The sequence below is a fragment of the Ctenopharyngodon idella genome, chromosome 9 (assembly GCF_019924925.1).
Source record: "Ctenopharyngodon idella isolate HZGC_01 chromosome 9, HZGC01, whole genome shotgun sequence".
Taxonomy (NCBI): Eukaryota; Metazoa; Chordata; class Actinopteri; order Cypriniformes; family Xenocyprididae; genus Ctenopharyngodon; species Ctenopharyngodon idella.
Window position 1 is genome coordinate 5,228,150 of NC_067228.1, and position 72,089 is coordinate 5,300,238.

A 72,089-nucleotide genomic window follows, 5' to 3' on the forward strand; every position below is an offset into this window, starting at 1 on the left:
GGAGTAGGACCTTCAGTTTATTTTCTCTCCTTGAACTTCTCACTGGACTCTTCTACAAGACATATGAGAGCCGGCCTTGTGCTGTAAGAGATAGACTCGTGCCACTCACAGAACAACAAAGCCATTGTGTGGCGTGCCAACCGGAGAGCACCTTTTCAAAGCACCAGCGCTGAAAAGAACACGGCATGTGTGACGACAGCCAGCCGTTATGAGCCGTGACATTACAGCCAGTGAAGGGTATGTTTGTGTCTGATAGGGAGCAGAATCGCTGTGGGACGGGGTGACGCTCTTTGAGCATCGCAGAACATAATACAGTCAAAAGTCAAACTCATGGGTTCTACGGTTACAGAAACTACCTGGCAGGAACGAGATCTGGTACCTTACATGGCAATAAAGCCTCTGCTTGTTTTGATACATTCCTACTACATCATTTTCACAGTGCCAGCCTCCACTTTGGAGGTGTCCATGTTGGCCGGGCAATTCCCTCATCAGAAAAGTTTCGACGGGAACCACCACAGAAGAGGTTAGCGTGACATTATAGTATAGACAAAGAAAGTATGTTTCTGAATTTCGTCATAAAATTTTGAGTACAATGGGACAATTCAGTACAGGTAAAGTAAGCAATTGTTTTTAGAATACCACAGAATGTCTGGAAATTGGCTGGAAAAGTAAATTAAACAAAAATAATAGTAAAAATTAAAAAAAATAGAACATTACAAAATAAATAATTCATGTTAGGTTTGTGCATTGTGTCTGTGCATTTTGATGAATAAGGTTTTTAAAAGTGTAAAAAAACATAATGGAGATATAATTAATATTAAGTTTTATTAAGTATTAACAATGAGATTATGTGGTTTTTTATAATCAATTAACACTGCTTTTGTCATTTTTTACAAAATTTGTCACCAAAAAAGTCATTCGGTTTAACCAAAATTTTGGTTTTAACGAATTATACTTTTGGTTATACTGAATGACGACATTTTCAAACAATGCTAACAGGCTGATATCTAGCTAGCTAGCAAAAGGACAATCAAACATTTTATGTTTAGTACAATTTTTTTTAAATATTACAACATTTTCCATGTTTTATAGTGGTTGTACCGAATGACCTGATGTTTCAGGACGTGTGTATGAGCAAGTGAAAACATGATTTTTTCAAATAGTTAAAAGAGAGTTAGTTACTTTGCTTCACGACCATGAGGTCCTTTGCAGGTGTCTGAATGATGTCACATCCTGTCACATGATATTGACCGCATGACTTGATCCAAAATGGTCCCTTTATATTGGTTTTTCTGAATGACTTCAACGAAATTCATTTTTCCGGACATTCTTTCTCATAACAAAGCAACGACTTCTACAAATAATTTTAATACCATTTCGCACTGATATATGATGTTATAAAATCATGCCAGAATACAAACCCGATTCCAAAAAAGTTGGGACACTGTACAAATTGTGAATAAAACAGGAATGCAATGATGTGGAAGTTTCAAATTTCAATATTTTATTCAGAATACAACATAGATGACATATCAAATGTTTAAACTGAGAAAATGTATCATTTTAAGGGAAAAATAAGTTGATTTTAAATTTCATGGCATCAACACATCTCAAAAAAGTTGGGACAAGGCAATGTTTACCACTGTGTGGCATCCCCTCTTCTTTTTATAACAGTCTGCAAACGTCTGGGGACTGAGGAGACAAGTTGCTCAAGTTTAGGAATAGGAATGTTGTCCCATTCTTGTCTAATACAGGCTTCTAGTTGCTCAACTGTCTTAGGTCTTCTTTGTCGCATCTTCCTCTTTATGATGCGCCAAATGTTTTCTATGGGTGAAAGATCTGGACTGCAGGCTGGCCATTTCAGTACCCGGATCCTTCTTCTACGCAGCCATGATGTTGTAATTGATGCAGTATGTGGTCTGGCATTGTCATGTTGGAAAATGCAAGGTCTTCCCTGAAAGAGACAACGTCTGGATGGGAGCATATGTTGTTCTAGAACTTGGATGTACCTTTCAGCATTGATGGTGCCTTTCCAGATGTGTAAGCTGCCCATGCCACACGCACTCATGCAACCCCATACCATCAGAGATGCAGGCTTCTGAACTGAGCGCTGATAACAACTTGCGTTGTCCTTGTTCTCTTTAGTCCGGATGACATGGCGTCCCAGTTTTCCAAAAAGAACTTCAAATTTTGATTCGTCTGACCACAGAACAGTTTTCCACTTTGCCACAGTCCATTTTAAATGAGCCTTGGCCCAGAGAAAACACCTGCGCTTCTGGATCATGTTTAGATATGGCTTCTTTTTTGACCTATAGAGTTTTAGCCGGCAACAGCGAATGGCACGGTGGATTGTGTTCACCGACAATGTTTTCTGGAAGTATTCCTAAGCCCATGTTGTGATTTCCATTACAGTAGCATTCCTGTATGTGATGCAGTGCCATCTAAGGGCCCGAAGATCACGGGCATCCAGTATGGTTTTCCGGCCTTGACCCTTACGCACAGAGATTGTTCCAGATTCTCTGAATCTTTGGATGATATTATGCACTGTAGATGATGATAACTTCAAACTCTTTGCAATTTTTCTCTGAGAAACTCCTTTCTGATATTGCTCCACTATTTTTCGCCGCAGCATTGGGGGAATTGGTGATCCTCTGCCCATCTTGACTTCTGAGAGACACTGCCACTCTGAGAGGCTCTTTTTATACCCAATCATGTTGCCAATTGACCTAATAAGTTGCAAATTGGTCCTCCAGCTGTTCCTTATATGTACATTTAACTTTTCTGGCCTCTTATTGCTACCTGTCCCAACATTTTTGGAATGTGTAGCTCTCATGAAATCCAAAATGAGCCAATATTTGTCATGACATTTCAAAATGTCTCACTTTGAACATTTGATATGTTATCTATATTCTATTGTGAATAAAATATAAGTTTATGAGATTTGTAAATTATTGCATTCCTTTTTTATTCACAATTTGTACAGTGTCCCAACTTTTTTGGAATCGGGTTTGTACAAAATATATACATTTATTACATTTTAAGATATTTTAATCACAAATAAAATGACTGTATTGGCCTTTGGACGGTTAAACCAAATGACCTTTTGACACTTCATACTTTCAACTTATATTTTTAATCGTTTGACAGCACTAATAAATATTCATTTAAATATTCTGCTGTAGAAAAAAGTATGCTGTTTACATTATAAAAAATGTAAGTGTTCATAACAGGAGAAACCTCTGGGGTGCTGGTTAGATCGACCCATAATCTATTTGCCATAATCTTTTCCCTGCTAAATAAAAGCTTAATATAGGTGGAGACAAACATCCAGTGTTGTCCACATCAAGCGCATCATTTGGGACAGTGCCCGAGTTTTGGCCTTGGTCGGTTCCAGTCTACCAAGAAATTTGATTCTGTGGAAGCATTAAATGAAAAACTAGAGCTTTCCAGTGATTACGTGCAGAACTTGCCTCAATTCAAGAGCCCCTGAAGACCTTTGTGAACACTGGAGCATTTCTCACACCCTCACTGCTGCTGACCTCTGTCAATATGTTCTCATTGTGAGTTTACTACAGAGCAGACACTTGTCTGAAACACTCACTTTATCTATAAAACAGAGGTATCCACAACATCTGCTTACTGTCAAAGCAAGAATTTGATTCATACGCTAACGGCCAATAATTCTTACACGCATCACGATTATTGTGTCTGTAACCAAAATTACATTTTCCTCCATCATGAGAGGCCACAGGGGTTCAGACTGTGTTTACTTGGCACATACATGACCCCAGTCCGGCACAGCGCCATCTAATTTATCAATCACCCGCTCCAGAGTTGCTTAAACTTGGTTTTCAGTGTTAAATTTCTTGTTCCCTCAGCAATATTTTAAATACATAACATGGGTTTTCCTGATTCTAGGCTGCTTGTTTATTTGATATATCCAAGGCACTGCGCTTGGTAACTTTAAATGATAGGTTTCATTTTAACAACATGAGGGTTTATGTAAAGCTCTTGACTTGTATGATAAATTAAGTTAGACAAGGATCGTAAATTTAAGCGTCTTATGGTCAGCTTGTGAGTCGTTCGTGAAAATGCGATGAGATCTTTGCCCAGTGGATTCTCTAAAAATGTTCTCCCTGGATGATGCATTTCATAACTCCCTAGTTCTCCTGGTTAAAGATCAAAGATCCAACAGCATGACCAAACTTCAGCTGTCTGAACTTTGGCTACTGATCGCTATATTAACACACCTGCCTGTAATTTTCAAGTGGAGGAAGATCTTTGCTCTAAAAAAGCACTGTTCTCATTTTGTAAGGGCATATATATATATATATATATATATATATATATATATATTATATTGAAATATGAAACAGCTGCAGTGACAGCAACTAATGAATAAAAAAAGTTTAAAAAAGTCAATTAATTATAATAATGAATTCTTTCATAGGTGTTTTCATATATTTATTTCATATACACTTTTTCTAAAAACCCAAAATTGCAAAAAACAAAAAAACAAACAAAACAAAAAAACAGAGATGCACGATACTATTTCTTCGCCGATATCAATAGTAAATTATTCAGAATATCTGCTGATACCAAAAAAATGTATTCAAACACTGTAACGTTCTTAATGTAAAATGAAACATTTTGACTTTTTGTTCACAAACTTTTTTATTGATGTCTATCCATGGTTAAAACACTGACTGAGCGATTACATGAGACATGATACATTTCATTAAGTTGTAATGTATCTTTCAACATACCTGTTGATATTCATGCATGTTTTTACATGCTTTAACTTGTATTAAAGATGAAGAGATGACTTGTGCTCCGCGCTGCCACTTGAATTGAGGCGCTACAGCAATCTGTCACATCATATTTAAGTGCATTTATAACACCATTTATTGTTTGAATTTCAAAAATGGACAAAATTTGAAAGCTGAGACTTGGTTTCTTATCAGATGTAACAAAGCACTGCGATTATTGAATGCGAGGAGAGCTATAAAAAATATTTGGGGAAAACCGCTGACCTATGGGTGATTTATACAATCAAACAGAGCTTGCCTTAACGTCACTGTTTTTTAAACTGTTAATGCGTTATTGTCGCATAGACAGCCCTAAATTCAAGAACCATTTTCTTCACACACAGTATGAGTTACAGTCTGACACGTTTTTCCGCCCCCTTTTGATTGACAGGATATAATCGGCCCTGATCATCGGCTGTTTTTAAACAATCTTCTGATGGCCGATAGAGAAAATAATTGCCGACACCGATTATTGGCTAATACATATATGCTTCTCTTAAAAAAAAAAAAAAAAAAAAAAAAAAAGAATATTAAGATTTAAAGTTTCAGGTTTTTCTACAGTTTTCAAATTTACACACAACAACGAAAAAAGCGTCGAAATGCCAAAGGAGTGTGAAATTCAGGAAAATATTAAACCGTTTGTGACCTTTACTCAATAAAATAACACTGTTTAAGGCGTTTACATGACCTTCAATGCTGTTGGGTTATTTGGCATATTCGGCATCAGATCATCCGTGTAAAGGCACTCTATGTCAGTGTTTCCCAATCCTATTCCTGGATGCTCCCCAACAGCTCATATTGTGGATATCTTTCTAATCAGACACACCTGATTCCACTCATTAGCCTGCTAGTAAAGTACTCCAAGATCTGAAAAGGGTGTTTCTGATAAGGGAGCCATCCAAAATGTGTAGTGTTGGGGGGCCTCCAGGAACAGGGTTGGGAAACACTGGATTACATGACGTATTGATCCAGAAATCCAGCCTGCGGCAGAGAATTTGATCATGTCCAAGTTAAATAATTTATTGAAAACATTATGATTAGAAATAAACTATATAAAATAATTTAAACACATTTCAATAGCACATTGAGTGACAATATTTCAACATTTAAGTTCTCATTACACAGTGATTTAAGGAAGCAATCACTCTTGTTGACTAATTGATGTGCTCAACGGAACTTTCAATTTGAACAAATGACATTTAAGTTGATAACATCATACTAAAAAACTAAAACTGTAGCCAGATTGTAACACCAACTAACAGAATACACTGTAAAAAGTAACAGAATTAATGAAATGAATTCCTCAAATGTCAACCATTTAAAACAAGTAAAATTTAAACAAAAATATCTGAATAACAGACAGACTCTTTAATTTTTGTCAACATTGAAGACACCTGATGATAACAAGTAGAATCACTGAAGGAAAGAGAAACACATGAATTAACAGAGGCTTAGATGTTGATGTTGATTTAAAAAAAAACATCAATTGTTATCATCACCATTATGGTGATCAGTGTTTCATTTAGTTGCACAGTTTCACTCTTTGCTTTTGCTTTGTAGTTTTTGCAATGGTGTTTGCAAATTTTACACATTTTAAATGGTTGACTTTTAAGGAATATATTTGATTAATTCTAACTCAATTCTTATATGTTGAATTTAATTAATAATATTGCTTATAATCTGTTGCCACAATTTTATTAAGTAGATAGAGCGTATTGCTTTTTACAGTGTAGAAACTTTATAATGACAATGAAAATATAACCAAGTGCCGGGGACAAAATAGACCAGTGGAATTGGACATGACACCTGTGGTTAGGGTGCAAAATGGACACTCTCCAAGCACTAAATACAAGTAAAAATTGACTTTGGCAAGTAACACAAAGTTCATCACTAGTTGATTTGAAAGTACAATAAGTATATAAGGCTATAATCTGTCCTCCGTTTTCCTCCAGAACTCCATGTGGCAATACTATGGAACATTCCTCGCATTACCTACCAAAACTAAAATGGATCAAGGAAACAACATGTGCCTGCATGGCTGTGTCCGAAATCACATACTCTCTTGAGTACTTTTTTTGAATAAGTAATTACATCATGACTGCTAAAAAACGTTCTATATAGTGTGAATGTGTGTAGTATGAATGTAATCTGGACGTACTACATTCACCATGTTGTCATTATCATGTGACCTACCAGCGTCAGTTGCGTCGCTTCACTGCCATTCACAAATCCTCTCCCGTGGCCTCATGGGAAAGTAAAGTATCCATCGTATGCATACTTCAGAATCTCTCCAGAAGTAGCATGTCATCCGGGTACTTTTTGCCTTCTCTTTTATGAATACACTGAATTTGGACATACTTCTTTTGTCACATACTGTTTTCGCCTACTATATAATATGGGATTTCGGATGCAGCCATTGTTTTTGTGGTTTTTACCAAGTGCAGTGCCTGACAACATTATTCTAGTTGATATACTATTATATTTTTTGTAAATAATTTAAATTAAATTTTATTTTTTAAATTTAAAATTTGATTTTAATTTTAGTAATTTTATTGTGTGTTTTTGTCATTTATTATTAGTTTATTAGTTATTTTATTTCAAGTAACGTTTTTTTTTTTTTTTTTAATGGTTTTAGTTTTAGTGAACAATAAAATCCTGGCTCTTGGGTCTATGAGAGCAATTATCCATTTTAAAATCCCTGGAGTTTAAATAAATTATCTCAGATTTCAAAATGAATCACAATGACTCACCACTTAGCATTACATGATCATAAACAACAGAAGAGTCAATATTTTTGCACTTTCCTAAACAGACTCGCGGAACACTCTTTTGTTTGGAATGAGCCTCTTGATTAACTGCTACACAAAACCAGATCGTCAGGATAGGGTTTGAAAACCCCTCATATACTATGTAGTTTGAGGTGTGTGAGAACCGTTGTATGTCTTATGGTTTCATTTCTCTGTACTCAAATGAAAATGAGAAGTCACACTGGCACAGCTGTACGACTATTCTCCCTCTCCCTGGGCAGTAACAGCCTGTTTGCCTGGATCAACCCAAAGTGTACAACGGGCTTCCTATGTTTCTGTCAGCCTGGCCGGGGTACCACCGCGGCAGCTGAACCTGGTTAGCTTCCCTCTCCATTGCCGATTGTCATCGGAGACCTGGGAGCCTCAGTCATGGCACTGCCCTGAGTCCTTCTTCCTGTGTCTGGCTCTCTGTCTGCGGTATATGAGTGTGCCGGTACTGAAGTCGCTCGGAACACGCCCAGTCGCAAGATTTATAGCCCTTGTTCAGCTGGCTCAACGGAGGCCTCGCTCCATCTGAACTTATTACCATTTGGTTTTGGTTTCCGCTCTCTGCCACTGTGCCACACCTACTTCATGTTTGAGTCAATGAGCTCAGTGTGGCTGCATGGTCAAGAACTCTTGAGTTTTCTCTCGCTTTTGGCCCTGATCTTTTATTTCATTACTTCTCCTCATCCTTTTCTTGCTTTTTCCATGCATGCCATTGAGTGAAATGTTCCTTTTTACATACTTGACTTTTGGCCAGAGATGAGGTTATGCCAATCCTGGACTCTCAGCTCAGTGGATGAACTTGATTTCAGGGCTGAGATTTCACATTGGACACAAATGGCAAACCAATACAGTGTACCAATGAGCCAATACAATCAACTCCAGAATTATTGGTACCCTTGGTAAATATGAGCAAAAGCAGCTGTGAAAATAAATCTGCATTGTTTATCCTTTTGATCTTTCATTCAAAAAAATCAAAACTTTCATTGAAGTAAAACAATTAAAATGGGAGGAAACTCACATTATGAAATAAATGTTTTTCTCCAATGCATGTTGGCCACAATTATTGGCACCCCTGGTAAAATATCTGTGAAGTATATTTCCATTCATATTTATGTTTTTTTCAGCACGCCAGGGTGACTAGGAGCATGAAATTGTCCAGACATGGCTTCCTGTTCCACAGGAGAACAAATATGAGGAAACACAAAGGCCAAATTCCCATTCCCATCACAATGAGTAAAACCAAAGAATATAGTTCTGATGTGCAGCAAAAGATTCTTGAGCTTAAAAAAAATAGAAAGTGGCTGTAAGAAAATAGCTAAAGCATTGAAAATCCCCATTTCCACCATCAGGGCAATAATTAAAAAGTTCCAATCAACTAAAGATGTTACGAATCTGCCTGAAAGACGACGTGTGTCTATATCGAGAAAGACTCCAAGAAGAAAAAAAAGATCAAACAGCACCTACATCCCCACATGTTGTTTGGGAGGGTTTCTTGCTCATCCAAAAACAATCTCCAGCATATTCAGTTGTCAGACACAACTGGATTTTGTTTTTTATTTTTTTGCTGGAGGTCCTGGACATCTTGTATACATGGTATCATGGATTCTAGCAAATATCAACAGATAAAGAAATCAAAACCTGACTGCTTCTGCTAGAAATCTTATAATGGGCCGTGATTGGATCTTCCATCAGGACAATGATCCAAAACAAACATCAAAATCAACACAAAAATGTGTCACTGAGAACAAAATGAAGCTTCTGTAATGGCCGTCCCAGTCCCCTGACCTGAACCCTAAAGAAAATGAGTGGAGTGAACTGAAGAGAAGAAGCACCAACATGGATCTGGGAATCTGAAGGATCTGTGGAGATTCTGCATGAAGGAATGGTCTCTTATAACTTGTCAGGTGTTCTCCAAACTCATCAGAGATTATAGAAGAAGACTCAGAGCTGTTATCTTGGGAAAAGGACGCTGCAATAATTGGGTGCCAATAATTGTGGCCAACGTGAACTAGAGAAATAATTTATTTCATAATGATTAATTCCCTCACAACTTTTTTTAAAATATATATTTTCAACCTAAATATATTTATATACACTTTATATATACACTTTTGCATTTACCAAATTGCATTTTAAGACTGGAAATGTATTTCTACCAGAAAGACTCAGGAGGCAAGATAACATAATGTTATTATTAACAATCAGTAAGCAAAATATTATGAGATAAAGTTCTTTGGCATAGGCCCCGTCCGTAGCACACATCCTGAGGGTTGTAGGCTCTGCATTTCCTGCCTGGAGATAAAGGCAGGGGCGTAGCTGACCCCCTGGGAGGTATGGACAGGGACTATCCTGGTGGTGGTGGGGAGGATGGAGGTGGAGGTTGGCGTCAGCATCTGCGAACTCAGACATGTGTAAGTACCGATCTTTTATACTCCGAGTGTTAGATAATGATTGGTTAGATCTAAACCAATAAGTGACGTAACATTAGAGTCTTCCCGGCAGAACTTACACTAGAGCTTTCATTTCCTTGCCCCTTGAAGTAAACATGTTTGCAATATATTTTGGACATTTGAAGGTTTAAACACAATATATTTTCAATTTCAAAAAAATATATTTCCTTAAGCTGCACTTTTTGCAACATGCATTTATCACATATTTCAAATATAATGTGGCCTAATTTAATATTTTTTTTGCCATAAGGATACAGGATTATCTCAAGAAAAATGACACTTCAGTTAAATATTAAAATAACAAAATAATCTTATCTCTAAATTTCATTAAAATTTTTCTATTGAATTGATTTCAAGCTTGCAGCAGTCAATAATTCTCTGAAATGCTATGTAGTCCTCAAAATTCACATTATAACCAACTTACTGTAGTTGGGCTCATATTTCTTTTATGTAGTTTTGTTCTTAGATTTCAAGGATGAGAGCATGTCACACAACCTGTCCAAATTGGACGAGCAGCCTTATACATCAACAACAAAAGATGTGGGAAGCATTTCTTCTTCCTCTTAAAAGAGTAGAAGCCTATTTATTTTGCTCACAATTATATGGTTAGTTGCACAAATAGTTTTATGTATGTCTCTTTAATTTTCAGATAAGAGCTGTTGTGTTGTGTTGATGTCAAGCAAAGCCTCCAGGCTAAAAATGCTTTGTTCTTTTTCCACCATGACCAATGACAATAAGTGGGACAAGGGACTATATGGAGTCACTGATTAGGATGAAACATGTGGTAAAACTCATCAGTCACTATCTGTTTAGGGAAGAACACCCTGAAACCCGCAATTATCCAGCTGGAGCTGTGACAGGCCCTATTATGTCTTACCTGGGGCAGGATGCATGGGAAGAATTAATCAGACACAGAAAAAACTATCTGTATTTTTGGAAAGCCTTCATGTCTCTGGCTTTCCTCAGGCGTTGGTAATTAGGCAGTAAATGTGCATTTCCCCTGTATTTAAAACACAAATATGTGGCTATTTAGTACTTAAACTTTGTGGAATGTACACTGCATTAGGCAATATGAGAATACAGGTAACATTTTACAATAGAACTCGTTTCATTAACATTAGTTGATGCATTAAGTATCATGGAACAATGAACAGCAATTTTTAACTTAATTTATTACAGGGCTATTATCGTTAACTATGAATGACCAACTGACTGACTGAATTAATGAAACTAACTGAAATAAAATAACTACTTGTCAAGGCAACATTTCACATCTTTGTTTAGTTTACCGTCTTGTGTCCGACGTTGTAAAAAGCAATACCATTGTGCAGCGTTTACCTCAGTAAGATGACTGAGTGGATCTCTGAGCTTGTGCGAGTGAGTGGAGGCGGGGCTAATTAGCATATTCATAGATCCGCATATATTGAATGAAGCAAGGATGAAGATTTACATTCAGGCTATTTTAAGGCATGGCAAAAAAAAATTTTCACAGGAAAAAATATTTAAATATGTTACTTTGGTGATCAAAGATGAGTTTTAAGGGATAAACCCTTTTAATTTTGATAATCCAACATGTTTCAGAGTAAAACAGGATATTAAATAAGGGGTAAAAAAATGCAAAATGACCAAAAATGTGTATTAAGAAAGTACATAGGGTCAGTTTTCATTTATTGCTGACCTTAAGATCAACAGTCCAAATCTGCTAAATGAGTGTTTATTATTATTTATGAGTATTACTGTCATTCTCCCTGTGCAATGTCATGTTTTTAGGTTTGAAATTCAATGATAAAACATGGACTGAAAATGTGTAATCCTCATTGTGGTGAGGATTAGGAGGGAAAATGCCATGGCTCGGCAACATTAGCCATTAGCATTCATTCTAAATGTGGTTTAGACTATTTAATCCAGTGTCTTATGTCTTAGACAGCAGAGTAGCATACAGCAGAAAGGACTTCCCATGGGAATGCAAGAGATCTAGTTTGTTTCTCCTAGACAGCAATGAGATTAAATGGATTTAAACTTTTGCTTAAGATCTTTCTCCAGAGAACCAGACCTCAGTAATCTCTAGAGTTTCAGGAGATCTCAAATGTGTTTCCAACTGTGCACAGACTCCAAAGTCTGTGTAACCCCTCCAGTTTTACTCGCACCACTCTGAGAGGGATTCTAACCAGCGTTTCCGGCATGGGAGGCAGGAGCGCTAACAAGAACGCTAAAGAGCACAGCCTCTATTGTCAATGCATGTCTTGAGGCTAGGGGAGTGAGGTTTATTTGCACAACTCTTTCTAGCTGGCCACCGTGGACTACACTCACCCCCCTAAACGTTACTCTCATCCGGGTCACGGCACCAACGAAACCCCTCCGGTTCTACTCACACCGCTCCAAGCAGGATTCGAACCAGCATTTCCAGCATGGGTGGCAGGAGCGCTAACAAGGCTGCAGCCTCTAGCATCAATCGCTGATGCACCTCTTGAGGCCAGGGGAGTGAGGTTTATTTGCACAACTCTTACTAGCTAGCCTCTGTTACATCTGCAATCAAAAGTCAGAGAAGGATCTCAATACAAAGTAGTATTGAATAGTATATTGAGTAGTAGTATACTTAAAACTCAGTAAACCATAAAAGTTTTTTAAACCCAAATTATCTGAGCTATGCCATCCACATTACTTTTATATCTATATATTCAACAAGTGTCTCATTTATGTCAATTTTTTAAGGAATTTGAAGGCAGGACTAACTGAGAACCCAAAGTTTCCTGTGGTCAACATGGAATATGAAAGGAGCATAAATAGTATGTTAAATCTTATGTGGCTAAACACAGAGAAAAGCAAAGGAGGAAAACTCTGTACAGATTGTGCTTTAACTGTATGTTGCCAACTTTGTCTTCTGAATTTTTCGCTTGAGTTGTCACAGGATTGAGGAGCTCAGGAGGTGCTTATTTGCGCTAATTAGTCTTCGGTGGTAGCAGCCTCTCATCTGCCTGCCAGCAAAGCCCCAGCCCAGCCTGTCCAGGCGGATTTGCCTGACAGATGGTAAAATCATCCCCATCTTCTAGGATATTAACTCATTTTGGCTGAGTATCCTGACAAAGGTGGAGCACCTAAGTGGCGCTCTTTGGCGCTCCTCTGAAGCACTGATTGGTGACCGGGTTAATCCCAACACTTCATCTCACGGCCTGCAACAAGTTGTCAGATCCCAGTCCCGGAGCGACAATGTCCTGTTAATGTATTTGCGGATTGGTGCTCTCTTTCCACTGAACGGCACTGCTGGATTCCTAGGAAGAACACATCATAGAAGCACCTCGTTTCAAAAGCTGGCTCGGTGCAGTTGCTAGCGGTTTTTGTTGAATCACAGTAGCGGCTTAATTGTATAGCAGATCTGGACTGTGGAATATCACACCTAAATGAATGGAACATCATTCATCAGATGGATGCAGAGTCATGCTGAACGAAAGGAGTTTATGTTTACAATGTTCATAACATGCTGACCTTTACCAGACTCAGTGTGCGGATGGTACTGTCTGGGTGGGTGGGTGTGGGAGCCAGTTTTTCTTTTTTTTTTTTTTTCTTCCAACCACAGGAAAGTTTTAATCCAGGAGGAACTTTCTGAAAAGAGACAGGAAGGAATGTTAGTAATCCCATTGGACACTTTGTGCATGTAATATTTGCATGTATGTGTACAATTGCTGTGGCCGTTTCTGCTAGTAGATGCCGCAACTACACCATTATGTAGTCCAAAAGCACCTTTCTCCTGCCTGCATTTCTGGTATATTAAAGAAAAATACCATACCATACAGGAAAAAATATGTATATTATAGCCACGAATAAAGAATTCGTTCCTATGACTTACTAATAAGTCAGCACATCTTACTAATTTGTTCCTTCGTTTTAAGTAAACCGTGCTAATCGTACTAAATCGTGGCCATCTAATCATTCGTACCCTTGTTTTAGTTAAATCAAAATGAAGGAACAAATTAATAAGTCATGAGAACGAATTCTTAATTTGTGGCCACAATTTAACTAAATATAGTGTCTGCTATATCTGTCTACTACATACTATATATATATATATATATATGGGTTACACTTTATTCTGATGGTCCACTTTAGACATTCTACAAACTATGAGTATCTTTGCAACTATATTGGTTCTTTCGCACCGGAGGAAACTTTTCATAGTTGCTAGAACTATTGGCTGAAGTACCCGGATTTTGCCGTGTTCGCACTGCAGGAACTAGGAACGATTTTAGTTCTAGATACTCCTTTTGGGGGAAATAAATTAGCTCTTACTTCAGGGTAGGGTCTAAACCAGCACTATAGGAACTATCAGTGACGGGAGTGTACGTTGATTGGTCAAACGCATGTCAAACAACGGCAACCGGCATTTTTAAAAAGCCGTGTAAACATATTTACTTCACGAACATGGAAAACAGTGATAACGGCATTTACCTGTTGTCTGCAGGGTTGTGTTCTTTTCTCCACCTCGATGATATGTATTACTGAAAGTTGTCATACGAGATTTCGTCTCTTAGCCCCACTTTTTGCTCTTTCATTTGCACAAATTATGCGTTTACATTCCATCTCCGTTATCACGAAACCCACGACACACAACAAACACAGCTCCGATCAGGGTGTCTTCCATCCGCAGGTTTTTAGCGTTTGTAAATGCCGCGCTTAAAGATGCCATTGTTGACCGATTCACAGTTCCTATTCCCGGTGCGAATGCAATCAGGAACATGGCCCAGGGGAGAAATTAGTTCCCGGGGAACTGGCTAGTTCCTATAACTGAGTTCCTAGAACTATTCGGTGCGAAAGCCCCTCATGTCAACTAAGTCTCAATAGAGTATTAGTAAACTGTAGTAGACTGTTAGTAGACTGTTAGGTTAGGGTTAGATTTTAGGGTTCAGGTTAGTAGAATAAGTTGACGTGTAGTTGCAAAGTTACTTATAGTCAGTAGATTGTCTGTTGGGGGAGCATCAGAATAAAGTGTAAGCAGATATTAAGCAGACAGTCTACTAATACTTTAATAAGAGTTAGATGACATGTAGTTGCAAAGGTACTTGTAGTTAATAGAATGTCTAAAGTGTTAACTATCTATGGCCCTGTTTACACAAGGTATTAAGGTGTGTTTTGGTCGATCGGATCACAAGTAGACGAGGGAGACACATACCCGTTTACCTGGTGTTTTAATCCATCTCTTTTGTCCACTTTCAACCACTTCTGTCCTGAATTTTTTCAGGTCTTTCGATCTAATGGACAAAAAAAGCTTTCGCAATTTACATATGAACGCAACTGGAGACGATGGAAAAAGATATGGAGAGCAGCAGCTTTTGTTTCTGCTCCTACAAGACCACGCCGAACGCTGTGAATGTGTGTTAGAAATCAGGAATGGTGAGAGAACATAGTGCTTCGTCTTCGGTAAGTTCTTCGTCTTCAAACCAAACTTTGGTCTTCAGCCAACAAAGTTTAAATCCTGTCTGGCTAGCGCACTTCTAATGTTTACGCATTAGTTTAGTAGGCAGAGAGTAAGCGGTCTTTTCAAACTGTTCGAAGACGTTTGACCACATGAGCGTTTCCACTACGAAAGCAATACGGTTGAATGCATTTTCGACTACCTCTGGAAGTGGATGAAAGTGGATAAGTTCAAAATGTTTTAGACCCCGTTTACACCAGTATTTAGAGTCGTCCACTTGTGATCCGATCGACCAAAACGCATCTTAATACCAGGTGGAAACAGGGACTACGTGCTATTGTGTACTCTAAAAGTTGACAAAAATCACTTAGCAGTTATATACATTTAAAATTCACAGGATTTTCTTTTTCTGAAAAAAAAAAAAACAGAGGGGAAAAAAAGATGCCATATCATGCACTAGATAGGTCTTTATCCAATCAAATGCCCTCTAGAATGCCACAGCCTTCTAAACTAAAGCCTAATGGCTATTTGGAAAAAAGGGCAAGATCTTCATGATCTCACCCAGACTTCCAGTTCCAATAGAAAATGTCAATATAGGAGAGATATAATAGATATAATAGAGAGATATAATATCTTGTCCGAGTCCTCTGTGTCCAAAGTTATCTTGTAACTTTGCTCTTTAGACAGATTCCCCGTCCATCATCATCACAAACAGAACCATAAAACACAGTGTTCAGAATGAAGCAATGTCAGGATTCCAATATCAAGAGAAAAAAAAAAAAAAAAGCTTTGGAAAAGACAACATGGGTTGTGAAATGTGCAAGCATAATGTGTTAACGGAATAAAAAAAGATACTTTCTAAAAATAATCACACCCCAAAACACTTAAGTTCCCAACACATGACCGGCCTGCTCAAAGTTCGACCGCAATTACACAAAATGACTCTATTTTCTCTCCGTCTTCATAATTTCCAGTGAAGTTGTAATTCATCAGTTTGTGTCAGCATCAAACAGGTCGGCAGGAAACGCCTCGTTCTATTTTAAGAACAAAGTATTCCAGGTACACTTCCAAACTTTGCACCAAACGTTTACCAAAAGTCCTGGCAGTGGACACCTGAGATCAAGTCACGGCAACAGATGCTTCAGAGTAGATGCAAAAACTCTATAATCAAATTCAGCTTAAACGAAGGTGAATAGAGATTGGAATGTGAGGGGCTAAAAATAAAGTTATATGTCCTTCCAACATTAATAATGTCATTGGATAGTGATTACTAAAATAAAAAATAAATGACCTGCTAGACGTGTAATAAGGTCACTAAACTGCCGAGCAAACATGACTCACCCAGCTGCGTGTGGGGTCTCCGTTTCTGGGATGCCATATGAACACTCGTTTACTTGTTCAAAGGATCCATTTTTACATCGTCCTAATGGCTGCTGAGAGCTCCGACTTGGAACCCATGCATTTGGGTTTTTTTTCTTCCAGTCCTTTTTTTTTTTTTTTTTTTTTGCTCTCGTCTTTAACACAGCTACAAAATGACTTTAGCTAAATAACTATGTATGGAAGAAGAGAAAAAAAAAAGATGCATAATTTATCATTCAAACTGTAACAAAAAACAAATCTCAAAAGGAGGAGCAACAAGCGATGGTACACATGCTTGTATTTCATGCCACAAAGAACAGCAACATTCCTCTTCTGGCCATGGTTTTTCTAAAATAATGATATAAATCTCGGAGTACAGCTGCAGAGGAAGGAGGCAGGCAGTGATGGATGATGCTGGGGCAGTTTTACAGTTGAGGCCGGTTTCACACAAAAACAGAGCAAGGTTTTTCTCTATGGCAAACATCACTATTAATATTGCTCATGATCTGAAAAAAAAGGTGGGCAATTTGTCATGCACTGTTTGTGTTACAGACATGAATGATTCCTCAAATCAAGCGCTTGCTGTGGAGAGGTGTGCTGTTATTTTTCTAAGAGATCAGACTCATGATTTTCATCTGACGGACAATAAATTAGGTGAAAAACATCCCTTAGACTTAAAGTACATTAAATGTGGGACCTGAGTCATATCTGGAGACCAAAATTACTTTTTTTTTTTTTTTTTTTTTAAAGAAATGAATGCATCAGCAAGGACACATTAAATTGATAATTAAATTTCTATTTTCAAATAAGCAGCACAAATGTTTTCAACATTGATAATAATAAGAAATGTGTCTTGAGAACCAAATCAGCATATTAGAATGATTTCTGAAAAACACTGAAGACTGAAGTAATGATGCTGAAAATACAGCTTTGTTATCACAGGAATAAATTACATTTTAAAATATTTTCAAATAGAAAACAGTTATTATAAATTGTAATAATATTTCACAATTTTACTGTTTTTACAGTATTTTTGATCAAATAAATGCACACTCTAAAAAATTCTGGGTTAAAAACAACCCAAGTTGAAAATTGACAAACCCAATGGTTGTGTTGTTTTAACCCAGTGATTGGGTTGTTTTTTGATTATTATTGTTGCCTCTAGTAATTATGTGTCTGATTTTTAATTTCCAACCTATTTTGGGTTCATTTTAAGCCAGCCATATAGTCATTTTTAACCCAACATTTAACCAAACCGCTGGGTTAAAACAACCCAATCGCTGGGTTTGTCCATTTTCAACCCAAATTGGGTTGTTTTTAACCCAGCATTTTGTAAAGTGCAGCCTTGGTGAGCATAAGTGATTTCTTTCAAAAAATATTAAATGTATGTTTGCATACATTTTTTTTTAAATTATTTTTTACACAAGTATGTACGTATACACAGTTTGTGAACAAAATCTGTTAACACTGCAATTATATTCTCTTTTTTTGACAGCAACATACCGTTCCAAATCACTACCCTTAAATGTTTGCAATAAACATCGAGGTGTTATTTTGTCTTGCCAAATTAATTGACCTGCAATGCTTTCCCCCTGCTGCTCAAGGAACTGGAATTTCATTTAAAGCTGGCATTTGATTGGACATGGTGCACGTGTTGCCAGCTCTGCTGCCACATCTCTCAGCCAGCTTTGGGAAATTTTGTCTTAGTCCAGCACAGGTGGTTCACATTTAGAAGTAAGGCTATATATAGCATGCGAAAACACAATCCAGGTGGTTTTTCCAGTGAACAAAGCAGCTAATGCAGAGCCATGCGGCTGCCCCCTCCCAGGGTTTGTTTAATGAACAGGATCTCTGGAGTATAGAGGAAAGATACAGAGCTGCCAGCTGGGCACAGACCGCTGATAATTCAAGTCTATTGGTCAGAAGCACAGAGGGCAGTAAATGACACCAATCAAGGCTTTTGGTTTCACTGTTGGGGAAGCTATTTTGAAACCGTACTTTCCCAAGCTACAAACCACTCATAATTTAAACTAGTTAAATTACAGTCATGTTGCCCTTTTAAAACAGTAGCTAGAATGAAGCTATTTAATGGGAGCATATCTTTTTTTTAATACAACTATTAGATGACTATTTATTTTGCAATAAAAGCAGCATTTATCTAGCACAAAATAATGAGGCTCTCAAAAGGAGTGCCACCCTTAAACAGCATTTCAATAAATACCAAGTTCTGTCATGAAACTCTAGATGGCGCAGACTGATGGATCCTTAACGCAACTGATGATATTTACATTGTTAACTACATGGCACAAGCTGATTAGTTCATGTCGCATCTGCAGCCAATGAGCTTGCTGCTCAACATTTAAATAGCTGGTTAGCATCACTAAAGCAGTTTGCAACGTGCTGCAGAGTTCTTCTGAAACCTCCACCTTCCCCAGCTCCACCTGTATAGATCTGCTATGGGCAATGTATATATATGCTATTTGTGCTGAAGCAGTATGTCTTACATGCTCACAGCAGCATATCAGTGTATGTATTGGCAGCAGCAAGTCTCTGTATTTGCTCTGCAGCAGCAGCAATAATCTACAAAAACAGCAATAATCAACACCAGCAGCAATAGCAGCAGCAGCGTAGCAGATCTATTCCACCAAGACCAACTGCATTAACATTATCATATCCATTACCATGCTAAAAAGTCTTCACAAAGTTGTAATGATAGAAATATATTTTTCCCCCAGAGATCGGTTTTATTAATAGTAACAGTCAGTGTTCGAAGTGGGCCGGTACGCAGCGCACCAGCACTTCTCACATGTAGCCGGTACTCTGAGCGCCCACACACCAAAACTTAGAATCAGACTATTAATTAATTGTATACATCGCGCGTTCGGAGCTTTTATAAGCTGTACGAACTGAATGGATCAATTGTCTGCGCAATATGACTGTGACTGAAGCCCAGTTGTTTAATTTTGCATGAGTGGCGCGTGAATCACCGTAAGCGTTATGTTACTTTTAAGGCCGAGTACAAGTTAGAAAGAGCTTTAAAATATGGACCTTCTTGAATTTTAGACTAAATAATTGGTTTTGTTTAAGAATGTATGAATATGAATATTTGATTACTGTACTGTATTTTTCTATTACATTTGCATTTGCATAATAAATCATCTGCTAGTGCTAGCTACAGCCATGGGAGGTCTCTGACTAAATACTGATACCTAGTGGTCAAAAGCAAACGTAATAGTTCATTATTATTAAATTGCAGACAAAGATTTTGGATAGGTTGACTTGTTTGTTTGGTGGGGAATGGGTGGGGTAGGGGCCCCAGCCTCATATTCTTTCATAGGGCCCAAAATTGCTAGTGGCGCCCCTGCCACAACTATAACGATAACGGCGCAGAAGAATGATTTCGTTGGAATCACTTTCAGAACGATTTTTTTTTTCTCCAGCTGATGAACCATAAAAACATTGACAACCAATCAGAATCCATCCTGCTTTACAGAGCTCAAGCATTTAAAGTGACAGATGACAAAACTGCAGAGTGTGCTTACAATAAACAGAATGATATTGTGCGCTGGAGTGGATGTTATCATTACAGTTATCTTTATCCACAAGTTTCCTATGCTCCATGAGGGCTTGTGTCAAAAGTGGGAGTGTCTTCCGGTTTGAAGTAAACAAGCGGGACGTGACACTCATTCATTCAACAGTTGACAGTCATTCAAGATTTAGCGATCCAAACTTGTGAACGTTTGGCCTTTTACTTAAAGACTTAAGATTCCAACATCAATATTTGAACAATGTTTTACAATAATAAAGCCCCGCCCCTTTTCAGCGCTGCGCTCGTTGTCTTTTGTCTTCCAGTTTGTATTTCCACAGCGAACTTACATATTTATGAATGAACTGCTCGTTTTAAAATCTTCCCGGTCAACTGACATTTGTTAAGACATCTGCTTTAAACATTACAATGCTCACGATAACTTTCTTTAACTCTACAACAAGTAAATCCACTTCACCAGCTAATTATTATTTGACAGCGATGCCATAGAAATATACAGAGCTACTGCAAAAACGGAAGTTCATAGACAATATTATAAAGATGCGGCGTGCATGTTTCTCTGGTGCATAAGGTCTATACTGTTATCCTTTCAGCTAGAGCAACAGAGCTCATGAGAAGAAAACAGCAGTTATGAGTTATACGAGTTAACGGGAATGTGTGACATATTCGGATGCATTATTCCGGTTACGGTATCAACAAAGGCACAGGAAGAGACAGATAAAACATTAAACCAAATAAATACACGATTATAATCATATATGACTTGTCTACATTCCTCAAGCAGTTTCTGGTATTTCACATAAACGTGTATTTATTATCGCAATGGTTAGCATAAGTAGCCTTTAGCATCGCATATGTGACAGTGGAAATGCGACGCACGACACGTATCACATCATAAGACTTGGGTGCTAGTGTAACGGAGGCCAGCTAGTAGTTGCTGTGCAAGTAAACCTCACTCCTCACTCTCTAGCGACTGACTCTAGAGGTTGCAGCCTTTAGGCTCCTCGGTAGAGCGTCCAACTCTCACGGCGGAGACCCGGGTTCGAGACCCGCACAGAGCGGGGTGAGTAGGACCTGGGTAGAGGGGTTACACTAGCATCAGTGACAGGTGAAGTACAGACAGTGGGTTGTTAATGTATTGCAGGGCCAGGATGCTCTTATAGTCATGCAGCAGCACTTTTGTGGAAGGTCAGTAAAGTAAGGACAATTAAGGGAATGAAAATTGTTTATTGTATTGTGATATTATTAATTAACTAATAAATGTACTAAACTGAAATGTTTTCCCGGAGCGCCGTAACGAAATATCTCATAAAGGTTTGCAACTTTATAAAGTAAACAATGATCCGAAAAACACTAAGCCTCTTCGCTAATTAGCACACATTGGTATACTACTTCTGGAAGTTGTGCCCACATTCTTTTTTACAGGTGGATACGTAACATTCTTGGTGTGAACGGGCCTTAATGCTGAGTCTGTACATGCCTACTTCCATACTATTTAGTATTTGAAAAACAGTATGTAAGCCGAATAGTATGTCCAGATTCATAGTATTCATAAAACAGTAGGTGAAAAGAACCAGGAAGACCCACTACTTCCAGTGAGATTTTGTAGCGGGCATTTTATGGACACTTTTCTATCCCATGAGAGCATGGGAGAGGATTTGTGAATGAAAGTAAAGTGACGCAACGGACGCCGTGGGTCACATGACAATGTCAAAATGGCGGATGTAGTACATCCGAGTTTGATTCATACTATATAGAACATACTTTTTTAATGGTCGTGAAGTTTCAAACCAAATGCAGTACCTACTACACAGTATGCAATTTCGGACGCAGCGCAAGTGTATTTTTAACCTGTTGATATACAAAAATGAACTGACTAAAATAAATCTTCAACTGCTCCTCAGAACTTAAAGCTTGATGACGGCAAGTTTGAGCAAGGAATCTTGGGACATGTGGTCTTCACGTCACAGCCGGTTGGAAAATAATTGGGATAGGACTCGGGCAGAAATCATGTTCATGGATGCGATTATTAATGTTACTGTAGTATGAAGCAAAGCAGGACCGAGTGTTGTGGGAGCTGAACGAGGCCACTGAAGCGATTGATAATGAGAGGTGAACGCAACACACGCCTCTACAGCAGCGGAACTTTTATTATGCCACAGTCGCCGGCGCCGCTTCCACTTTTCTTACATACTGCAGCTTTAATATGCATGCTGGTTGTTAGTTGGTTAAAAGTAAAAGTTAAAAGTATCAATAAAATACCAAACTATACCAAAAGTATCATAAAAACAATTTTACTTGGCAAATTTGAACTGGGCAACATTCTTAACTGCTAATGTTCTGGTGCTTTTTTTTTTTTTTGCTGAAATGCATATCTCAAAGTGAATAACAATTTGAATTATTGAGGCATGGCTCTTTTATGACATGCTCACAAAACAAGCCCAGGAATGCACTAATTTCTCTAAATTTACAAGTCAGGTGCCTTCAAGGTTATTGCGACATGCATATCTCTACAGCATCAACATCCCTCAAATATTTGAATAGTGCTGTTTTTCCTGGGAACTGCAGCACGAGACAAACGCTCCCAGTGAAACATGTTTTGGATAATTTAGCCGGCTGCTGCCTTTGGTCTGAGGAGACATTTCGGCAATGCCACAGTGGCCACAGAGGCCGTTCTGTTGGCTGCTCGCGAAGGAAGAGTCTTTGTGCCAGGCCACTCTGCCCACTTCCACCCTCCACCTCGTTCTTAAAACTAATCCTGCAGGCGGGCTGCGAGCAGACGGATCTTTCTCCATCACAGTCTGCTGCGATCCTTCCCCCCACATTTCTAGGCTGGGCTAGTCTGACAGACACAGGGGTCTCTGAAAGGCACAAAGGAACTTTTTAGGAATCTCCTTTTTTTTTTTTTTTCCTAGAGAATCTATGTCAGGATTTGATTTTATTGCAGGGTGCAGCCTTCCCCGTGCTGTCGTCTGGATTTCATGTCAACCACATGCCTGATCCACATCCAGACGGCTGAAAATACATCTCACATTTAGGGCACTGTTATTTTCCCCAAGCACTGTCCATGAAGGACAGATAGATTCTGGTTGAATTGCAGTTTCGCAAAATTATTGTCTTCCTTCATTCTGTGTACCTTTCCACCCTCTGTTTTACCTGTTAATATCATTCAGGTGTGTGAAAGTCTCAGATATTAAAGGAGTAGTTCACCCCAAAATGAAAATTCTGTCATTATTCACCCACCCTCATGTTGCTGCAAATCTGTATGCTGTTATCTTTCTCTGTAGAATTTTTTAATAATCTTCACATTGACAAATAGGACTAAAACTGTATTTAAAAAACAAACAAACAAAAAAAAACCTAGACACTGGAGGGGCAACCTAGACACTGGACACTACACTGGGTAAATGCTGGGTTAAAAAACAAGCAAATTGGGTTGAAAATGGACAAACCCAGTGATTGGGTTGTTTTAACCCAGCTGTCGGGTTAAATGTTTGCCCAACGTGCTGGCCATTTTCATTTAACTCAACTATTGTTTAAAAAAAAAAAAAAAAAAAAAATATATATATATATATATATATATATATATATACTATATGTCTGGCTTAAAATGAACCCAAATAGGTTGGAAATTAAAAATCAGACACATAATTACTAGAGGCAACAATAATAATCAAAAGGTGAAGATTTATTAATAAACAATTTATAAATGTTTATTGTTTAATTATTATTCATTAAACTTATTAATAAATGTTCATTTATTAAACATATTAGTAAAATGTTAATTTCCAACATATTTTGGGTTCATTTTAAGCAAAAAATACAGTAATTTTCAACAATAGTTGAGTTAAATAAAACTACCCAGCACGTTGGGCAAATATTTAACCCAAACGCTGGGTTAAAACAACCCAATTGCTGACTTTGTTATCTTCAACCCAACTTGGATTGTTTTTAACCCAACATTTTTTAGAGTATAATAAACAATTATATAAAAACACACACTCTAAAAAATGCTGGGTTAATTTTAACCCAAGTTGGGTCAAAACTGGACAAACCCAGTGGTTGGGTTAAATGTTTGACCAAACCTGCTGGGTAGTTTTATTTAACTCAACTATTGTTTAAAAATTACTATATTGCTCGCTTAAAATGAACCCAAAATAAGTTGGAAATGAACATTTATTAATAGGTTTAATAAATGAACATTTATTAATACGTAAATAATAATTAAATAATAATTAATCTTTTTTTTAATTTCCAACCTATTTTGGGTTCATTTTAAGCCAGCCATATAGTGAGTTATATAGTTGAGTTAAATAAAACTCCCCAGCAGGTTGGTCAAACATTTAACCCAACCGCTGTGTTTTAGAGTATATATATATATATATATATATATATATATATATAGAGGGAGAGCATAATTGTATATGTGTGTGTGTGTGTGTGTGTGTGTGTGTGTGTGTGTGTGTTGGCAATGAGTTTCATGTGAAAGCAGTACCTGTACACACTCTCTTTCTCCCTCATAACCGTTCTGCAGGTGCCAGATGTTCAGGGTCGGAAGGCTAAGCTAGTCAGGCCTGGTTGGGATGAAAAGTAGCGAATGAAATACAGGTGGACACCTTAAGCTCTGTTAGTCATGCACAGCGAGCCTGTTAAGCACTTCTTTTAAGTCATATTGCTTCTAAAACGAAAGTCCTGCTGGCTAGGTGATAAACAATGTGGATCTGTCAAAGCTGTGCCCATTCAATCACTGAATAGCTTTTCTGCTGTCTGTCAACTTATATGATCCTGTTCTAAAACAAGGTGTGCATTTTAAAGGCATCATAGGTTCTCATTCCTCTTTGTGGTTTAGGCAGACAAAGAGCATTTTTTTAAAAGCTTCTCACTAATTTGCCACAATTAAAGTACACTAAAGTGTCTGTCACCTTCCTTTCAGAGACAGACAGCCATAACAGCCAGACTCCTTTGTGATTCGCCCCACAGATTAAAATAACTGGGTGTTCACAACTTTACTGGAAACAAATAATTCAAGTATCCATGAACAATGCCAAAGTTTTAATTGGAACACATTGTCCGCAGTTGAGAACTTTGTAACAAAGGAGCTGTCTGCATTTCTGAGTCTGATGCTTTGCAGGATGAATCTCATTAATTTCACTTCGACAAAGGCACAAAAAGACAATATTACAAAACATTTGACAGTTTCTATCCATTCTCAAGGTTCTACATGACCTAGATTTCTGGAAAACTGAAGCAAAGAGTAGGGAAATGTTGTCAGATCTTGTAGAAATCACAGCACTTTTTGCGGTTAACGATTAAAAAGTAACTACTTGGATCTGACAAATCAATAAGGTAAGTTTTTGTTTTACTCTTAGAGAATGTCTGTTGTCAAATGTTTCCTGTCTTCAGTGGTTTTCAGCTTAGACTCAGTCAGTCATTAACTGACAGCTCAATCTCTTGTGAGATGATTCTTGTAAAGACAAGGATGAGGAATGGGAGCAATCTCTCTACATGACAGACCTCTTTTGCATTAAATTATCCTTTTGCACCGAAATGTCAATGCTTGGCCAGAGGATCTACAAACTTAAAGCGATATGAAACACCATAAAATCAATCAAAAATCACAGCCATTTAGAAGAGTGTATGGATAGGATCTCTCTGCAAGCGCACGGCACTCGCAACGAAATAGATATGTACATTTGACATTATTAAAAATACACACTGAGTGACCGATGCAATTTTTTTTCAAGGAATACACTTGTTTGTTCACATAAGGTTCACAGTTTGAAAGTTTGCTTTTCAAGATCTGAAGTAGGCCTATCCATTGTCGTTTTCAATATGGCTATAAAGGTCACACTAAATGATATTTGAAGTCACATTAAATGCTTTTAACATGAAATAAAGTACATAATAAGTAGGCCTACCTGAGATTATTATTGTCATAGTTTGTATGTTCTCTATGGAAGTTTGTTTCCACCACTAAATAAAACAATAAAAAAAAGAAAAGAAAAAAAGGAAAAAAAAATAATTGCGACTTTTTTCTAGAAATTGTGAGTTTGCATCTCACAATTCTGACTTATTATTGTGTGTTTTTTTTTTCTTCAAATGTTACAAAAATACATACCTACTTTATTCTTGGAGCATTTATTTTTTTCTGCTCCGGACAGATAGCTTTGTTTGGAATATATGTATATCGATATATATCAAGAAGAATGTCATTATCTGTTGCACTGCATGACGTCCGAGTCCAAAACAGTTATTAAATAAATATAAATCATTAAGTATTCAAAAAAATAAATTTCCACATGACTCCACTAAAGTCGAATCCGCATATAAGTGAAAGTGACATGTGAAGGCCATGTATCGTAACCCATACTTGGAATTTGTCCTCTGCATTTAACCTATCTAGTTAGTGCACACACATTAGGAAGCACGACTGCCACTTTATTTGCTTGTCATAAAAAATATATATTTACATTATAAAGTGTTATGCTACTTTAATTTTTGAAAGCAAAGGGCCCCCCTGGTGGTTTGGGGGCTCTACGTACAGAACCTTAAGTAGATTGCGTTTAGGGAGGACCGGCACTGCCACATGCACTGTTTGTCTCTGGGATATGTTAACAAATCGAGGATGTCACAGGAACATGACCTTTTGTTTGTCCTGTTTATTGGACATCTGTTTCCACAGCAGGACAGAGGGAGACAAGCTAAGGAAGTCTATTCCACCTGGAGAAAGCTATCCGTCAGCGTTCCCATTAATCACAAAAGCAGTTGTCATCTTTGCTCAGGCTTTTTGAGCCAATCATCAGAGCCGCAGGATGTCATGACAATACTGCTGACCAAAAACCTTCAAATAATCCCGAGCTGTGATATGATGGGCAGAAGGTAAGAGCAAATATAAATCCACTGCATGCATTTAAAGACAGTAAATGAAATCAAAAGTTTTCTGACTTATAATCCACATCTGTTTGCTTACGTGTGATAGTGTACTTCTAGGCATTGGCAAATTTCAGTTTGAGCACATTTACACATCTAAAATTTACACTCTTTCTCTTCAGAGAAAATTAACCAAACTTATTTAGCGCCCCAAGATTGCCCTACACATTGATGAATTGAAAAACAGTAGATTTTCTATAAGATATCCAAAACAAATGTATCTCATTCTCTTCACATCATGATCTTACTATCAAAATGACTTTGAGTTCATCTAAAGAACGAACAGTCTTGTGCTTAAGAAAAGGTGAAGGTCTACTTCAGTGATCCAGAGAGAGAAAAAGGCAAATCTGTTAAGCCATTGCAGAGCAGCTCATAAGAACCCCAGGCATTTATTGCATCTGACAGTAATGATGTTGACACTGTCAGTGCCTGGTGGCATGGCACCAACAAGAGCCAGCCCTTAGGGTGGTTTGGCTGGTCACCTTGCAAGTAGTCCAAAACCCTCTACTGTGTTTACATCCATTTCACTGCGCAGCATGTGTGGCCTTTGCGAAGCTTTGAGCCCACCACTCCACAATGAGCCACAGTCCTGCTGGAAATTAACGCGTCAGTCTGAAAATACCCAGCCCTGGTCGCCAACCTTTAATAAGGCTCTAACAGGTCTCACTCAGTGTGTCCTGGCCCAGCAGTGCTCTCTGACTGTGGCCGCTGCCTACGCTCTGCGGTGGATGGGCTGTCTGTATTTGGGACGAATCCTACGGCTCATTATCGGCTCTCACTTCATGCAGGTGAAGCTTTGCACAGAGTCCTAACCAACACTCACCAACAGCAAAAAGTCATTTGCCTGTCCACACCAAAAGCAAAAATAGGGAACTATGCAACACAGCCATTTAGAACATACACTGTATACATACACTACTGTCCAAAAGTTTAGGCTTGGTATGATTTTTTAAATGTTTTTGAAAGTCTCTGCTCACATATTTATTTGATCAAAAATACAGTAAAAACAGTAATATTGTGAAATATTATTATAATTTAAAGGGGACCCATTTTTACAAGATGTAATTTAAGTCCCAGGTGTCCCCAGAATGTGTCTGTGAAGTTTCAGCTTAAAATACCTCACAGATCATTCATAAATACATGTTATAAATACCCATTTCTGACTACAGTCAAGAACAGGCTGTTTTTGTGCATGTGCCTTTAAATGCAAATGAGCTGGCTGCTGTGCCCCGCCCCCTCTCTACGATCACAGTTCCTGCCTCAATCGGATTCTCTGCCAAATATTAACAAGACATCTGCTTGGTTTTGATTATCATCTATTTCGCGATCACTCTCATGGATAGCATAGTTCTTCTTTCATCATTAAACTTTATTATTTCCACGCGTTTTAAAGCTATATCAATTTAACCTTCTAACGGATCGTTTTCTGAGCGCACTTATCTGAAGCACGCACACACAGACAGATGGCTGTCAGACGTCAGGTCTCGTGAGTAACTTCTCTTTCACTTTTTTGTTTTGTTTAAACTTTAAACTGTCAAATACACACATGGTTCTGTCAAAAACACACACAGTTCACATAAACACAGTAAGTTATGTCTGTGAACGTAAATAGCAGGCAACGTTAAAGAAATCGTATGTGTATATTAGGTCTGTGGTGCGTTTCCTTCAAAAATAAAACTATGTGTTCAGCGGCTCACATGTAGGTAAATGAAGACTGTTATGCTCACTCTTACATTCAACAACAAAACATCTCAATTACTTAATGTTACCAGACATTGTTGTCGCTACAGCTGCTCGAGCGCGGAGAAAAAAAAATCGTTCATCTTCGGAACACAAATTAAGATATTTTTGATAAAATCCAAGGGTATCTGATCCACACAACGTCACTGAACCTTTTGAGATCCAGAAAGATTCATTAAAATAGTCAAAGTCACTACAGTTGTTCAACCTTAATGTTATGAAGCGATGAGAATACTTTTTGCCGGCTCCTGTGTCAGCATCACATGCATGTGTCGTGCTGATCACGTGTACAGCATCGGCCAATACTGGGCAGGTGTTTGGACGTAAACCTGGAAGCCTGCACTGTGTTCACCATGTCAGCTGCGTATGTCAACAGTTCAAATTGTTAAATAAAGTTATTTTTGTTATGTTTTTGCACACAAAAAGTATTCTAATCGCTTCAATAACATTAAGGTTGAACCACTGTAGTCACGTTGACTATTGTATCGATGTCTTTAACACATTTCTGGACCTCAAAAGGTGCAATGACGTTGCTGCCAATGTGTGGTTCAAATACTCTCGGATTTCATCCAAAATATCTTAATTTGTGTTCCGAAGATGAAAAAAGGTTTGGGACAACATGAGGGTGAGTACTTACTGACAGAAATTTCATTTTTGGGTAAACTAACCCTTTAAGTTTGTTAGGTTTCAAAATATGAAGCAATACTTCAGATATGTCTTGGACACTTTCTAGTTGTCAAACTTTGTGGAAAATGTTTTTTGTTCATATGATGAACTACACCAGTGGTTATTCTGCTGGACACGTGTGTGAACTTGAGGGGAACTGATTTCATACATCCATAAAAGACCAATTTGTTAAAAATATTTTAAAAAGTTTTCAATATTTAATTCAGTGAAAGTGCATATTGCATGTCCTTGTCCATTTCCCCGCTCTCTCCTTGTACTGTCCAATATTCTTGATTATTTTAATAAGTTCATAATTTTTTTTTTTTTTTTTTGCTATATGAATGTGCAGGTCTGAGTTCACCAGATTTCCTCTATGTCCTTGTGACAACTCATTCCCACATAAAGTGCGTAGGCACCATTAAAGAGAAAAGCGGGCCACCAGTTGAAGACACTGCTGTTGCTATAAAACGAGCCAAAAATGTACTTGAGCCAACACGAACAAATCCTTCTAGACTTTTCATAGCCCTTTTAACTTTCAATTCTTTCTTTTGCTTGTCTGATACACACCAGCCTCTCCTAGTCATACCACAATTGGACAATGGAATGCCACACAAGTAGAGATACATGGCTTGCTTTTTTCTATCTCATTCTGATCTGCACACTCGATCAAGTATTTAACCTTTGAGTTTAATTACTGGAGCCAATTTCTGCTGACTTAGGCAATCTGGGCTTTAACTACCGACGTCATTCGCTAACTGCCCCGGGCTGCAATACTCTAAATTTAACAAGTGTCATACAGGCCAACACACAGAGAGAGTGAGATATAGGAACATGTAGCGTCATGCAGAGGCACATGGTGGCTAGATGCTTATTGCACGTCTTTAGGACCGAGTTCTTTTGCCTCACAAACTTGCTGACTTAGCTCAAATCCCAGGAACATTCGGGAGGTTTTTCAGGGTCTCACTTTCAGGCACGTTCAATGGTCTAACAAATTATCATCTTAGGTGTTACAATTAATTTACCAGACATATATTTTAAATGAGCAGGCAGGAAACATTTGCATAATAAATGAGATTGATTACGCGGCCGTGACGCAGTCAGCTTGGTCCAGTTCCCGCTGTGAAATCGACCATGTCCGGATCATCGAGCGTCTAGCCACGTGACTGGAGGGAAACGAGTTTGAGGCCACCTCCATTTCTCATGCCTCATGTTCAAATCCTCCTAAAGGTCTATTTGCTGAGCTGTTCAGCTTCCAGTAACTCTGCTAGTGTTGCTGGAGCTCCCAGAAGTGATACCTCATCGCGAGCCAGCATGATTAATCGCAGCCTAATGAAGAGGCAGAGACTTCAGACGTAAACTGTAGGACGCCCCACTGGCAGTGCTCATTAAACCAGGGATGCTGATCAATGTGCTGGGGTGGCTTTGTCTTGGCAGGGATGAATCTGAGTCACTGCTAAGTCGCTCTTCAGCGCAGCATGGGCGGAAGTGGTAGCGACGCTCTGATGTTTCAGATGGAGCCTTCTCAATTTTCCTTCTGCTTTTCAAGTGCGCTTGACAGAACGTCTAGGCAACTGCTGTTTTCTTTAAGATAACAACTGTCAGAAGGGACTAATTAGTTTCCTTGCATGCTGATTCGGAAAAAAGTCCGGGAGAATGAGCGCAGCTCTTTTGCTCCCTGAACTCTGAGCTTGTTTCCTGCTGAGCATTTCTCTATCACCACACCCGACTTGCTCCATCTCTGTTTCAAGGAGCAGTTCACCCACAAATGAAAATTCTTTTATCATTTACTCACCCTCATGTCATTCCAGCCCTCTATTATTTTCTTTTTTTCCATGCAATGCAAAATGAAAAAGGCAGACAAACACTGGGGACAATTATTGCATTGGTTTTAGCCACAGTATTAAAATCATTTAGTGAGAGAAATTGCACCGAAATTTAATACGTTTGTTTTGACACACACCAAAATTTATTAACACTTAAAAATTGAAAAAAAATCTGGCAGTACAGCGAGACAAAATACACTTGATTTAAATATAAATTCTCTAAAAAAGTCTTTGTATCTTATGCAGCTTTGCTTCTTAAGTACATTTACCTTGTTGTAAGGTTTTTGCTGTAGAACTAGACAAAAATTAGGAAAATTATGCAACAGCCAAAGGTGTCCATCTGAAAAATAAACATATCTTGGTATATGTGCATTTCTTGATTATATCTGCCTTTATTTAAAGGAGTGGTTGATTATGATTTCACTTTTTTCACTTGAGTTAGTGTGTAATGTTGCTGTTTGAGCATCAACAAATCTGCAAATTTAAGATGCTCAAAGTTCAATGCAAAGGGAGATATTTTCTTTTACAGAAATTGCTTTTTAAGGACTAGGAGAGAGCGGGGCACAACCTAACGCTTTTTGACTTTCTCAGTTTGTGTAAATCTGCTTAGGGTTCAGAGAATTTATTTTGTTCCACATTAATTTCACACATCTGGTACAAATATGTGGCTTTGTTTCATTAATACAGTGTATACTTTTTTTTATTTACCCCAAAAGAAGGAAAGTGAAATGTGACAACATGCCCCATAGGCGGGGCACATTGTAACATGACCATATGACAGCTAAAAATGTTATCTGATTTAATTAAAAAAATATACATGACAAACTAAAATATTTTGTCAATAAAAGACAATGATTATTTTTTTCATATAAAATAATAAACATTTTTTAGAAATTCAAATTTAAATAATTTTGTAGTTTGACAATGAACACTCTGCAAAACACAGCTATACAGCACTGGTCAAAACAATACACCCAAACAGATAAAGAAACATATTCAGAAAAACACTGAACAAAAACACTCCCCTCCCTCCACTCACAGCTCTCACAGAACACGAGAGAAATAGACGAGACAGTACAAATGCTGAACATTTCTTGAAATAATATTTTCTGGATGTTCAGGTTCTTCCTCTCAGTCTTTATTCACCTTTTTTTCATGGTTTCTCAACAGAAATTCAATTCAAGTTAATTATGCCAGTTGTATCGTAACTGTATAGAATAGTATAGTTCTAATAGCGGGGCACATTGTAACGCAGTGTTACAATGAACCCTATCTGCGCAACTGGACTTTAAACCTGGTTAGTGTCTTCTGATAGATAGTGAAGCATTAAAGAACTACCCAAACTGCTAAACAACAGATTGGAGATTAAAATAATATCAGATTTGTCTAATTTTAAATAAAAACAAAAAATATAGATGAAAAATTAGCTTAAGTAAGAACTTTTGCTTACTTTTGCTATTGTTAAATAAATGTTCAGTGATATCTTTCAAAGATTTTTGAATTTTGGCACAATTGTTTCTCTATATATTGTCGATATGGCAACTAGTAAATAATACGCTAAGTTTCTTCATGCTAGTGTGTGTGGAAGTATTTAAACCACGTGTGTTACAACTAACCCCGTGTTAGTTTGTGCCCCGCTCTCCCCTACAACAAACGGCTGGTAGGGACTACAACGAGCTTCTTCCCAGGTTGGTGACATCACTAACCCTAAAATTTACATAAACCCTGCCCCCGAGAACACGAGCCAAAGGGGTGAGGCCATGTTATTGCAATACAGTACGTAACACAAATGCAATAGCATGTCATAAAAGCAAGATGACAACATAAGTTATAACCGTAATTAAACTAAACTATACCTGTTCTATCTTCATGCAGCATATGTATTCTCTGGCTCTGTAGGCATCTTATAACAGTTTCCACACGAGAAGTTTATAGATTGTCATGACAGAATATGCTAATCAATAACTTTAAGATATCCCACATCAGCTACATAAATTTATCAACTAACCATTCAGAAACGTCCCGTTGCATTCTATATGTTGTCACTTCTTCTTGAGTCTCTCCATCGTTGTCCGACTCCGGTTTGAACATAAAAGGCTGAACAGTTTCAGACATTTTTAGTGAGTCTGAGGTAAAACACCATGTGCTAACACTAGCTCTTGAAACTCCGCCTTCTTCTTGGGAGCAGCAGCTCATTTGCATTTAAAGGGACATACACAAAAACTGAGCGTTTTTGCTCACCCTCAAAAAGTGACAAATTTAACACGCTATAAAAAATTATCTGTAGGGTATTTTTAGCTAAAACTTCACATACACACTCTGGGGACATCAAAGACGTATTTTACATCTTGTAAATGTGGCATTATATGACCCCTTTAAGAAAATAATAAGATGTGGAACATCATGGCGGTGAGTTAATGATAACAATGTACATTTTTGAGTGAACTATAGTAGTCAGCATTTGAAGTGGATCAAAAAAGTTAATCAAAGTTGTCCTAAGAACTAAGTTGTCCTATAAGAAGGTTTTAAGACAACATTGATGAAAGATTTTGATCCACTTCAAATGTTGACTACTGTATTACTGTAATTCACCTCAGACATGTTCTCTGAGCATTTGTGTCTCTCAAGCCCGGGGCACATTGCATGATTTTTGGCTGTCCCAGACAAAAGATTGCCATTGAAAACAATCATGGCGACTTTTGTGATCGTGGCTCTAATCGGTGGTCCTATGTCGAACAGTGAGAGAGGTTCAAAGACGGCCGTTGTCACAGTCTTGCGACCAAAGATAGCCTATGATCATTTTCTGACAGTGTCAGAAATTCAGTATGATCATTGCACAGTGTGTTTGCTGCTACGACCTACGTCTACTGACCAACCAATAAAAATGCGAAATCAACGCGACATGGCGCTAAAACTTAAAACTGCTTACCTCAAGCTTTTTTCACCTTCCTCTTTCGCCGCTTCCTCTTTTTTTTTTCAGCACACATAAAAACTACAACTGCCAAGTGTGTTTCATCATGGTATTTTTATCTACCCCTAGTGCATGCTGATGACGCTTTATTATTCTATAGAAACTTGCATCAATAGGTGTCATGACCGTACAGTCTACATGCTTATCGTACCCAAGTTTAAAAGATCCATGTCGCACAGTGTGATTTGTAATGATCTTATGGGATTGCTAAAATCATGCAATATCCCGGCTTCAGTCAGTGCATCCAGAGGTCCTCAAAGTCAGTCTAGTACTGTTTTTTGCATTTGATGTGGTCTGCACTGGGGAGAACTAGCAGGAAACTTATGTCTATGTACCACACACACTGATCATATGAAATGTATGTGAAATGTCCTGTGTTTAGTCTTTGAGCTGTGCGCCAGCAATGCCTGGGTGTATTAAAACCACGTGTATTTATTCCCGTGGTGTCAACACTGAATTTTCAATGTCAAACGATCCTTCAGAAATCACTGATGTGGTGCTCAAGAAACATTTCTTATTATTATCAATGTTGCTGCTTAAAGGGTTAGTTCACTCAAAAATGAAATGTCCGTTATTAAGTACTCACCCTCATGTCCTCCCAAATACGTAAAACCTTTGTTTGTCTTCAGAACACAAATGTGCACAAAAAAAAAAAAAAAAAACAACTTTATATAACAAATTAATCTGTCCTCTGTCATACTGCTATGCTATTTTCGTTGCAGAGCTTCAGTGTTTTTTTTTTGTTTTTTTTTGTCATCTGAACGCAGGCTCACGCCAATGGTTTTAACGATGTCTTTAGTACCTTTCTGGACCTCAAAAGGTGCAATGTCGTTGCTGCCTATGTGTGGATCAGATACCCTTGGATTCCATCAAAAACATCTTAATTTGTTTTCCGAAGATGAATGAAGGTCTTACGGGTTTGAGAAGACATGGGGGTGAGTAATTAATTAAAGAAATTTCATTTTTGGGTGAACTAAACCTTTATACAGTTTGTTTCAGGATACTTTGATAAGTAGAAAGTTCAAAAGAACAGCATGTATTTAAAACAGAAATGCTTGTTTTGTAACAATTTCAAGTCTTTACCATCACTTTTGATCAATGAATGCATCCTTTCTGAATAAAAGTATTAATTTCTTTCAAAGCAGAAAAAAAATTAAATGGTAGTGTACAATAAACATTTGGGCCTGGTTTCACAGACAGGGCTTATTATTCCAGGATTAGGTCTTGGGACATTTAAGTATTTTTTTTTTTTTTTTTTATAAATGTTCCTTAGAAAAAAAGAAAGAAAAAAAAAAAAAACATTACTGGTGTGTATCTTGAGAAAAAACAATAACACCGACATATTATGTCAGTGAAAATTGCTTTTAGTTAAAACAGCTCAAACATGCATTTTAGACTGGGACTATATTGGCTTAAGCCTTGCCTATGAAACCAGGGGTTGAAGTGTAGAACTATAAATTAATTTTAGTCAATGTATTATGAAGTAACAAAAAAAAATTATAAATTAACATTAACCTAGATAAATAAATTCTGTAAAAAGCATATTTTTTTAGTCACATTACACAGCTCTAGCTCCCATAGACCATGAGAAAGCGCCTCAAAACGATCTGCAGCTCAGCAGGGAGGAATCAGTGTGAATCTCCCACACAGTCTGAATATTTCTCTTGACTGACTTGTTTAAAAAGAAGAGGATAAGCGGATGGCAGATGTCCACTCTCTGCATGATGGGAATGTAAAAACCACACCACTCCTTCACTCCAGTTCATCTCATCAGTGAGACAAGAGAACAGTAGCTTTGGTCACCAGTTATCACATAAGTCTAAACAGATAACCTCTAGCATAGAAGTTCTAGAATATCAGCAATACACCTCTTGAAATGACAGAACATGACCTAATGTTGATCCAAACACAACAAAATAATCAGTCCTGACAACAGTGTCAACAAAACAACTCCTTTGCGCTGTTTGTTTAGAGTTGCCACCCTGATAATGGCCTGTCAGAGTCGTTATATAAAATATGAGCAGGGAAAGTATTTTAGGAATTAAACACAAGCTGCAGTATGTAGCGCTGAGAAGTCCGAGGCACGACTGTCTGTGTTTAATGACTGGGTTTTAGCGTGGTATTTGTGGGAATTATTAATCACAGTAACGAGAGGAAGGAATGTTAAGTGAAGTGAGGGTGGAGACAGATTAATCTCTTGTGGTTAATTGTGTTGACTTTTCTAAACACTCACTGAAATTTGACATGCAACCTGCACTTCCAAAAATGTAGCGCTCGCTCCAGCAAACTGTTTCCGAGTGACAAATGAGGGGGTATTAGAACCCAATACATCACTGTGAAAGTTCACTGTAGAACTGTTGAGCTTGTCCGTCACTCAAACACCAGGTCAACACTATGTCAATGTGTCTATTTTTGCACTGGGAAAAATAAGAAGAAATATTTGTTGTTCTGATGAACATTGTGGAATTAGTCCCACGCAATATCAGGCAACTTCGACTTATAACTGCTATTTCAACATGCAAATTTACCCAACTATTTAGACTGACAAACATTACAATGTCTATGGAACAAACACATATTCTAGCAATACCGTATGGATGCTCAGTAGGGCTGCTCGATTATGGCAAAAATCATAATCACGCTTATTTTTGATCAATATTGAAATCAAGATTATCTAACACGATTATTGGTGGGCGATATAATCAAAGTCTCATTTCACAATACGAGTCTTTTTAAATGTCAGTGAAATTTCACAATTATCAAAAACTAGGTTAACTAATGTACAAAACAATTACATAAAACAAGTAAACAGTCAGCAAAACAATAAGAACAAAGAAAGTAATTACAAGCAAAACTGACAAAGTGGTATTCAGATAAGTAATAGCCTACAAAAAAATGAAATAATCAAATGTAAAATAACACTGCATAGTCTTACTGTACACATTAGATATAGATTATTCCTTATTAAAGATATCTAAGTTATTCAGTCAAGGTCAGTGATTGATTTTCCTTTGTCATTTGTTGTTTGATTATCATTAATGACAGACTGCAGCAGGTTTATTAGGCTGCTGTCACTTTAAGAGCTGATCCAATGCACTGATCCAATAAACTGTTACACATGCGTTTTCTTTCTCAACTGTGTATGTTTACTTAAGACATAACCCACTGTTTACGTGAGTACTTTCCAAAAAGGCATTTTGACATTATTACACAGTAAGCCATCTGGGTTGCAGTGTCTCTTTTGCGGCTTAATGCACTTTTAATAACATTGTTTAATATCAAACACATCCCACAGTTTAGCAACAGTACACTCTAAAAAAAGATGGGCTGAAAATGGACAAACCCAGCGAATGGGATGTTTTAACCCAGCGGTTGGGTTAAATGATTGTAGTTTTATTTAACTCAACTATTGTTTAAAAATTACTGTGTGAACCCAAAGTATGTTGGAAATTAACATTTATTAATATGTTTAATAAATGAACACTTATTAATAAGTTTAATGAATAATAATTAAACAATAAACATTTATTAAATTGCTTACTAATAAATGTTCACCTTTTGATTATTATTGTTGCCTCTAGTAATTGTGTGCCTGATTTTTAATTTCCAACCTATTTTGGGTTCATTTTAAGCCAGCCATATAGTAATTTTTAAACAATAGTTGGGTTAAATAAAACTGCCCAGCACATTGGGCAAACATTTAATCCAGCCACTGGGTTTGTCCAATTTCAACACAACTTGGGTTGTTTTTAACCCACCTTTTTTTAAAGTGTAGACTGAATTGTACAACACAAACTTATTTGGCTGATTTGGATGTGGCACCTCTATGAAGGAAATAAAGGTTCACTGGAGGGAATGTGGCAGCGGCACAATAATCGCTTGACCTCGATTATCTTGTTTTCATAATCGTTGGAAATCAAAATTTAAATTGAAAAACAATTACAATTAATTGCACAGCCCTAATGCCCAGAGAGGTTCTCACTTCAAACGGCAGATTTATCAGGCTATACTAGAATGTGTGACTTAGGCTACTTTGGACTCACACAAACATGTTAAACTAACAATAACTCACCCAAATGTTATTCCAACACACTTTCATACTGAACAATGCTGCTGACTTAAAGGTCCAATGTGTAAAATTTGGGAGGATCTATTGAGAGAAATGCAATATAATATACATAACTATGTTTTCAGTGGTACATAAAGACCTTACATAATGAACCGTTATGTTTTTATTACCTTTAGAATGAGCCATTTCTATCTCATACACTGCAGGTCCCCCCTCCATGTCAAGTCACCATTATGTGCCGGCATGTTTCTACAGCAGCCCTAAACGGACAAACACTCTACAGAGCGCGTTTCAACACTATGTTGTTCTTCTTCCAAATTGTTCGTGTTTTTAGAGGCAGCTTGTATCATCACTACTTTGAATACGCACAAAGTAATAGTAGTAGTAGTAATCATCTGGTTTATTAGAAGCAGAGACCATTCTTTGTTAGAAGTAAGAACACATCACTCTTCGTTTCTTGTCATTAGGCGATGCAAAATGCTCTTCTTTTTTTTTTATAATGATGCTTTTTTATAATGTGTGTAAGAACCCTCATTAATATATCTTACAAATATTATATAAACTTTGTAACTATATGTAAATGTAAATATAAACTATTCTATAGGCTAATATACTACTTATATTAACTTTAGTATAATGCAAAGCTAAACACATTCGTTGTGTCAAAAAAAAAAAATCTTTTCCATGACATTTCGAGTTTCCTTAACTTTTCATCTTGAAGGATCTCTATTTGCCAAATAGGCCTGAATTTCAGCATGTTCAAGATAAACGATTTCACAACTTTATCAAATAATTAATGCAACCTGAAAGCAATGCTTTAACAAAGAGCTCCATTGCACATTCAGGATGATTAATTCCCAGCCATTTCATCTCCAAGGGTGTGTCTAGTACATTTCTGAGGATATTGCCTCCTAGTGCTAGTTTGTGTTTCCCTGGTTACCCAGTCTCCAAGGTAACAGGTGCTTAGAAATAGGCAAAATAAGAACCTCTCCTCTGCTGGAATGCAGCCTTGAGCAAGAGAGCAATTGTTGGCAAAAGAGCATTGTGGGGTTTGCATCCCAGGTCTTACAAGATGTGAAGAGAGGCTCTTCGCAAACATTGCGAATGACTTGCGCTGTGGAAAAATAATCACAGATGAATGATGAATGTTTTCTTTTTTACTGCTTCAAGGCAAAAGCAAATGGATGGAACATTCAATGGTCACGTACACGCTGAAAAAGTTTTGGGAGCGACCATTAATGCGGGTGTGAATCCTCTAAATTATCGTTCGGTATGTACAGAATACAGGAGTCACTCCCAAAATTGCATTGGTTGATATAGTAATAACCATAGCCACGCTTTGTCATCTCGTGCAGTAAACAATTTGTCTGCCTTTTTTTTTTTTTTTTTTTATAAGACCAGAGTAATATTCGTGATTAAGAGTGGTAGTTTAAAAATAAAAGGAAAAATAAATCAATAAATAATCAATGTTTTAATTTCAAAAATAAAAAATGTAAATAATTAAAATATATATATATTATTTCATGTTTAAAAATGTAGCTAATGATTATAATAATAATAATGCGTATTATCATTTTTATTATTAATAATTAATAAACTGGCAAATCAATATTTCATTTGCTTTACTTTATCCATTTGCCAAGTGACAATTGTATTTAGCTGCAGTGTGTAGTGTGTTCACGGGTGGGATTGCATAACTTTAAAATCTTTTGCCTGCATAATAAACAAAACTTGCATTGCATGTGTTGCTTCTGGTTAAAACAAGTTCTTGCTCTTACAAAACTTTATGACAATACACACTGGGAGCTGTGACATTTCATATATTGCAACACAAAGTTCATGTAAAAAAGGAACTAGGTGTTTTCTGTAAAACTGTCTCTATGGGGTCTTCAGTAAACATGGCAAAACTAACATTCCAGTCATAACTGGACAGGGCTGAGGCTGTGTGGGAACACGACGCTTTTATATAGCTAGGATCTATCATTTTTATAGCATCATTAATAAAAGTTCTTAGGAGGGCTATAAGGAAGAGGAATCTCAGGGATGTATGACTTGCATCAGAGTGGGGCGGAGCCTTATCTAGAAGTGTTTTGATTGGTGTTGGTGAGAAAAGAAGCTCATTGATGAGCTCAAAATGTGTGGCTGGATTCAGAATAAAACACTTGCATACTACATCTTACTATGTGGGCCATATAATAATACAGCTGAAATACTAAGAATAGTATGATAGTAAGCTATTCTGAATTTAGTCTCTGTTTTTGGATCGCAGTGATTTTGCCAAGTACGATATATTCCTGGATCAACAACTTTTGTTGATCCTGGAACAACATTGTCAAAAACATAGTCCTAATCCTATCCCTACCCCTAAACCTGACCCAAAATAAGTGAATAAGAATGGTGTAGAAGCCCCTAACCCTTGTTGTAAGCCTAAACTTGGCATTAACTATAAACTTATCCCTCAGATCTAATTGGTTGATTGGAATGTTGTTCCAGGATCAACATGGATGTTGATCGAGTAACTTGTTCTTGGTGAAATCACATTCACCCTGTTTTTGAACTTGACATGGTCACATGTTGGGGAGTAATGAAGGGAAAAAAAGTGTCTAAGCTGCACCACAATGCTAGCTTGTTGCTATGTGGTTGCTGGGGCGTTGCTAGGCTAGGCAATGATGTTATGGGTGGTTGGAAGTCTTTCATAGCCAAAGAGGCATAGAACAAAGAGTGAGGAAGCTTCCAGAGGAGCTATGAACAAGGATGCACAGGTGTATCCTATGCGGAAGTCTTTCTTGTAGAAAAACCTGACACATGAATAAATTCTCCTCCCCATGTCACAATAATTTTAATTTATGCTTTACCTTTGCATCTTGGGGCAGATCGCTTGAGTGTAGTTCGAGTGATCTAGAATATTCCAAAATACAAATCATTTTGGTTTTATGTGCTGTTTACAGAGGATGGGGTTATCTGAAGTTGATTACACCACAAAAGACCAGTATAAAAAATGAATAAAAAAGGGAATGAATTCTCAACAAACATGGAAAATCATTTAAAAAAAAAAAACTATACAGATTATGTGATCAGAAGCTCTGTCTGTCCAACAGTAATAAGTACAGATTATTTCACAGACATTACTTAAACAAAACAAAGTGTTCTGAGACATGTTCAAGCACAAATGAGTTACATGACAAAGTATAATACATATTAAACAGGGTTAGGGATTTGTTCAGAATTTTCCCACATCAAGTGTTTCTTGAAAGACACGACTAGGAGAGAGATGCTAAGATCAGAGAAATGAAATCTGGCAAGCCGCTATGGAAAAAAGAGCATGCTGTTTCAAGTTCTTCACGGAATACAGAGGATATCGAGTGAGAAATGGAGGGAAAAGCACTGAGATTGTAAAAAGACCAAATGTTCTCTATATGACACATCTGGAGGTTCCATGGGCCAAGTTCAATCTGCTCTATGCTGAGTTTTTGGCCCTAGTCAGGGTGTCTTACAGGGTGGGGCCATAATTTGCTTTGCTGTCCCCTTTGTCAAAGGAGATGGACTAAATTATCATCAAATTTTATTGGACAAACTATCCTCGCCTCACAACCAAACATAATAGCTGGTCGGAATCAAGTACAGCTGACCTCACTGTGGGGAACACGGTCCCTAGTGAAGTGTTTTTTGGAGACGACTGGTTTGTGTTGGAAAAGAGGTGTCGTTGAACAACTGTAGGGGGTTCAGAACATTCTCCACCATGAAATGAATTACTGTAGATCACAGGCTTTGGATAGGCCTACAGTCAGAAGATTTCTTTTCCCCTTTATTAAAAACTTCCTCGCTTAACTTGCTGAATCTTGTCATAATATTGCATAACATCCATTTCTGCCATACTGTATTATGAAGTTATATTTGGAGGGGACTTAAAGGGATAGTTCGAATTAAAAGTCTACCATCATTTACTTACCCTCGTCATTGCAATTGCAAACCTATATGACTTCTTTTCTTCTCCAGAACACAAAAGGATATATTTAGTCACTCTTTCCCATGCAATTGCAATGAATGTGGACTTCTTCTGAAGTCATTGGGATGCGTGAGAGACAAATAAAATTGATGCTCTTATTCCTTGATAATCATCATCTCCAGTGAGCTGCTAACTGCGTTGGCCAGGGCTGTGTTTCCCAAAAACATTGTGAGCTAAGTTGATCGTAGAGAGCATTGGTGGCAATGGTTCTACAATCTACTTAGGCTTACAGTGCTTTTGGGAAACTCATTCCTGATCATTGAGATGAACTCAAGAACCGGATCATTTGAGGCCCTGTTTACACCTGGTATTAAGATGCGTTTTGGTCGATCGGATCACAAATTGACAAGAAAGACACATTTCCGTTTACACCTGGTGTTTTAATCAATCTCTTTTCTCCACTTTTGACCACTTCTATCCTGATTTCTTTGAGGGGAGGGACTATGTGTGGGTAAATGTATGGGTTTTTTCAGATCTTTTGATCTTATGGATGAAATAAGTTCACGCAATTTACATATGAACATAAAAGGAGATGATGGCAATAGCTTTCGTTTCTGCTTTGACAGCAGCAAGACTGGCCGAACGCTGTGAGTGTGTGTTAGAATTCAGGAATGGTGAGAGAACATTGTGCTTGGTACATTTTTTGTCTTCAAACCAAAACTTGGGTCTTCAGCCGACAAAGTTTAAATCCCGTCTGGCTAGCGCACTTCCAATAATGTTTACACATTAGGTCATTAGGCGGGGAGTAGGTGGTCTTTTGTGACTGTTCGAACACATTTGACCACAAGCATTTACACTACGAAAGCAGTCCGGTCGAATGAGTTTTCGACTACCTCTGGAAGTGGTTAAAAGTGGACAAGCTCAAAACATTTCAGACCCAGTTTACACCTGTATTAAGCGTCATCCACTTGTGATCCAGTCGACCAAAATGCATCTTACTCCCAGGTGTAAACAGGTCCTTAGATTCATGAACAAATAATTCATACTGGTTTTCTAAACTGGCTAAAATAATGATAAATAATAAGATTCATTTCTGTATTACACAATAGTGTTTTCCCTAATAAATGCAAGACCTTTGTTCATCTTCGGAACACAAATTAAGATATTTTTGATGAAATCCGATTGCTCAGTGAGACCTCTATTGCCAGCAAGTTAATTAACACTTTCAGATGCCCAGAAAGCTACTAAAGACGTATTTAAAACAGTTCATGTGACTACAGTGGTTCAACCTCAATGTTATGAAGCGACGAGAATACATTTTGTGCGCCAAAAAAACAAAATAACGACTTTATTCAACAATATCTAGTGATGCGTGATTTCAAAACACTGCTTCATGAAGCTTCGAAGCTTTACGAATCTTTTGTTTCGAATCAGTGGTTCGGAGCGTGAAAGTCACGTGATTTCAGTAAACGAGGCTTTGTTACGTCATAAGTGTTTTGAAATTTCAGTGGTTCAATACTGGGGGCGTGACTTTGGCAGTTTGATACTCGCTCTGAACCACTGATTCGAAACAAAAGATTCGTAAAGCTTCAAACCTTCATGAAGCAGTGTTTTGAAATCGGCCATCACTAGATATTGTTGAATAATGTCATTACTTTGTTTTTTTTGGCGCACAAATAATATTCTCGTTGCATCATAACATTAAGGTTGAACCACTATAGTCACATGAACTGTTTTAAATACGTCTTTAGTAGCTTTCTGGGCATTGAAAGGGGCATTAATTGTCTTACTGGCAATGCAGGCCTCACTGAGCCATCGGATTTTATCAAAAATATCTTAAATTTGTGTTCCGAAGATGAACGAAGGTCTTACGGGTGTGGAACGACATGAGGGTGAGTAATTAATGACAGAATTTTCATTTTTGGGTGAACTAACCCTTTAGAGTCCTTAAAATTCCAATACAAAGTCTTTATTTTACATCATGTCTCTATGGTTACAGACATTACCTGTGAGTTAGAATAAGTGTCTGACATTGGTTACCTGTCCATACAGACATTATTCCATCCAACAGGAAAGTCACACCTGTTAGTAAATACGTTTGTCAGTCCCAAACACCAACTGTGTGAACGTAGCCAACACGTGGGATTGTGAATCACAGCAGATCCTCTCCAAATGTGTGTTCATAGGCTCGCGTTCCCAGGTGACTGCAGGGAAACTGTACAAGGACGTTGGAATTCCATTAGAGCACAGCATTAGAGCTTTTTTCCCTTTTTCTAAGTAAACAAGTGACTTTGTCCTTGGTTAGATGTTTGTATATGTCGCTTAGAAACATGCTATTCAAAACAAAATGCTGTAATCTTTAGGGATGCAAAGCTTGTAGGTTAAAAAAACAGTCTGATAGCAGGAAATTAGAAATAGAAATGTTTACACAATGATGAGAGAGTGTACTTACAATGATAATGATCAACAGACATTCATTCAAAGTTACAGAAATACTGTATCTAATGTCTAACACCGTATGATTACGAGACTCAGAGCTGCTGTCAATGCCAACCAAGAATGCAAGTTATTAAAGTGATTGCATGCAGCCCTATGGACCTCGAGATAACACAAAAGCAAGCTCGTTTTCTTATATTAAAAGTTAGATGCAGAACAATTTTTAAAGCAGTAATGTTTTTCACACACGTATGCAGTTATGATAAATTAATAGTACCAGGCAAGGTTATAGATAAGGGTCAGTCGGTTGCAACAAACCCCTTAAATTAAGAAAACTCTTAGTAATAATTCCCTTACAATTATAAGGAATTTGTTGCAACCAGGCCCAGAATTTTATCACTGGATATCTAAATGTCCCTAAGTTTTTACAGCTACAAGTGCTAAATCTGGTGTATGAAATCATGAAATACTATAGCTAAATTTATGTGCCAAATTGAATTGCAAAAATAATCACAGTTTTTAAACAGGTTTCTCAAACACAGATAATCCCACCTCATTGGTTGAGTCAATATTGCTATCTTGGGCTGGTCTGTATACTTTTTTCAATAACCTATTATATCACATGTCAATAAATAGTGTTTTGTTTGTAGATATTAGCTTAATACATACATGCCGTCATCTTGAATGTCAGCAAGGAGACCATTTTGAATGGAACTGAATGGAGAAAATGACTGAATAAAGGCCAGTTCACACCAAGAACAATAACTCTAAAGATAACAATATTAGCATCTACACCAAAGCATGATAACGGTTTATTTATGCAATTGCAGTTACATCATCTTCCACTTTAAATGCGTGAGCTCTAAATCCACCTAAAACTGAGTGGATTATGATTGGCTATCAGTGTTTGTATTGTTTATCAGCTGGAAAAAAAATTGTATTGTTCCCTTGTGTCGTTATCATAATTCTGTCATGACAACTCAATGAGTGTTTGGTATGGCAATGGATCTAACAATGTGATTATTATTTGGTCTTGGCAGAATAGATCTGCTACGCTGCTGCTGCAAAGCAAGTAAGGGACTTGCTACTACCAATACATATATGACACGCTGCTGTGAGCAATTAACACCGTGTCTACACTGGACGCTACCATTGTCGCGTTGCATAACGCCATGGCGCAACAGCTAGAAACTGTCTATACTGAAGCAACAGTTGCAAATCCATTTGTCTTTCCTGTCAGAACGATTGCGAGCGCATGGAATACAACGTAAATAGAATGAAGCATCAGTTTACTGTCAGGGATTTGTCGTGTCGCCTCGCATCTAGTGTGGACAGCATCACTGATTATAATGTGTTCTGTTGTCTTTTGTCAAGTGTGTAGACATGGTGTAAGACATGCTGCTGCTGTACAAAATAGCATACATAAATTACCTGTAGCAGGTGGAGCTGGGGAAGGAGGAGGGTTTCTGAAAGCGCACTGCACTGCTACAGCAAATGCTGACCAAGTATATGAAGGCTGAGTTGTACTTGGTGTTAGTTTTTCCCAAGAGTACTGTCTTTTCTTCCTTGACTACTTACAGAGAAGCTATCAATCTCAGCTGTCAATCATGATGTCACACCCCCGTTTTTACAGCATAAAATAACTAACTAAAACCAAAATTATTTTTGAAAAAAAAAAAACAAAACAAACATCAGCATGACAAAAACTATCTAAAATGACAAACCATCTTTGAAAAAGAAATTTTTTTGAAGTGTAATTTGATTGTTTAGTTTGTCTCACGTCCCATTAGATTACATGGAGAGTGCGGGGTTTATGACCTATACTGCATCCAGCCACCTGGGGGTGATCGTTTTAAAACGTTTTGGCTTAACTTTTCAGGACTTGTGTGGCACACTTGTCCACGACACACAAGAAATCAAAATCAGATAATCTAAAGGCCCTTTCACACTGAACGCGAAATTTGGCGAGAATGTTCGCCGCGATGATGCTCTTGAAATGAAACAATAGATCCTTATGGGGCTATTCACACCGGGCGTGAACATTTGCAACACAAATAAGCAAGGTTTTTTTTCCGACCTCTGTGTCAGTTTTTTTTCCCCTGTAGTTCCTCCTTACAGTTGCGCCTTCATCACGGGCCCCGGAGCAACTGCTGTTGCACAGAAGGGCGAGATTGGTGGCGTGGTTTCAAAAACTACCGTGAACAAACACCGAAGAGTATCCAGGAGGAGATTATCATTGGTATCCGAAAACAGATTTATTCTCACATTTTCCACTGAATTATGTGATCACTGTCCGTTTTCTTCAATGTGTGCGAGTGTTATGATTAGGAAGAGTGCATTTTAGATCTGTCAATCATCATGTAATCATTTCTCCTGCTCTTCCGTATATAAAAATTGAGAAATACTTTTCTACAGATGAAATATGAAAGCAAATAAACATATGATTATGACGATATGTTGTGTTTTTTTTGTTTTTTTATGCAGCTCACGGTATTTTTATAACAATAAAGGATGTTTATTACAAATGATAAGAAGATTTAACGTTCAATCCATTATAAAACATACAAAAAATGCATGTCTGCCCATATCGCATCAAAACCCATTTTAGATCATCAGAAGTTATTACAATAACTCGATGATGGCTCAAAGTGCGTTTTGAGCAAAGACATTAGTAATGATAAATTTTGATGCTAATTGTAGGCTATCTCTAATTATATTTTATGATGTATCCTTGTAAGCATTATAGATTAGATAGTTTGTGTTTCTAATGTAGTACCAAACTTTATTTATCTTAATTTAACGCTGTATATTATGCAGCGGACGATGTTAAAGCCATATACGAGACACATACACGAGGACAAATGCATTGTTGATCGGCCACCTAGCATGCAGGCGTGAGTTAGCAGAAGATGATTAGTCGTTTCGCGGTCCGTGTGTCCGTTCTTCTGCGTTTCGCCTTGCTTTTTCGCGTCGCGTTCAGTGTGAAAGGGCCTTAAAGGCCCGCTGAAGTGTCTTGGAACGCTCAGCATTATTCAGTGTGTTGATTTCAACTGAAACAGGAAGACAGGGCGGGACATATCGAACAGCTCCGCCCCTTTTCCGCCAATAGCGTTCTGTTTATAACACAGCTCGTCCAGAGACGTTAAACTTGGTAAAACCTCTGTTTCCTTCTAATCTCTAACCACTTCTCCTCCTAATACCCTCTATATCACTTTAAAATACAGCATTCTGTGCAAAATTCAAATGGGTCCAATACCTTTTGTGGTCTGAGCCGACTCGCGGTCCGCGGGTATGATCCGCTCTGTACTCGCGCTGCGGCGGTTCACGTGACACTAACGCGAAAACGGATTTCATTCGCGTCAATGGAAAGCATATTTACACTGTCTGAATCATTCCCTATGCTCTATATAGTGCACTATGTGCCATTCACGATGTAGAAACTAGTAAATGTGTGAACAAATTACCAATTTCAGCCGCAGCTTCAGCGTCTGTTTACAGTATAGAAGGGGGGCGGGACTTCAGATTCTAGAGAGCATTTGATTGGACAGAAGATCTGAAGCGAAGCTGAAGTGCGATTTGATGTCATGAAAATCCGTGATCCATTTTAGCGGAAGGGAGAGACTGTAAGTTTTGAATGCTTTTAAATGCGAATTTTGTCATTGTTTTGCAACACACCAGCTTATTCATATCCCTAAGGCTAACATATTTATACTAAAAGCTAAAAAAATTAAAATTTTTATTTCAGGGGGACTATCGTAACAGACAAATTTGTGTAGTCAGAACCCGGCATAAAAGCCAGTTTTCTGTAAAGCTGCTTTGGGGATTGTGAAAACCACTATACAAAAAAATCATTACTTGTCCTGAAACAAAGAAACTAGGATAGGAGAAAGTATTTCAAAATAATATATATATATATATATATATATATATATATATATATATATATATATATATATATATATATATATACACACAAATCAAGTAGTTTTCTAATTAATTTATCTTATCAGTCCAAATCTGTTCTGATTTGTGCATTATAAAGTATTATTTTTCTTTTCTTTTTTTCTTTTTCCTCTGCCCAAAGGAAAACTTGCCTTCCCAGAATTATACTGGCAGTAGGGTCCAAAATCCTCATATTTCATATTAATATTCCTCCATTATTTTCCCTTTCCCATCCGTATAGTTTGTCTCACCAGTTTAAATCTGTCTTGTTTCTTCCTCTGTTCACGACGGTACACTCACGTCCTGCCTGGCTTGAGCCACGTTTAGCATTATGAGCAGTCAGTCATAAACCTCTGGGTTCATCTGACAGCGAGCCGCTATTTAGTTACATTTACTGACAGAGACTCTTATTGATCCATTTAATGTCTGGACGTCTGTCAAATTCTCAGCCAGGCTGGGCCGCACAGCTCCACGTCTCTCTGGTCATGTCACACCCCTCTTTCATATGTATATTTAGGTAAGTAATTAAATATATTGCAGGGTTGAGATGAAAGGGCCCAGAGTCGGTCCAAGCCAGCTCTTTTTGCATGAGAGCTCTGTGAATCTGGCACAGAGGACCGTGAAAGGAAGGGCTGGCCAATATTCGCTCTGCCGAAGGAATTTTTCCTTGTAGAAGGTGTAGCTGTCTCTTTTTTTTATTTTTCTATGAACTTAGTATGTAATACATGAAAGGGCCATGATGAATTAGGGAAAGTCTACCATACCACTCCCAAAAAGAACAGATGCCAGATTTTTGCTTTCTTCCTTTTCTTTTTTGACAATCACTATAAATTTGAATCTTCTTGTAAAGGAAAGTGCATCTTTCGGGCTCTGAGCATGTTACACTGAACAATTACGAATCTCAGTGCAATTGAAAGAGCTGGGGGTTACAATTAATGAGCACAGTAGTAATAACTCAAAACATAATGAAAGTTATACTTTGATGAGGTGAGTGATCGGAGCTGGCCGAGTCAACAGTGAGTTACAAAGTGTGAGGTCTGGCAGCGATTCTGAGAGGAGGGGAAAATATGAGCTTGCATGTTTGCCATCCTGTATGGATTTTGAACAAATATGCTGTAATTGTTGATGTAAGCAGAGCATAAACAGAAAGAGGTATAGCCATAATAACCGGCCAAGAACGTTTGCTTATAAGCTTTGTCATAGTTTTCTCCACAGCTTGACTGCTGGAAATATCAGAAGCAAACCATGCAAGCCAAAACTGCTCTTTCTGAATGCTAAACGCTGAAGAGGCACATTAGGGAAGTTCATACACAAATCGATTCACAGAACACATTACGCAGCTCTTAAATTTAATTTCATATGTTGAAATAATGCTACGCTTGGATATAAATGACAGTTCAGCCCAAAATGAAAATTCTGTCATTAATTACTTTATCCTCGGAACACAAATGAAGATCTTTTTGATTAAATCTGAGATATTTCTGTCCATCCATTGACAGCCTTTGCAACTACCACTTTGACGCTTCAAAAAGTTAATAAAGAAACTTTTCTGAAGAGACTTGATCACTTTTTATGATGAACAGATTTAATTTAGACTTTTACTCGCATGTAAACATTGGTCAGCGAATATAAACAGAAGCTCAACCGAACCTGAACTGGTGGAGCATGTTGCTAGCAACAGCGTGGTTGTGGGAGTGATTCCCTGTGAACGCAAATAACGATAATGTGTATGTTAAATCAAGTCTCTTTGGAGGGTTTGCCAAATGCATAAAAATAGTAATAAAAATATTTTATCAACTACATTCTCGGTTTTAAGTTGGGGTGAAGTACTTATTTATTCTTTTGAAGTGAGAACGGGAACCTGTGCAGTCTGAGGTGAAAATCTAAACCCAGAACAGTATGTGCAGTGAGATGAATGAGAGGGGTGTTTCTGTGAGTGCTTCCAAATCCCCTCTGGCTGAAGGCCACCTGTTCTGTTCTCCTCCACGTGTTGATGGAGGGATCCCTTGCACTGGATCCGCATGATACCACACAACTCGCTCCGTCTGCATTGCATTTGATTCGCAAGTTATTACAGTGCTCGCAAGGCAGCGCTTTATTGATATTCCTCAGACATTAGGTCAGGGTTTTTTACTGAACACTTAAGTTTTAAACTACAGTGATTAATACAGCCTGAAGCACTCGAAGTACAGACTAAACTCATCTTTGTTGTGAGGTACTTGTTTTTGACTTTTTACTTGTTTAAAATTAAGATCAAATCTTGAAAATATACCATTAACTACCATAACCATGATTCAGGATGAATAATGTGAAAGTTTAATACTTAATACTCACATTAGTCAAAGTTTAATACTTAAGCTGTGTGTCTACCAAAGCATTTTTAGCCAGCTGAAAATGCCTAGCTGTGAGCGCTTCGGCAGCACAGCATTTTTTCAGTTGAGACACTTTGCTTGCTATGATATGGAATATCCATGGAAGTGTTACTATCTAATTTCACAGATAGTTTGATTCTGTATTATTTCTATATAAAAATGTCGATACAATTTAAATTGTTTGTTCCGGCTCTTGTTTTAAATGATTTTTTTTCCCGTTATTATGCTTGTTGTTGTCATCTGTTGACGCTGTACAAGCAGAATGTGGCAGCTGGTCGGTGTTGTATTTGTCCCGCCCCTCCTCCACTGTGATTGGATGGCTGGGTACAAAGTGACAGTGATGAGAACTGCATTTTACCAAAGTCCCTTTAAGACAAGTCATTTCACTCGCCGGCCATCTTTGAACCACCTCTCTGCCATGCAAGTGCAGCTCCTATTTCTTTGAATGGGGAAACATCAAATTCTCCAGAGCTGTTCGCCAAGCTTGATTAAATTTCATATTTGAAATCACCAATGAAATCTGACAACAACTGTCTCGAATCGAATCATGACAAAAAAAATAGTGCGCGTCTCTATAGGAAGTGTGCATCTGACTGTTTCTGTAGCAACCGGAGCTACTAACGGCAGCTGCAGTGACTTTACCTATCAGCGATTGGCTCTTATTTAGAAGGCTGGACTTATTCCCCCATATTACGCATTGCACTTTCTCCCATTCATAATAATACGAGCGCACTGTCTTTCTATATTTAAAGTCTTTGGTTTTACCCAAAGTTGAACATTCTTCAACTCTTGGCGACCAGTAATAAATGGCAAAGTGCTTAGTGCTCAGCGTGAAATAGACACTTAGCGCCTCTTCACGCTCCATTCACATGGGGCGTCTGCGCTTGACGGAGGGCGTGTCTGAAGCTTGGTGCTGACGCGACCGTCATAGTGACAACAGCCGATCACATTACTTTCTGGTGTTGCATGAACACAATTGGCTAGCGTCTCCGCTAGGGTATTTGCATAAGGCAATCTGATTGGCTGACGCCCGCGTTGGCGCTTGAAAAGTTGAAAATTTTTCAACTTCTCCCACGAGCAACGTCAGTGACACGACGCAACGGAACCCACAATTCAGTTTTGGAAATGCATGACGTCACCCATTCAAAGTAAATGAGAAGCGTTAATGCTGACTGTGAAAGCACCGTACACCGCTGGCGTTATAAAAAAACGTGCCACTCCCATTTAAAACAATAAACCATGAGAGGATGGCTTAGATGTTTAAACCCCTAACCCTAAGTATGAGCAATAGTAGGGACATTTGCCTCAATATGCACCATCAATTAATGATGATGTCATCATAAAATAAATAAATAAATAAATAACATACTGATTTAGAGTCTTTTCTTACATACATCCATTTAACCATCTATAGCCAGGTTTACTTTGCAAAGATGATGTTGCATTATGTTGATGACTTGTTGAATGTCATGACAAACATTTCAGAAGTTATCAAAAGAATTTTGATTCTTCAATGAGTCAATTTTGAGTGTCACCCAGCACAACTATTTGACCTATATCTACTTTGGACTTTTTTTAAAGATGCACACTGAATTCTGTCAAATTACACCTATAGGGGGTGATGCAACGTTTTATTTACATTTGAATTTTAAATTTAAAATCAACTAAATTCTTGTAATGCCTTGCAAGCACTAGTATTTGCTTCAGGAAATGCAAATCTCTATTTTTTTAGTATATAGGCAAATAATATATATTTTTTGCATTTGTATTAGTTAAACTGCTTTAACAGTGTTATGTCAATCTTTCAACCCACTAAATGATAACTTTGATGTCACAGTATTTAACAGCACATCTAACCCTAAAGCACAGTGATCTACGAATACAATTAGTTCATGTCCTTTGTCACTGTAAAGCACAACCTCTCATGGCTTATTGTTTTTACAAAATGATGGCAACGGCAATATAATTTTTTTCAATGTTCAATAAAACTAATATATATGTATAACTATATAATGTACAAGTAGAAAAAAAAAAACAGCTTTTTGGTCCTGGTCTTTTACCCATGTGTAATTGAGGCTCCAGAGCCCATGCCACAACTCATAAAGCGAATGCTAAATCACTGACTCACCTGCCATAGAAACTGGTACAAATCCAGCACTTTCCTGTTTGGTCTCCAAACCTGTTTTCCTTGGAGTGCCATTTATAGACTCATGGCTCGGCAAAGAAGGATCCAGAAGACAGACTCTTTGTGCCAAACACGTTTAGATTTGATGAGGATCGAGCTAAGTGAAGTGTGTTAAAAGTTTCCCTCCAGGTGTTATTTAGCTTGATAAGAGGAGTCCAGCTTCACAACCTGCCAGGAAAAGTGAAAAAAAAAAAAAAAAAAACTAACATCCAATAAAAAGAAGAACAAATCAGTAATGCGGTAAATGTGCTTCTCATTATGCAACAAGCATGTTTCATACAAAGGAGAAGAAAAACAGTTTTAACTGGAAAGGACACCTGTTTTAAATCTCTGATTAAGGAAGCAGAAAGATCTGGAAATGTAGAGGGGGATGGAACAGGCCTCAACCCCATCCTGCCCTTGTTTACTGCTGACGAATGCGATTTATCACAGCCACATTGCCAAAAAGCAGCAATATGACTAATGTGACCAGAGTGATAAATTGAGCAAATGAAAAGATCATAATCAACATCAAGTGCTCAAGAGAGCGCTTCTGTTCTCCCAACAGAATCTGCTCCTTTGCTGGTAAACCACAGATGCATGCAGTCATACTCATCAAAACCAACACCAGTGATTTAGTTAAAGGAATAGTTCACCCAAAATTCTGACATTTACTCACTCTCATATTGTTGCAAACTCATATGCTATTCTTTTTCCATACAACAACAGTTTATAGTGACCACCAGGATTGTGCATGATTCAGAATTTTATAAAAAATGTCTTTTAGATTACAAATGAATTCCTGAATTTTAACTGATGTAGCAAACAGGATTGAGAATTGCAATTTGAAATTGAATGTAAGGAATTCCAAATTGAAATCAATTGAAATTCAAAGAAATTAATATAACTGTAATTTTAACTACAACCCGAATTGCGGAAAAGTAAAACATTTTCCCACTTTGAAACAGTCCATTTTAAATGAGCCTTGGCCCACAGGACACGACGGCGCTTCTGGACCATGTTCACATATGGCTTCCTTTTTGCATGATAGAGCTTTAGTTGGCATCTGCAGATGGCACGGCGGAATGTTTTTACCAAAAGTAGTTTCTGGAAGTATTCCTGGGCCCATTTAGTAATTTCATTAACACAACCATGCCGATGAGTGATGCAGTGTCGTCTGAGGGCCCGAAGACCACGGGCATCCAATAAAGGTCTTCGACCTTGTCCCTTACGCACAGAGATTTCTCCAGTTTTTCTGAATCTTTTGATAATGTTATGCACTTTAGATGATGAGATTTGCAAAGCCTTTGCAATTTGACGTTGAGGAACATTGTTTTTAAAGTATTCCACGATCTTTTTACGCACTCTTTCACAGATTGCCCATCTTTACTTCTGAGAGACTCTGCCTCTCTAAGACATCCCTGTAATAAAATATTGGCTCATGTGATTTGAAAGTCTTTTAGTTTTCATTTTATTCAAATTAAAAAAAAAAAAAAAAAACTTTTCTGGAATTCGGGTTGTATATAAGCAAGTTTGTCTAGGCAAACTTTGAATGTTGGTGTGGCAAAGCCTTGCTTAAAATTTTTAGAAAAAAAAAAAAAAAGTCTTTACGTTTTAAGGTTTATATGCCTTATGGATAGATATAGTAGCTAGAGCGACAGACAGGCAGACAGACAGACAGATAAATAGATAGATAATCAGAGACCAATGATAGACAGACAGACAAATACTATTCATTTACAAATCCACCAAGAGTTAAAGCCAGAGGCAGAAGAAGGAAGCCAAACACATTTATGCATTTATTCTGAAAAGAGCAAAATGACCTACAGTTAATATCAGATTGCATTTCAACCGTTGCATTGATTATACGTAGGCAGTACGCCTCATTGTTTGTGTTTGCAGCACAGTGTGTCGAACATCAGATCAGACTTCACTGAGGGGTCCAATAACTCTTATCTGCGTCTGTGCACAGCTTACATTACGGAAACAAAAACATTCCCCAACAGGATAAGATGATTCTGACTCTCAAATGGCCCTCGTTCAAAAGAGAAATGCGTTTCATGTGTTTCCTTTGAATGGCATCACATTAAACATTAAAAATGACATAAACTGAAGCACTTTAACTCTTGGCTGGCCCCAAAAGTGTCCCCACCTCTTGTTCTGATAATACAACACCACCCAGAGAAGTATTTTCACACTGCTTGACTTCAGTCAGGACGAGCAACTCCCTTCCTAATGGACTGGGAGTGACGGCACCCTGAGAAGCTCAGCACGATGCCGGGGCAGGATGTGGGCAGCTGTCAGACAAAAGCATGAAGCGCAGGGTAACCATGAATCCACAGCGTTCTCACCGATTAGGACCAGTCGAGAGTAGGATATCCCATTGAGAGTACTCTGTGTCACTGAGACCACCTTATGTTCAGTAGGAGGGCATGTCCGACGCCCTTCTAATAAAACAACACTGGTACTTTTTTGGAAGTTTGAGCCATGATTTTTCCACTGTGGAGAATTTGGTACACATCAAACAGCAGACCTAAAGATGCCTGTGAAAGATTGCTGCGAGGCTCAAACAAAATCAGAGTTTGAACAACATTATCTGATGACAGTTATCCATGACAGTCATGGATAACATGGATTATCTGAACATTATCCATGACAGTCACTTCAAGCGGAGTGATACAAACGGTGAAAAGGTAGGAGTGCTGTTATCACTAGAATATCGCACGGCTCTCAGCCAATCAGATTCGAGAACTAGAAAGAACTGATAGATAGATAGATTTAAAGAGGTGATTTGAGGTGAAATGTGAACTGGACATGTTTCCATGAGATTCACCCTCCACCATCATGTTGTAGCCATTCTTTTTTGCTTTGGAAATGACGTAAAAAAAAATGAAACACAAGTGAAAATGTCTATCAACAAGGGCCCACACTTTCATGAAAGTGAAGTTCACAAAAGCTCTACCAAGGCTGTTACAAAATAATATCTGAAGAGTTATCAAATGACCCTGACAGGAATGTAAAAGAGAGAAGGTTAATGGAACGGCAGTGTCTTTTTTAGAAAGCTATCTTACGGCTGAAAAGCCAGTATACGGGTAAGATGAAAGAACGAGGTGAAGACATGGTGTCATTAGCAAACAGCGCATCTTTTTCCCCTCCTTGTATTGATTTAATCTTTACATATACACAGCTGTTGTCAAGGAATTTGGGCGACACAAAACATGCGAGCTGATGTATGACAGGCATGGGCCCACCCTGTAAGAAGCATACGGTGAGATGGTGTGGGGTAAATGGATTATCGTCGCTGGCTCTCAGATTTCAGACATTGCCAGCAGACAGAGAAAGCACTGAAATATTCATATTCCCTGAGTCCTCAGCATGGCATCTTAACTAACACGTTGAAATGGCCATCTGGAGTCAGACATCACAAAAAGAGAGTAGGCTTTAAAGGAACAGTTCTTTCTTCCTCGAAACTCAAAAGGACAGTGATTTATTCTGTCAAGCTATAAGGAGAAAACAAAATGCACCATAAAAATATCATTAAGTAGTATATGATGTACACTGCCCGGCCAAAAAAAAAAAAAAAAAAAAGTCGCTGTTTTATTTTAATAGGCAAATACTTAAGGATCTATGAATAGATCATTATTACAGTGATTATTATGTTTCTAGCATGTTATATGTTTGGCAAAGGTTCTTTTAACCCTTAAAGAGGGAGTGTGTAGCTTTTCATTTCTTAAACAACCATGTAGGAAGACACATCATGGCCATATTCCAGGATGACAATGTCAAGATTCACCAGGGTTAAAATTGTGAAAGAATGGTTCAGAGAGCATGAAGAAACATTTTCACACATGAATTGGCACCTCTAAGTCCAGACCTTAATTTCATTGAAAGTCTTTAGGATGTGCTGGAGGAGACTTTACAGAGTGCTCACCTCTTGCATTGTCAATACAAGATCTTGACCAAAAATTGATGCACCTCTTGATGGAAATAACATCACAACATTTATTTACATCGAGAGGTGCATCATTTTTTGGTCAAGATCTCGTATTGACAATGCAACAGGTGAGCACTCTGTAAAGTTTACTCCAGCACATCCCAAAGACTGGACTCAGAGGTGCCAATTTCTGTCTGAGGAACAGACAGAAATTTAGGTCATTGTTGACTGATGATCTTCCCTTTAATCTTCTTGTTGAAGTGCTCAAATCTCATTTGTATTTCATAGAAAAAAGAAAGTAATTTTTTATGTAGCTTACTCTCCATTTTTATGGACAGTAAAGAGATGACAGGAAACAATATGCAGAAATGGGGGAAACAGAATCAGGAAACGTAGGCACATCTGATGACAATATTGTCATATATCTGATTTAGTGAAAGTGAACATGCAATCAAAATTGACTTCCCTTATGCACATTCTTGGTCTTATTGTGCCAGTTGTTAATTAAAAAAAAAAAAAAAGGTTTTCAGTTATTGTAATAAAGCTATAAAAATAATAAAATGAAAAAAATATTAGGGGAAAAACTTCAACTTGGGAAAAAAAAAAACAAAGTAAAATTTGAAAATCAGAAACACTGTATATACAGTGTTTCCCATTAATTACCTTGACTGTGGTGGCCCCCCATAGTCTACTCTGGCTGCCACATTTTCATAATGAACATAAAATATTAAAAAAACTTCTCATAATTACATAAAATGTCTCTAACGCTCTTTTGCGCCATTGCTTTGGCAAAGTATCTGTCGAACGAACTAAAATCGAAAGTGCAATAAGGCGCCCATATCAAATCGCATATACAGGTGCTGGTCATATAATTAGAATATCGTGAAAAAGTTCATTTTTTTATTGTAAATTATTTAAAAAAATGAAACTTTCATATATTCTAGATTCCCTACATGTAAAGTAAAACATTTCAAAAGTTTTTTTTTTTTTTTAATTTGTTGATTAGAGCGTACAGCTCATGAAAGTCCAAAATCCAGTATCTCAAAATATTAGAATATTTACATTTGAGTTTCATTAAATGACCATCCCTACAGTATAAATTCCGGGTATCTTTTGTTCTTTGAAACCACACTAATGGGGAAGACTGCTGACTTGGCAATGGTCCAGGAGACAATCATTGACACCCTCCACAAAGAGAGTAAGTCACAGAAGGTCATTACTGAATGGGGTGGCTGTTTACAGAGTGTATATCAAAGCATATTAAATGCAAAGTTGACTGGAAGGAAGAAATTGGGTAGGCAAAGGTGCACAAGCAACAGGGATGACCGCAAGCTTGAGAATACTGTCAAGTAAAGCCAATTCAAACACTTGGGAGAACTTCACAATGAGTAGAATGAAGCCGGAGTCAGCGCATCAAGAGTCACCACACTCAGACATCTTCAGGAAAAGGACTACCAAGCCACTTCTGAACCAGAGACAACGTCAGAAGCATCTTACCTGGGCTAAGGAGAAAAAGAACTGGACAGTGAACAGTGGTCGAAAGTCCTCTTTTCAGATAAAAGTAAATTTTGCATTTCATGTTGAAATCATGGTCCCAGAGTATGAAGGAAGACTGGAGAGGCACAGAATCCAAGCTGCTTGAAGTCTAGTGTGAAGTTTCTGAAGTCAATAATGATTTGGGAGGGCCGTGATGTCTGCTGGTGTTGGTCCATTGTGTTTTATCAAGTGCAAAGTCAATGCAGCCATCTTCCAGGAGATTTTGGAGCACTTTATGCTTCCATCTGCTGACAAGCTTTATGGAGATGCTGATTTCCTTTTCCAGCAGGACTTTAGCACCTGCCCACAGTGCAAAAACCACTTCCAAGTGGTTTGCTGAGCATGATATTACTGTGCTTTATTGGCCAGCCAATATGCCTGACCTGAATCTATGGGATATTTTCAAGAGAAAGATGAGAAACAGTCGATCCAACAATATACAGATGATCTGAAGGCTCAATAGTGCCTCAGCAGTGCCACAGGCTGATCACTTCCATGCCACACTTCACTGATGCAGTAATTTGTGCTAGGAGCAAGTCATTTGCTGTAATATGTCCTGCCAATCAAGTATTGAGTGCACAAAAGAACATACTTTAAAGAACTTGAACTTTTCTGTTTTGCAAATCCATTTTTTGATTGATCTTAGGAAATATTCTAATATTTTGAAATACTGGATTTTGGACTTTCATGAGCTGTACGCTCTAATCATCAAAATTTAAAAAAAAAAACTTTTGAAATGTTTTACTTTACATATAGGGAATCTAGAATATATGAAAGTTTCATTTTTAAAAATAATTTATAATAAAAAAATGAACTTTTTGATGATATTCTAATTATATGACCAGCACCTGTATATATATACATACACACACAAATGACAAAAGCACAGAAATGTACTAAAACAAGAATGAAAATGAAAGCTGAAAATATAAAAATAAAAGCTAATTGAAATTAATAAAAACTATAATAGTTTAAATAATACTAAAATAACACTTTATTGTGCAAAATATATCACTTCAGGTTAATCCAAATAAAAAATAAAAACAGCCTTCAAAACAGCTTTCTATCCAACTGATGTCATATTGTGCTGTCACTCTCTTACTTATTCAGCTCATTTCCAACCACTTGACTCCATTCTGGTATCTTTTCATCTAATCAATTCCTGATGGATAAATGCAAGTCACACCCTACATTTTTTCACATTAAAATCCAGTTTCATACTAAAAAATATGTCCAATTATGGAAGTAACAACATTTAATCAACTTTAAGACCGATTTAAATGTTGTCAAACATGGGCAAACTATGAAAGATGTCTTGTTTACCGACAAACCTTTTGGCAAATTTGGCAAATTGATTTGCTGCTTCAATTATCATATGATATGAGGCCTTTCCCAGTTCATCTGAAAGTCACAGCGGTTTGCCATGTTTTCCAGACTCATATCTAGGAGGAGGGCAAGGTGTTTTCTCTAGGACAATCAGTCTTTTGAAGCTGTGGAGAAACAACGCATGAGTTTGCATAGTTAAAGAAAGCCAAACACCAAAACAAACCCAGACTCAAGTATCCAGGCCGGACAAATTGTACACAAAGAGAGCGAGATGAGGCAGGCGCTGAATGTCACGTTCAGCACTTGAAACGCATACTGTTTATTTAACATTTGCACTAGAGTCTTTTGTATGCCGCTTCACGATGTTTGTTAACCCAAGAGCTTGGCTATGGCAGTGTAACAGCTGAGAACAGCCAACATTTCCTGGAAAGGGGATGAAGTGACATGATGTCGAACCTCTTGTAATCTCACATTTGTTATGATGGCTTTGGATGAAACCATCTTGATCTGACAGGAAGTCTATACTTTCAGTCGGTAAATGGAGCTGTTAAAAAACCCCCCTTCGTTCCATCCAAAAAACTTTCACCATCTCATGAGTAAATATAACAAAGAAGAAATGCTAAGTTCCATAATCAATCTGACAACATGGAAAATAAACAGGGGTTCTTCACTGGAAGATTGGGAAAATTTGGGCTTTTTAAGGTGGAATGCCAATTCAGTGTGAGCCGTTTATGCCTTCCTGCACTTTTATGTAAAAAACAGGCTGAAGACAGTCATCTCTGAACATCTCAGAACATCCTAGCAACTACCCATAACACCCTAGAAACCGCATAGCAACACCCTAGCAACAACCCAGAACACCCTAATAATCACAAAGCAACACCCTAGAAACCTCCTAGCAACTTGAAGGCTTTTAAAACTCAAAACAAACCAACATTCAAGATTTTTGACAAACTTTGCTCTTAATTTAATTCTGATCTGCACACAATCCTATGCATTCCCTGGAATTCCTCGGGAATCAAAACTTTGATGTTGGTATTGCTAGAACCAAGCTCTACAGATTGAGCTACTGAATGACCTGCCCAAACAGACGTTTCCTGATTTTTTTTTTCGCGAAATTGCCCGTATCAACTGCAACTCTGTACGAAAAGGTCGAGTCATTATCACAGGGAGAGATTGGTTGTATTGTTCCCTTTTACTCATTTGCTATAAGGTAATACCAAACAAAACTCAAACTGCTGACCCTTCCAACAAAATAGTCCAAATAATGAAAGTCCATGAATAGGCTCTTTGGCAGCAACACATCAGTCCCTTAGTCCATAGAAATAAAAAGTAATGATAAAGATAATACTCAGTCTGATGACTCAGTCCTTTTTTCGCTTTGGTGCAGGCAACAAACCGAAAGTCCAGATGAAAAAGAAAAAAATCAAATGTCCCCAAAAAGAGGAAAAAGTATAATCTCATGGTCCAAGGCCCCACAAAAACACAAGTTATCCTCCAGCTGAGAAAAAAAGTCTGAAAAAATGTGTATCCCAGACTAGAGAGTGCACCTATAAAACAGCTCAAAAGTCTAATACACCATGTCTCTATTTTCAGAGATCATTTTTGACCATCGCTCTGGAGTTAAGGTAGCAAAAGCATGCCACCTCACCACACACACACCTGTTCAAAATTTTCGCCCTTCCCTTCTTATGGGCTGGCCCATCATAATAAAAGTCCTTGGTGGCCAACAAAAGCCCCCTTAATTCCGAGAAGCGTCTCACTGCAGCCTGCAGTGGACATCCAGCCCGGCCCACATCCAAGTATGACGTCAGAAGCCAGGCCCATGCCGCCCTGCGGACGATTTTATTGGTCATATCAATCACAGTATTATATTGCCTACACGAAACACTGATCCCTAAACCTACCCGTCACTGTACCCTTAACAAATTAAATTAGCTGCATTAGTTTGAAATTAGCTGGATTTCTGGTGAAGTGGTTTGGGGGAAAAAAATTGCGCTTTTCCTCATTAAGTTTGAACATCGAGAAGACTTAACCCTCACACCCAATTTTTTATAATTTACTTTATTATTAGTATTATTACTTTATTATTATATTTGTCTTTTTTGACAGACCGCACTGAAAGCCACCTAAAACCTACCTTTATGCCTGAAACACACTCAAAACCTACCCTAATGCCTGAAACACTCAAAACCTATTACGCTTAAAAACCCTTTCAATTGGAAACCTACATACAAAAAATAGGGGTTTCCAGGGTGACACGGGGATGGGGAGTCACCATAGATATACCTATCATGTCACGGGATAAACTAACGACTCAGATCGGGAGATGAGGTAAACTAACAGACTGCTAAGCTGAACTGACAGACCCAGCAAAGCAATGAATTAGGCTAATCGTTTCTGTTTCTCATTATTTGGAACTTCCCATCACGGGCGTGGCATCTGACGTCACACTTGGATGTGGGCGGAGTTGGATGTCCACCGCAAGCCCTACTTACTAATTCCCCCTCAAACAAAATGCAAATGCTCAAAACATACATGCATACATGCAGATTAAAAGATAAACAATAAACATTTAGGAATGGCCTATATACATATTCAATTACTTTTTTTAAAAAAAATATATATTTATCCTTAGTGAGCATCAAGCAGGCTTTACTGTTGCAGTGTCACAACTTAAAATAATATAAGATAAAAAATTCCAAGAATATAGAATAATAATAATAATAAAACAAGTCTCTGTTAAAGCTTGCCATAAAAAAATGGAGCATATAGATGCCAACAGAATTTTTTGCTTTTTTGTCGATCACCTTTTTTGCATGCAGAATAAAATTGTGATGCACGCACTTTGATAAGCACGGCTACGCCAATGTGCAGCTTCAGAATAGTGAAGATTTTTTTTTTATTTGCATCCTTCAGAAGTAAGAATGTGGACTATATACTTGATTCTGAAATACTCAAAGCTATATTAATATTACATATATATCAGAAATTAAAAAATAATTTAAATAAAAGGTGAATTTCCAGAGTCATGTTGCATACCACGTCAATCTAAGACTTTTAAGAACATGCACTGCATCCTTACCCGGCATTCTGTTCCAAGGCAGTGCAAGAAGCCATCCAAATGTCAGCCCCCAGCCTGGGATTCCACCCTGACCATGCCTTTCCATTCCAGGCAAGTTCAGCATTTGGAAAAGGAAGACTCTCTCTCTCTATTTTCTCTCTTCCCGCCAGATGTGCTGTCATTGCTGTCCAAATGTTGCATGTCTCAAGGCCCTGCTTATTATAAAACGTCATGTAAATCAGAGTGGTACAGATGGAAAAGAGGAAAAAAGAAAAAAAAAATCATGTCCAGTTGTGCTTCTGCTCAAATCTTGATAAGCTCCGCCGGTTTTAGAGGTCTTTCAGTTTGGGCCTGTTCCGGGGAAGTAGGTTGCTGCTCACAGCTGACATCTATATAGCAAAAAACAAGCATCTTCCTTCTGGCCGTCCCATACATCTGAACAATATATATGCATGACAGGGCCAGATAGGATTGCTCCATTATTGCTGTGCCCATCATTCACCAGTCTCCTTTTAATGCTCTACTGAGGCCCATATTTTTGCTAGCCAGCTATAGGGAGAAAGGCAAGAAAACCAGTGCATCTGTTGGAGGTTTAGGACTCTGAGCAGACGGTATTGTTTGGGATGAACCCTCTCTTGATTTATGCTTGTTCTTCTCTTGGGTGCATCCAGGCCCTCTGATCCCCAGAATACTTCGGTTTCTTCTCAGAGTCGCTGGACTCTTCATGGCTATGACTAATCTAATTTCTAACGCCATGACTCTGACTCATCTTTGAAGGCCCGAGAACTGAATCGGACGCTTCTTTTCAATGGGCCGAACCTTCCCAGATGGGATCCTCTGGCCGCGGTTACAGTTCACAGGTCTGTAGGTACAACTGTCCAAACAATATATAGCGATCACAGGCAACAATGCATCTCATGAATATAATACCAAAACTAATTTTTGTTGTGGGAATTCGGGCTAAGAAAGTGCATTTTGTCTCACACATGGGAGTAAGGAACATGTTAAATGCTTTTTTTATTTACAACATCCTTAAATGTTTAGGAATTGGGAACATGCCATGATTTTATATATAATATATATATATCACATGTTACACTTTGACAAGAGAAAGATTAATGCACATTTGGAGAGAATTCAAGTAATTTGTTCTGGAAGAACGGTTATAATATATATATATATATATATATTTTATTTATTTATTTATTTATTTATTTATTTATTTAAATGTGAGGCATGTCATATCTGCTCCACAAATCATTTTTGCCCGGACTAGGCCAGACACTGACTCAACAAATGGCGTGAGTTTGGGGCAGGACTATCTGAATGTCCAATCAATGGAGTTTTTTTTTTTTTTTTTTTTGTGAAACCTGTTTGAAAACAGTTATTGCTTTACATGTAGTGACCCAGAAATTTCACACTAATGCACTTTCATAATTTTTTTATTTGAAAAACTTGGAAATGCCAAAACTCAGGCTGGAGCTGATACAAGCAAATTCATAAAAGGCTGTAACCTACCGTGATCAGGACGCAAAGCATCCAGAATGTAATAGAGGCCCCTGTTTTCATTTTCAGGCCATAGTCCCACCACCACAAAGCGGTATAATCTCATGGTCGATAGCTCTGACCGCTGTAAGACACACAGTCGAAAGCCATCCAAACCAAACTTGAAAGAAAACACCATTCCCAAAGTGATCTGAGGAGTAATATGTCCTCTTAAAATAAACGTTTGGGGAAATAACCTTTTCTTATCCCCCTTTTGTTCTGCCAAACATTATTGGCTCTGTAGCTTGTTTCTTTCTTATTCTCTCGTTCACTCACTCTCATCGGTTTGACCCTCACTAGTGGGCTCCCGCTGGGATACACCGTGGTGACGTCACTGTGTGAAGCAGAGAACGCTCTGCATGCAACAGGAAGTCACTCCCAGGATTCCAGGCCACAGTCGGGCCAGCACGTGATGTCAGCCTCTGACATCTCGGAGCGTTACAAAGCACTGACTTGTCTTTGGGAAAAGAACAGAGGTGTGGGTAGGGCTTGCTTTGTTAACCTTCTCTTGAACTCAACTCCAGTGACTCAATACTCAGCCCTATCAAAGCAGCGGGTAGCTGACCAATGCCATATCATAGTGTCAGTTTTGAAAGGCCTTCGTCTGAGATGGTTCAGCCCTGAAATATATATAAAAAGAAGTACATCACAATCATACATGGTTCAGATGGTATAATATAAGCCTATATAAAAGTCAATTTCACAGTCTAAATTTTGTATTTAAAGGATTAGTTCACTCAAAAAAAATTTGTCATCATTTACATGCGGTTATGGATTTTTTGTTAAACCTTACAGGACATGTCAAACATAATCAAGCTGCTCTTTTCCAGGCGACAAAAGTGGATGGTGATTTAAGGCTCGTTCACACCAAGAACGATAAGTGCAATGATAACTATGAAGGTTTAATATGGAGAATATGGAGATATGGGGGTTCACACCACAGCTATAATGATAATGACATGGAGGAACGATATCTTTGGAATCACTTTCAGAATGATTTTTTCCAGCTGATTTCTTTCTTTCTGTGGAAATGCTAATGGAGTTAATGAGGACTAGTGCTGTTAAACTCAAAATCGACAAAAAAGCACCATAAACTTGGTCCATATAATTGTGCTATGTTCTTGTGAAACCATGCAAACCATGCACTGTGTGAAGAGGAGACTCAAATCTTGAAATCTTGACATCCACGGTAGCTTATCAGGTTCAACATCAACACAATTTGTCAGCTGGCAGCCATATTTGATATGAGAGCCACAGTGAAATTATTTTTTGATAACTATTAATGAAAATCAACTCAATCAACTACTTCCTTTCGCTATCAAAATGTTATTTTGCACCAGCACTATAGTCAGCACAAACTAGTCTGGGCCAGCATGCAAATTCAAGATAGTCTAAGCTGGCCCTTTTCAGTAGGAACAGGTCTTCATTTGTTTAAAAAAAAAAATGTTTTTGACAAAATGATATACCAAGAGATTACCTTTGATTTATAGTCCTAGACAGATGCAATTTCAGTAGGTTTAGTTGTTTGTTCCAAAAATTTCTAAGCTCACCATCTTGACTGATTTGAACAAAATGGCAGGAAGGATTAAAAATCAAATTCGGAACAAATTCTTGGCTACACTTTGATTTCACAATGCATCATAGTAATCAAGACTGACTCTTGACTTACATGGATTAAGTTTTGGGGATTATCAGTGCACTCTGAAACACCACCACCCGTCTGAAAATGGGTGTTAACTACACAAATACAACCTCAACAGTTCAAAGCCAGAACACATGGTTCCTTTATTTCTTCTCTTTTTTTTCTCCTTGACTTTCTCAGCTTCTCCATTTCTCTGTTCAGTTAAGTGGCCTTCCTAACCAGATGTCTATTCAGTGTCTCAGGCCAAATCGTATGTGTCAGGCGAACAACAGAAAGTGTGTGCTCCAAATGTCCTCGAAGGATAACCATTGTGCTGCTGGAATGCATAAACCAAACACACCCCTGTGACACTCTGAGTTCAGCTCCCCGTCTTTATATTAGACGGATCCTGTCTGTGACCCTGGCGAAATCCATTTGACACCAGTGGGAATGCCTCCATGACTTTTTCCGACTCCCGTCCCCATGCTATACAGACAGAGAAGACACTCTAAAATTAGAATATCTGAATTGTCATTATCTGAAAGGAAGAGTTAAGTCTTGTTTTCTGCCCACTTATTCAGAGGAAAGTACAACATTACTCTCTGGTGTGTGAGCCAGTATTGCAATTTGTTTTTTCACAGTGACTTTGTGAAAGGAAAATTGTCATTATTTACTCACCTTCATGTTGTTCCAAACTACAAAGTACTTTCTTTCTCCTGTAGAACACAGAGAAATTTTGAATACACTGGTTGCTTTTAGGCTTCAAATAGGATGCAAATCCACCATAAAACTATCATAAAAGTGGTCCATACAACTTATTCACCAGATTTTGTTAGGAAAAAAAAAAAAAAAAGCATTATATATATAAAAAACCCTGAAAATTGTTTTATCAAAGTTTCCACAAAAAAAAATATTAAGCAGCACAAATGTTTTCAGCATTGATAATAAATGTTTCTTGAGCACCAGATTAACATGATTTCTACAGCAGCATCATGACACTGAAGACAATTCTTTACAGTTAGTGTTCATTGTGTGCTACGTTGTGTCATGGTTGTATGTAAGACACTGTGTCCTATTTTCAACCAGGGTGAGCTTTTATGTGTCGAGCTGAAGGACCATCCCCTTTTAAGGCCCTGAATGACTTCCATGTGTGCTGTGTACCATGACAACAAATGCATTGCCTGCAAGAGCACTTTGAAGTAAAGTTTCAATAGATGGAACTTGAACCAGAAGACTTGAAACAGAAGAGTAGCTTGACATTTGGCTTTTTCAACTTTACCATTATTCCGACACATTTAGTCATAAAAAACACACACACACAAGTGTAAAATATATTAGTTACCAATCAACATTGGAAACACATACTATTTACAACATTTTAAATGTAATGATGCATGGACATGGTTAATCGGTTATCGGTTATCGGTAATCGTTTTTCTGAAATTGAACTATATTGAAATCAGCTAAAGAAATTAGTCTCCAAATGTATTACATATATTTCCCAAAGATGTACACTATTACATTATTCATTTGAACCAATATTAACATTACAGTATTTAGAGGGAAATAACTTGTGTAGTTAGCATCGTCAACTGGAAACTCAAGTTCTGTTCTTTGTGAGTTTTTTTTTTATTTTTTATTTATTTTTTATTTTTTTATAAAGAGTCATTGATTATCTGTCAGTTTACTTGACCAGCACTATGCATTGAGAGGATGTACTGAGGCTTGATCCACTGGAACAGGCCTGACTGATAAGCTCATGACTTCGGATCAGTGTGTTCCCTCTCAATGTCAGTAGGGACCACACTAGATTTTTATAGATATACTTAGTCCCTAAGATCAGTCAGCTTTGACTGCCCATAACTTTAGTACATCCAACTTTTCACAGATTAGAGTAAAGGTATGGTCACACCAGACTTTAATGCAAAATTACTTCAGACCCATTAACAAATAGAGCTTCTCTGAATAACAATTAATCATGGAACAAATAATCATGAAAGCAACAAATAGTGTTGTGTAACGTCAAAGACCTTGTGGCCCTGGAATTGCATCCCTGTTTATTTGCTCTATTTTTCAATACCCTGTTGAAAAAACAACATGCTGGTTAGGTATGTTTTGAAGCATGGCAGCTGGTCTGAGCTGGTTTATGCTGGTTCTTAGTTGGTCATGAGCTGGTTTAAGCTGGTCCTGAGCTGGTTATAAGCTGGTTCTGAGATGGTTATAAGCTGGTCCTGAACTGGAGCTAGTTGCTTAAAACCAGCTTAGGACCAGCACTTGACCAGCTTATACCAGCTAATGACCAACTAAGGACCAGCATAAACCAGTTCAAACCAGTTGCAATGCTTCAAAACATACCTAACCAGCATATGCTGTTTTTTTCAGCAGGGTAATCAGGGCTTTTTCCCTTAGAGAGAGTGAAAAACAAATAGATGAGGAAGTGAATCCCACTCAAACTGACCTTTCCTTCTGCATGAAGAACTGCTGGTGATCCGGTCTCTGACGTGGCTAAGAAGATTCAGGTGCTGCTGAAATTTGAGTGATGGATGGTAACTGAAGAGGTTGTAGTCTTTGATATATTAAGATATATTTAAAAACTCTAGAGGAGACACATTTGAGATCACTGGGGTCTTTGTTCATGGCTCATAAGACTTAATGAGCTTTCAGTTGCTCCTAACTTTCCTTCAAAGTAAAAATGGATACAAATGAGTCAATAGCTGACATATAAGCAAAGAGCAATAATTCATATCAAGATTTCTTACTTTTGATTGCAGACCCTGGTATCTTGACAAACCTGAGCATAGGTTTGCACACGCCTTTGTTCATGACCTCTCTTTAAGCCCCAGCTGGCCCGCTTTAGTCCAAGGTACTCGGCGGGCCAAAAACCTCTGGACATTGGCCCTGAGGAGGCCTTATCAAGCCCCAGAAGTGACAGTGGAAACACGACTGGCCCTAGCACGTCTTTTTTGAATCTTCAGAAGAGACCAATTTTTTAGATCAATGGAGAAACATTTGAGTAGCAGGAGTCTTAGGGCCAGATTTACTAAACAGTGCAAATTAGCGTAAGAACGCAATTCCAAAAGAGTGATGGGAGTGGAAAGTTCTGCACATAATCTACTGATGACATGCAAATTAAAGAACACAGACGCTGTTGGATCATTTCCATAATGACCAACGCAATCTACAAAAAGCAGTGCAAATTAGCGTCTGTTTTAAGATATGCTTTTTTGGGGGCGGTAAATGATGCCGCGAATACAATACATTGACTAGTGCAAACCTTAGTAAATCACCTTGCATGATTCATTTAAATACTCTCCTCCCAGAAATTTTGCATCTGAAAGGGAAACTCCTACAAATGCATATGCAATAAGATCAGACGCAAAAATAACTGTCCACGCCTTTTCAGCAGTGATTTTTCACTGCATGTCTTTAGCAAATCCTGACAGTAGTTTTTTAATGCCAAAAGAGGGTTTGCGCTGGCGCAAACTGTTAGTAAACGCTTGTTCATGTCTCGTTTATGTTGTCTTATGTTGTTCATAAGACTTAATAGAGCTTTCAGTGGTTTCATTAGTTTTGTCCAGATGTTTCTCCTTAAATTCATTTGGAGAAATAAAATAAACAGTAGTTGCATACTGTAAAAGTAGCCTATAGAGTTATAAAATAAATGTGAACAGCATAACTTAGGTTCTTTGGTCTTGGAAGAATTTCATGAGAAGCGTTTGAATTCATATTGAGATCTTTGACATCTTAACACAGTTTGATACATTTAGATCTGCTTTAAAACTCTAGAAAAGACACATTTAAGATCACTTGTTTTTTTGTTTTTGTTTTTCTCAGAGGAAACATCTGAGAAGCAGGAGACTTGTTCATGGATTATGAGACTTAATGGAGCTCTCAGATATATTAACTTTGTCTTAAATATTTCTCCTAAAATTCCTTTGGATATAAAAATACACAAATGAGTAAATAAGTGCGTATAGAGCTATAAAATAAATGAGCATTCAGATTCTAAAGCTAAAACAACCCAAAATTTGGTTGAAAATGGACCAACCCAGTGATTGGGTTGTTTTAACCCAGTGGCTGGTTTAAATGTTTGCCCAACGTGCTGGGCAGTTTTATTTAACTTAACTAATGTTTAAAATTTACTATATGGCTGGCTTAAAATTAACCAAAAATAGGTTGGAAATGAAAAATCAAATACATAATTACTAGAGGCAACAAAAATAATCAAAAGGTGAACATTTATTAATAAGTAATTTAATAAATGTTTATTGTTTAATTGTTATTTATTAAACTTATTAATAAATGTTCATTTGCAACCTATTTTGGGTTCATTTTAAGTAAGCAATACAGTATTTTTTAAACAATAGTTGAGTTAAATAAAATGACCCAGCAAGTTGGGCAAACAATTAACCCAACTGCTGGGTTAAAACAATCCAATCGCTGGGTTTGTCCGTTTTCAACCCAACTTGGGTTGTTGTTAACCCAGCATTTTTTTGAGTGTAATTTTGCTAAGTAATCATACAGAGTGTTACATCAAGTTAAACTTTTTTAAAAAGACACAAACACTAATCTGAAATCAATCAATAATTGGTGGACCCCTTCACATTTTTAACCTACTAACCTCATGTTGGTTTTGTCTGCTTTACAAATGAATCCATCCAGATATTGGACATGTGCCACTATCTATTAAGAAGCAAATCAATCCCCTGAAAAGAGGAACTTTTCTTTGGCCCTAAAAAGGTTTTGAACACTTAAACGTAACCGGAAACGTGTGACACCACATCCACTGACACCTCAAGTGCCGGATAATCTGTTTGATTAAGTTACTCCACAAATAGAAGGTCAGCTAAGAATAGAAACTCTCGCGTTAGAAAGGTTCAGGTTAACCTTTCTAAAATTTTAATGAGCTTATCACTTTGCGTGACATTCTATATTCATGCTTCCTTTAACGAACAGTTGAACTGCACGTACGCAAATAGACACGACACACAAACCCATGCAGTCAAGTCGTGTGCCTTGCATTTCTAAACAATTAATTATTTTTTAATTATTTTTATTGCACACCTGTTAATCTAATCACAAATCTCACAAGGTGATTTGACTTCTTATTTTAAACTTTCCCCCGGTTTCACAGACAAGGCTTAAGCTAGTCCCAGACTAAAATGCATGTTTGAGCTGTTTTAACTGAAAGCAACTATACTGACATATCTTAAAATATGTCACTGCTATTGTTTTGTTTCAAGATGCACACCAGTGATGTTTTTTTCTAGTGTATGTTTATTAAAGATACTTGAATATCTTAATTGAACTAAGGCCTAATCCTGGCTTAGGCTAAGCCCTGTCTGTTAAACCGGGCCTAAATCTCACAAATAACAATTTTATGCTTCACTCTGAGTTGAAAACCAGCTTTTACAGTTTAGCAATAAATAAAATTCAGCTTTGCCTTCACAGGAATACATAACTTAAATGATTGTATGTAGGAAAAACTGGCTGTAAGATGGGATGGAGATTGTAAATAAGTGAGAGTTTTAAATAGGCATCAGCTGAGGATTGGTTTGGCACTAAATCCTGGGAATGGCTGTGTCCATGTTGTGCAGCCGCCCGCAGTGGGAAGAGATCCTGGTGTGTGTTTGGCTGA

The 72,089-nt window shown here is 37.7% G+C and overlaps 1 long non-coding RNA gene across 2 annotated transcripts; it reads right to left on the reverse strand.

Annotated features, from left to right (window-relative positions):
- Nucleotides 1-10,265: 10,265 nt before the first annotated feature.
- On the reverse strand, nt 10,266-54,000 carry LOC127519372 (uncharacterized). Of its 2 annotated transcripts, XR_007931799.1 has the most exons (3): nt 53,390-54,000; nt 13,537-13,653; nt 10,266-13,447 (listed from the first exon to the last, which is right to left on the reverse strand). It is a non-coding gene; the product is annotated as an uncharacterized LOC127519372 (long non-coding RNA). The 2 variants fall into 2 exon arrangements; XR_007931800.1 differs by lacking the exon at nt 53,390-54,000 and having other exon boundaries at nt 13,537-14,049.
- Between the last annotated feature and the right edge of the window lie 18,089 nt (nt 54,001-72,089).